This window comes from Gymnodraco acuticeps, unplaced genomic scaffold (genome assembly GCF_902827175.1).
Source record: "Gymnodraco acuticeps unplaced genomic scaffold, fGymAcu1.1, whole genome shotgun sequence".
NCBI lineage: Eukaryota > Metazoa > Chordata > Actinopteri > Perciformes > Bathydraconidae > Gymnodraco > Gymnodraco acuticeps.
In genome coordinates this window covers 16,444-72,465 of record NW_022991609.1, presented here as the reverse complement: position 1 = coordinate 72,465, position 56,022 = coordinate 16,444, and the positions used below count along the sequence as shown (strand labels likewise).

The 56,022-nt window shown below is 43.2% G+C and overlaps 1 protein-coding gene across 1 annotated transcript; it reads right to left on the bottom strand.

Annotated features, from left to right (window-relative positions):
• Positions 1-2,801: 2,801 nt before the first annotated feature.
• On the bottom strand, positions 2,802-40,664 carry clmn (calmin). Its single transcript, XM_034198038.1, has 13 exons — positions 40,610-40,664; positions 32,966-33,027; positions 30,936-31,031; positions 30,602-30,685; positions 30,425-30,517; positions 20,440-20,633; positions 18,463-18,656; positions 16,741-16,823; positions 14,753-16,639; positions 12,539-12,708; positions 10,699-10,789; positions 10,548-10,609; positions 2,802-3,988 (listed from the first exon to the last, which is right to left on the bottom strand). Exons 1-13 carry the CDS (start codon positions 40,647-40,649, stop codon positions 3,862-3,864), a joined length of 3,183 nt encoding a protein of 1,060 aa, XP_034053929.1. The 5' UTR covers positions 40,650-40,664; the 3' UTR covers positions 2,802-3,861.
• Positions 40,665-56,022: the final 15,358 nt, after the last annotated feature.

Below are 56,022 nucleotides of genomic sequence, written 5' to 3'. Positions count from 1 at the left end.
CAAAGCCGTCTTTTATTTCAGACTAAATAATGAATGGAAAGAGGCTAAAAGGGGTTCAAGTGGAACAGCAGATTCAGATCATTATGATTTGTCACCTCGAGACACCTCTTTTACTTCACATTTGACCCATTGTTGAAGTAAAAATATAGAAAAATGCAGCTTTAAATGAAAAAAAGTGGCAAACAATTATATGTGTATTATTTAAGTATTCACAGATCTAACATCTCTAAAATGGAACAAAACAAAACACACACAAGAGAAGATGAGAGTTTCAAAGATGTTCTTTATTGCACTCGACTGCGATGAAACAGGAAGGTTCCCATACAAAAGCTAATATGCTTTACTAGGTCAGTCCTTTCAGGGTTATGGTGGTGGGGGGGCTGCTATGGTCCTGTGGCCATAGTCACTGGACACACACACACACACACACACACACGCACACACACACACACACACACACACACACACGTGCACACACACACACACACACAGTCTACTGTACCCTTGTAACGACCTTAAACTGTCCTACTATTTCCTCACGTCCCGTCCCAGACTCAGAGGGACACAGTATTTCAGGACATGTGCAGAGAGTCGTGATGCATTCATGGTCACTCAGTTTCAGACCAAGAGGGCACTTTTCTTGCATATTGGGACACATACTAAAAATCTAATCCTTATTATATCTTAGTTATAAGGTGGTTGCACTTTGAAAACAAATGTAGGCCCTTGCCCAGATTTAATTATTTAAAACGTATACAAATGTTAGATTTTATGTAATGCTTACCTAATGTATGCTTATCAGGTTGTAAAGGACAGTGTGTCCCATTCTTTATTTTTCTGAATAACAAGATGATTATGTTTTCCTCATGAAATAATTATGTTTCTCATCATAACAAGGTTTGATAGAGACACTTCTTTTATAATCTTTAATCTCCATGCTTCAATTTCAACATTAACCTGAAGGTTCTATCTGACTGACTGACATTAGCAACCCTAAGCAGCCCATGGTGGAATGTATCCAGTAAAACTGAGCTGTGCCATTTACATACTAAAGTCATTCTGAGGTCAGAATGTAGTTCATTCAAATAGGCCGATAACAGAACAGTCAGTGTTGGAATGTGGACTGAACCTCAATCTCTCTTCAACAATCATAATCAAAGTTTAGAAATATTTTACCAACAGTAATTTGACTTTAATTAGTTCAACTAACCGATAATATGCATTTCTAAGATACAAAACAGATGTTTGTGCTCTTGGGTTAATCTTTAAAAATGTTTTATGGCATTATAGTACATTGATCTGTATATGTACTTTGATTTGATCCTTTCTTTTCATTTTCTGGTATTTTCTTTTACTTTTAGCTCTTGTACATGACTTTATTAGTAGGCCTACTGTAAATATTTTATTAGTTTTAAATTTTGCCTTTGAAACTTTAAGGTTTGTGATCATTTCGCCATAATATCTGAGGTCTTTGACTAAAAATGTTGTTATTGGATAACTCATGGGAGGCCTTAGTACTTTATTCAACTAACTGTGTTTCCTTGTTGATGGACTGTGTATACTAATATTGAATTACCGGTTTTCCAAAGATCTGTTGGTGCTCATATTGCCTCATGTCATGCCTTTAGTGTATCGTAACTGGCAAAACAGAATTCTAGCACAATTAATACATAGAGTGGTGCGGGAATAGAACCTGGAAATGAGTTAGCTTTTTACCACTTCCTGTTCCCTCTTCTCTAAATCAATGTTTTTTTTGAACATGTTAGGTTGTTAGCCTGAAACAAGGTAGGCTATATGGTTAACACAAGCTGTTGAGATGTTAACGCTTTGTTCTACGACATAAAATATACCAGTGAATAAAACTGGCGAATGTCTCAAGCTTTTATGCGTCTTAAAAACAGTTGTTGCTAACAGTGGATAAATGAGACTACTAGACATCATCACAATGAATGTTAGCCACCTTTAGCTTAGTGTAGTTTGTTTATAGCCTAGCCTCTGGCGTTTGCATTTACGCTTAAAAAAACATAAAGTAGTGTTAATATGGGAAGCTGAATCAAAAGTGTAAGTATCATAAACGTGTGTTTGCCACAGATCTTAAAGGTAGGGTAGGTCATTTTGGAGAAACCAGCTCGAGTGCGCTCGAATTTGAAAATACACAACCGGAAGAAATCTGCCCCTTCCTTCAGACTTTCTTACAGAGCCCCTCCTCCAACACACACGAACGCGCACATGACCAATGAGGGCACGAGATAAGTTTGTGCACAGATGGAAGGCTGACAGGCAGGTAGGCCATCCAGTTACTTTAGCCGGGCCGGGTAAAATGATTGGTGGCTTCCACAGATGCATTTTTTAAATGTATTTATTGTCAAAGCATTTAATGTATTCATTGCTATCGGGATGTTAAGAGCATTCCATGGAATATAACAAGTGTTTCTGAAGTGAATTACCTACCCCACCTTTAATTTCTGCAATATTTCAAAACCCAATGGAAAAATCCCATTGGCTTTTGTAGAGGGAGCCCTTGTGATGCTGGCTTCAGGGACGGCCTACAGAAATACGTCATCCCTGCACCACTCTGTAATGGATGCAGGGAAGGCAGTAAATCATATGGAACTGGGACACAGATCTAGTTCTCACAAGGATAACCGTAAAATAAAAACACACAAATAAAAGATTTGATAGTGTTGCACTGTGCTATAGGACGACCTAGTTTGTAGTGAGCAGGAATAGCCCTCAGTCAGTGGGTGGGGGGGGGGGGGGGGGGGGGGTGTACTGTAATTCAGAGTAAACAGAGACTTCACCCACTTTGTCATAGTGCTTCATTACAGACAATATTAAAAAATAACATATAGAAAGATATTTCATTGTAAAGCATTCTCTTTCTATCGACAGGCTGCGACAAGCATCGTTCCATCACATGAAACATTTATTTCTCATAAAATATTACAAATACATATTTCGCCTCAACTGTTATGCAATATAGAGCTGGGCAACGCTTTAGTACAAGAGTAAATGAAGACCCTCTGTGTGTTATAAACAAGACTTCCATTCCTATGGTGAGTTGTGTACTTTCTGAATGCGCACTATCTTTGGCAGTTTGTATTAAAAAGTGCAACAGATCATAATCCCCCTTCATTCATCTTTACATAAAACAGATACATAAGCTCAGAAAGCCCAGCTGTTTCATCCACATGCTTGATTTTATTTTCTGGCTTTAGCTTCACTATGTCCAGTTTTATTATCTGATAAAAGTTACGTAACTTCCAAAGTCTTCTTAAATGGCTATTAAGATATTTAGGCAACTGTGCGTCAATAAATCCATAGAATATATTTATGTACAAAAAGTGTGCTGTACAGTCATAATGTCTTTCAATGTCCGCAATAAACGTTCTCTAGTGTATTTAAAACAGAACATCAGGGCCACGGCTAGAATATTTATACATTTTGAGAAAAAACGGTTACATAAATTAAGCCATAATTCTATGAGTTAATTGTACATTTTTGGAGAACAAATTAAAAAACATCATAGGAAAAAACTTAAGAACAGATAACGTTGTTATTTTGTAGAAATATTATGAAAATACAACTTCTATAATAATATTACTCTTTTTTTCTTAAAAGTATACCACTTATTTTATAATTGATTCTTAAAAGTCCAATATCTTTATTTCTTAGCAGTGGCCCCAACACATTGTCATACAGATTAAATAAAGCCACATCGAAGCTCAAAAGCAAAAATCTAAAAAAGCTTTAGTAGTTTGAAATACATAAACGCCTTCACTTGATCTGGAGTACAGTCAGAGCAATGAACAGGAAAGTGGCAGTGGAGCTGTGTGTGTGTGTGTGTGTGTGTGTGTGTTTTCAGTGGTCCAGGTTCAGTAGCAGGCTGGGCAGGGTCTTCAGGTCCATCTGAGGCAGCAGCAAGAAACAGTAGAGCAGCAGCCAGAGCAGCAGCAGCAGCACATACAGCTCAGAGTTCTCACCGCACCTACACACACACACACACACACACACACACACACACACACACACACACAAAACAAAGGTCCAAATAAGGTCAACAGTATACAGATTGTGAAGAAGAAGATGATTTGATTTTTAAAACACATTTTATTTACATTTGTTTTAACTATACACACACCCTGCAAAAGATTTGGACAAACCCTAATACATTACAATTAAAAAAATAAAAAAAAACAGATTTTCATGACTACCAAAATAAATATCATTTGAAACATATTACCCATTTAAAAACATCCTCTTTTACACACTTTAAAAACAAAGACTACATCTAATTTAAAAAACTTCAATATTAGAAAGTCATTCTCCCCCAGTGAGCACAGAACCTGCCCAACAGCCCACACATCCAGAAACCCCTGCAGATGATTGATCAGCGCATGCTCCACCCTCAGACGCGCTGCCACCAGCCCCCTCAGACAGAGCACTGCATCCGTCCATCCCACTCCAGCAAGTTGGTTCTTCCTACTTTTCCAGATTGCTAATTTTGCATTAGCAAACAAGACATTCATCAATAGTAGGGTTTCTTTCTTTTTCAGGATGTATTTGGGCCATGGACAAAAAGTGGTATGGAGAAAACCTCCCCCAACCCTTCCACCCACCCCTGTAACATTGTTTTAAGACCAGCCAATCGGGGACAGGACACCACTAAATGCTCCAATGTTTCTGCCATAAAACAGAACGGACAGCTCCCCCTTGTGCCTGGGTCAAAATGAGCTCTGTATTTGCTAGTGGCTATTGCACCGTGTGTAATTCTCCATTGGATGTCAGCCATCCGTTTCTCAACCTGAGCTTTATACAGGATCCGCCAGATGTCCTGAGGGGAAGAGCCCAAGCCAAACACATCCGTTCACCTCGTCTCTCTGACGCCTGGAAGAGAACTGAGGTTTAGCACCTTTACGCAGCTAAGATATAGCTTCTTCCCATTGCAGGAGCTGAATGTTCCAGGTGTTAGAGTCCCCAGTGATAGCAGGAGACCATCCTCCTCTCTCCATTCCCCCACCGCAGGACCCACACTCAAGGCAGGAAAGACATACTCATGTCCCTTTCTCCACTGGTCAGCCAGATCTGCATCCAGAGCAAAAGTCCGGTGGGATGGCGACAGCGACTGCCACACCTCATCTACCAGGTTCTCCAGAACTCGGGTTGATCGAATGCCGTCACCTCAGCCAGTTTTTCTGTGGAGACCCCCGTCAAATGGCCAAGTTTTACCACTCCCGCTTCAATGAACGCGTTCTTTAGGGTGGCCGAAGAGAAAAAGGTTCCAGAAAGAAAACCAGTGTCAAACAGTGGCTCCTCAAACAGCCACATCCCAGGCCGAGGGTCGGGTGGTCTGGTAAAACTCAGAATCTTCCAGGCATTGATGACTGAGCAGTAAAAAGGTGCAAGTCCAGTTATCTTGTACGCAGGGGCCTTCAGCAGAAACAGGTGTTTATCAAAACCAAAGCCCCCTGCCCTCCAGAGCAACAGCCTGGCCATAGCCAGCCAGCAGGGAGAGGCACCATACAGCAGCCGCTGAGCTGCCTGCAGTCTAAAAGCAGCAGTCCTCGCAGTAATGTCCACAAGGCCCTGGCCCCCCTCCGCCACAGGCAGGTACAGGACCGATGCTGGCACCCAGTGATGATCCGACCAGAAGAAATCCACGAGGAGCCGCTGCAGTTGTTTCATGAGGCCCGGCGGTGGGGTTAACACCTGGAGTCTGTGCCACAGAGACGAGGCAATCAGATTGTTGGCTAGAAGAACTCTTCCCCTATAGGACAGCTGGGGTAGCAGCCATTTCCATTTAGCTAATTTAGCCTGCACCTTTCCCAGCAATCCCTCCCAGTTCTGTGCCACCATGTCCTCAGACCCCAACCAAACTCACAGGACCTTTAAACCCTTGTTTCCCCTGCCAAGGTTACCAGGAAGACTGGGCCTATTTCCTACACTCCACTGACCTACCAAAACTGCCTCACTCTTCTCCCAGTTAACTTTGGCTGAAGCAGCCTTCCTGTACAAAGCTAAACTGTCCTGTAGCTCCTGGATATCTCGCTGACCCTGGACAAAAACACTGACATCATCAGCATAAGCTGATACAACCACCAGGGGGGCCTGAGCTGACTCTGGCAGACACAGACCCCTCAGACGGTTTCTAAGTCTGCACAAAAGCGGCTTGATGGCAATACTATATAATAGGCCTGAGATAGGGCAGCCCTGCCTGATCCCCATTTTAACTGGTACAGGTCTGCTCAGCCCTCCCCCACCTTCACAACACAGCATGCATCACTGTACAAACACTTCACCCAGGACAAAAAATGCTCCCCAACAACAAAAGCCTGCAATGTGGCAGCCAGAAACGTGTGATCCACACGATCAAACGCCTTCTCCTGGTCAATAGAAATAATACCAACATTTATATTATACAGTTTGCAAACATCAAAAGTGTCTCATCAAAAACAAATTGTCCACAATTGATCTGCCAGGGATGCAATATGTCTGATCAGTACCAATAAGAAGTTCAATAAAACACTTCAGTCTGTTAGCTAAGACCTTTGACAGTATCTTATAGTCCGTACATAAGAGAGCCACAGGTCTCCCATTCTTAAGCAGGGTTAGATCTCCTTTCTTAGGCAACAGTGAAATCACTGCACGCCTACAGGAAGCTGGAAGAGTCCCTTTCCCAAAGGACTCCATCAATACTTCTAGCAACTCATGTCCCAGAATACTCCAGAAATGTTTAAAAAAGTCTGCAGGTAAACCGTCAATGCCCGGAGCCTTGCCGGAGGCCATCTGTGTCACCGCAGAGGTCAGTTCCTCCAGCGTAATGTCAGAGCCCAGGGTGTCACTTTCGGCTGGACTCAGCTGTGGAAGACCCTGAAGAAGTTCATCAGCAGCTTCCACGTCACAACCTTCTGCTTTGAACAGGTCCGTGTAGAAGGACACTACATGCCTCCTCATCTCAGCAGGTTCAGAGGTTACCTGTCCATCGGGGAGACGCAGACATACCATCTGCTTCCTTTGGCCCACAGACCTCTCCAGGTTGAAGAAAAAGGTGGTTGGTGCATCAATGTCTCTCATGGAAGTAAAACGGGCTCTGATCAGAGCTCCCTTGGCCTTCTCCTGAAGAAAACAGTTAAGCTGTTTTAGGAGGGACTGTTCTATATTTCGAGCAGACACACTCTCTAACTCTCTGATCTCCCTCTCTAACTGCTCTATAGCTCTCCTAATGTTTGCAGTAGAGTAGGCTGCATACTGTTGGCAGAACACTCTAATCTAAGCCTTTCCTACCTCCCACCACTGACTCAGGGAGGGAAAAGACTCTTTCTTTGATTTCCAGTTGATCCAAAACAATTAAAAATTCTCACAGAAAATCAAATCTTGTAAAACTTTAACATTAAACTGCCAGAACGATCTAGGTTTCTCTGTGTTGGGTAACACCAAATCTAAAGAAACTAGCTGATGATCTGTATAACTAGGGATGTCCCGATCACCTTTTTTTGCTCCCGATCCGATTCCGATCATTTGATTTTGACAATCTGTCGATACCGATTTTTCCCGATCCGATCTTTATACAATGCATTAAGAGAAAAAAAGATAACAGATAACGGCTGGTCATCCAACGCGATGAATTCAGCTATCTTGGCTGTTATTTGTTTGGCCTTTTCACTGTTCTAGGGCCGTTTCTCTTTCCTTTTAAAAGTCTCTGAAAGTGTCGGTTGTGTCAGTGCCGTTACCTGAGTGGCCGCTGTGTACTCGTCGTGTTGTTGGTGTTTGTTTCTCAGGTGGCGTATTAGATTGGTCGTGTTGAACGCAGCTCTGTTCTTTCCACCACGCGGAACCTCCGCCTTGCAAACATTGCATCTGGCTGTTACACTGCCTTCGCTTTCAATTTTATAATACTTCCAAACTGCTGACATTTTCTCTGTCCCGAGTCCCGAGTCACCAGCTGAACGTAGCCTCTCGTTAGCTGCTACTATTAGACACTGCGCCCACTCTGTTGCCAGATTTGAGAGAAATAAGCAACCAGGTCTATGAAAACAAGCCCAAAAGAAGCAACACATACATGATGTTGTGTAATTTTAAACCAAAACTAAGGCCTCAGGATGACTTTAAGACGTGAACATGGTCATTTTTGTTTTGTAACATTAAATAAAAGAATACAAATATTTTATAAAAAAAATAAAATTCCCGATCCCCGATTTTTTTCTCCCGATTCCGATCTTTTGAAAATCACGTGATCCGCTCCGATCCCCGATCACGTGATCGGATCGGGACATCTCTATGTAAAACCAACAGGTTGGATGTGACAGTTCACTGCACGAGTAATAAAAGCAGCAGACATGCACAATCTGTCTAGCCTGGCTGCACTGACGCCCCCATCTAGCTTTCTCATCCAGGTGTATTGTTTAACAGAGGGGTGCTTCGTCCTCCACACATCCACTAAGTCAGCCTCTCTTATCACCTGTGACAGTAAAAGGGACGACTGAGGATGCGGCTCCCGTCCTATTCTGTCGAAAGTGACATTAGTGCAAGCGTTCCAGTCCCCCCCCCAGTATAACACACTCCCCCTGTACACTAGTGTCTAGCTCGTCTTTTAATAACTGAAACACAGATACATGTGCAGGGCCCTGATAAACATTAATAAAAGTGAAAAATAACTCTAACAGTTCCACTTTCACCATCAAGGCTCTACCTGCCACTATCTCTGTGCTGGATCACATCTTAACATTTAGAGAGGGGGAGAACAAAACAGCTACTCCAGCACTAAGGTTTGAGCCATGACTGAGTACATACTGACCCCCCCACCACATTCCCCAGTCCGTCTCATTCAGGCTATCACTGTGCGTTTCCTGCAGAAATATCACATCTCATTTTTTCTGATTAAAGACCTCTAACACTAAAGCTCTTTTCTGTGCACTTCTACCCCCGTTAATGTTTAAAGAAGCAACCCTTAAAGCCTGCATTAGAGGAAGGAGATAGAGAAAAAGAACAGACAGGTACACACAGCAGAGAGGAGACACCCAGTGTTGCATGATCATGTTGAAATTATTTAGACCTTTTCAGTTTCCTCCCTTTTTTGCTTCCTTTCGTAACTTTTTTCTTAGTAGTTACATGCTTCCTGAGACGATAGCGTCTCTTTTCATCCAGCAGGTCTAACCCTACAACTTTCTGAAGAGTGCTCACTGTATGAAGAAACTTGTTAGTGTCAGGGAAAAAGTCTCTCACTTTCACTGCCTTGCCAAAAGACTCATCTAAAAAGACATTAATCTCTTCCAAAGAATATATCTCTGCGTTCTGAGAGAGACTATCTGCAACTGAAACACAGTCAGAATCCCCCTCACCGTCTGTGTCCATCCCTGTCACCTCATTATTGTCTGCAGCCTGTTGAAGCTCTTTTTGCCGCCCAGAGCCAGACGGCAGCTCCTGCTGTGTGCCAACAGCCTCCACCTGTCCCACAGCACCAGTCCTCGCCTGTCCTGCTACATCATCTCCCACCCGTTTACCTGTTTCCACATGTTTTCCTCTCACACTCACCACACTCTCTACAATCCCTGTTTCATCTCTCACGATATTCATCCCTACTTCATCCGCAGCCCCTGGGGCCCCGGCGGGTGCAGCAGCAGCCCCCGCGACACCGGGTTCCGCGGCCCCAGCGGCCCCGGCGGGCTCGGCTGCCCCGCGCTCGGCGGCCCCGCGCTCGGCGTGCCGTCTCTGTGGACATGCAACACGTTTGTGACCCGACTCCCCGCACTCAAAACACTTTACGTTCCCTGAGCTCGCATAAAGCATATAAAAACCCTCTTCGTGCCTCACCCGGAAAGACACATCTAGTGTCTGAGTGGGACAATTCAGAAACATGAAAACCTGTCTCCGCAGAGATTGGACATGTTTTAGCTTTTCATCCTTACACCCCAGAGCAACAGTGCGGAGATTACTGGCAAACTTACCGAAACGCTTCAGCTCCCGTTCCAGCGCCTCATTCGGGATGAACGCCAGACATAGTGATCCGCGTGGACGGTGTCGCCAGCAGTGAAACTTGAATATATTCCTCGTTTAGCATTAATCCGCTCTCAATACGTTCCGTCACATATTTCTGGTCTTTCAAAAAGACCACGACCGCTTTGTTCATACGGGAAGCATAGGAGATGTTTACATGACCGACCTGCTCCCCCACAGCCAGCAGCACCTGCTCCACTGTGCTTACGGCCTGAGTCACCAAACGTGATAAACATTTTTAGTTTGGAATGCTGGACACTAGCTAACTAGCTAGCTAACAGCTCCGATTATCACCTCCAGTGAGAGCACAGCCAAGTACGATTTTACACCGGAGGGAGTACAAGTATGAAAGGGACTTTGATATTGACTACGTTTCTAAATGCGAGAACTTAAAAAAAAGCTAGTACAAAAATGCTCAGTTATCTTCTCTATCGAGGAAAAAAGGGAGGGGCAATGAACTAGTCAAACACAACACCTTGCGACTGGTCAAAATCTGTAGCAGTGATCACTTTAAGTAGTAATAATAACTAAAGCATGGAGGACAAAGTTCTTACCACAAACTAGAGTCCCTGTTGTCCACTGCTCCGGGCACTGCAGTCCTGGCTGTCTCTTTGTCCTGAGTGGGGAAAGATTACAAGTCTCTAAGTACACAGAATCATAAAGAACAGTAATACGTCCATAAAGAAGGAAATGGAGGGAACCCACCTTGGCCTCAGTGAAGCGGGGCCCCTTTCTGTGACGGAGGACTGGAGGGATCTGGCTTTCATCCTGTCTGATGGAGCTCCTACTGTCACTCCTGAGAAGACAAAATCCATTTAGGTTTCAACAAGAAAGAGGCCCAGGAAATACAGTCAGAGCAGACATTATTAACAGATATGTGGAACTTTCCCAAATAAAAAAAAACAAGACTAAAAAAGCTACTTGCTCGTTGTCCAAAAACCTCCGCGACAAGCACACTTGTTTGAAATATTGAGGCTTTATAAAGTTCATATGGCTAACATGTTGGCGAGCTATTGTCTGTTGACACACCAAACAGACATAGCGCAACATTAGCATTCATTTGGTGTGTGTGTGTCTGGCCCCTGATGAATACTAGTCCAATATTCAGTCACCTTTAAGCTCTGTTTGAGTCTCCACCACGTGCCGAGGGAAGTCTCTGTGTCTGTGTGATGTTTGCTGTATGCAGTGTTAAACTGTGTTAAGCACACATGTTAGATTCCATTTGATACTCCTTTGATATTCCCAGACACCGGCTGTTGGAGCCAATTTGCTTTGGGTTGTGCACGGGGTTTGTCTATGTGTGTGTGAACGCGTCATCATCCAATCTGCGCACCTGGGAGCACGGGAGGTAATTAACCTATGTGGGCACAGGTGATCAGCTGGGATGAGAGGTTAGAGAGGAAGCCACACGTTTTTCAACCGTGTTGACCGTGATTGTTTGAGTTTGAGCGTGTGCGTGATCGTTATGTTTTAAACAAGATTTTAGATATGCGAGTCGTAAAAGAACATTTTAACCTTGGACAAATAAATAAAGCATTACAAATTACGTCATGGTGGACCTCATCCTTCACCACAACACCCGCTGGGAACTCTGACTGCTAACCTCCATGAGTGGCTACACCGGGGTTCTTTGACATTTCTTAATTTAACCAGATCTTCATACAATGATTAAAGTAGCTCTTGAATTATAATTGTCACCAAGTTTAAAAGTCAAGATGTTTAATAATGTCTTATCTAATTTTAATTGGAACACTGACTGCCTGTTTTAAAAGTTATTACAACAAATATGTGGCAGAAACCAAAGTAAGGAGAAGTTAAATGAATGAATGTGCATGTTCAGTATGCATATAATGTATGTGTATCAACACATGATGTGTGTTGGCATAGGCCTGTATGTGTAAATATTTTTCACATTGCTTGTTGAAAAAGTTTTATTTTAAGCACATTTGAGCATTGTTACTGAACCTGAGATGTAAGAAAAACGTATGATGTTTTATTATCTCATGAATCATATGAATGGTTATAAAACCAAAACAAATACTTTAGATAAGCTAAAATGTTGATTTCGTATAATTAAAATGCCTGCGTCATCATGCATACAGTACATGATTATTTTCTGAATCCCGTGTGTTTAGGTACACATACGTTTCAGTGATGATGAAAACTGGTGTAAATATAAGCGATTGCAGAATACATTGAACAGCTTTTGCTAAAAATATATGCTGCTGACCATAAATATTTATTAAAGTCTTAAGAATTGAAACTTGAATTCCACTGCTGAAGATAATAGAGCTCTCTTCCATTCATTAATTCCACCACAATAATATCTGTAACCATGATCCACTTCTTTATGTCTCTCAACCCTCATAAGGCCCTCCATCATTCCCCTCACCAGCCCACATAGATCACTTCAGTACATTTAAGGCAATATCTGAGTAAAGTGAGAGAGAGTAGGTCAGAGCAGTGCCCCCCCCCCCCCCCGGGAGTGTGTGTTTCTCAGTGTGTCTCAGTGTTCCAGGGAGCAGACTAAGAATAGAAGGCCTACCTCACAGGCTCTGTGTTTTCCCTGGCCGAGCCCGAGCTCTGCTGCTCAGCCTCACTGAGATCTCTGCCGCCTGCTGGAACATCAGCACCCCTCCGTCCTCCCATTGGCTCCCCGGGCAACGAACAGGCTTCCTGGGATTCAGATTCTTTCTCAGCCTCCTGGTTGGTCTCCTAATACGAGAGAAATACAGAGAGAGGAATCTTTCAGCTTACAGAAGGGGAAGACCTTTCAACAATTTCATTTTGCTTCATTTCAGAGTGCTGATGACTTCATTTCAGAGTGCTGATGACTTCTTATGTGGATATTCATGCTCCCCAGATTATGATCCCTAATACTTTAGGGGACCATTTCTCTAGCACCATCTTCAGGTGTTGAGGTTCATGAAATTATTTTATTCTGCAGATTGCATCTTTTCACTCTGTACATGATAAACCCTTTCCATTTTGGCCACTATGAGCCTATAGTAGGGCCACCTTCAGTTGAAAATGTCCAATCGAAATGACTGCATTTTAATATTTCTACTGCCCTTGTTTTAAACTCTACTTTTTTTTAGGTTAGATGCCTGAAATAAGGTCTTGGTTAACACAAGATTAAGAGATTTTCACGTTTTGTTCTATGACAAAAATGAAGTCAGTATTTTTAGCTGAATGTTTGCCGTCTTTAGCTTAGCAGTTACTAACGAGTAAAAGGCACTGGTCCAAACGTATGTTTGTCAGCGATCTTTCTTTCTGCAACATTTAGAAATCCAATGACACAATCCTATTGCTTTTTGTCGAGGGAGCCCTTGTGATGCTAGCTTCTAGTTTAGCCACCACAAATACGTGATCACTGCACCACTCTAGAGATTGACATGATCACATTCATGCTGCCCAGATGATGAACTCCTGTGCTTCTGATGGCCCCTTAATATTTCCTCTTGCATCACTGTAAGAACTAAGTAGTAGACCTACTGCGAATAAAGCTCCAACAATAGCAAATGCATAGTACTAACATTGCATTACTAACAACCATTTAGGCCTCAGTACTGTAAACGTCTGAATTTCCGATCCTCTAAACCCAGACAACCCCCATGGTCATGATTTGTGAGGCATGAAAGTAGGAGAGATTTCAACTTCTCTCTCTTCACACTGTTGTTGTGAATGTTCATGTAGACAACTGTTTGTAACACCCAAAATGCTTTCAAGGACAAGCTGTCCAAAGCTATGAGCGTTAGCATGGGAACATCAGTGACTGGCCTCAAGTTTTCAGCAGGTCATCTGGTCATGAGTGAGATATTGTGGAGGTGTGAATGTTCACATTGCTTCATGTTCCTGTTTGAGCAGTTGGACCATTAGACACACACATACAGGCAGACTGGGGCTTGTGTTTTTATAAGGGAGCGCTTCTTTTACACTGGAAAAGAAACAGCAAAGCTAACAGGAAGTCTACTCTCTTTTATGTCAATATTAATCCTATCCATTTGAAGTTTAAGATGTTATTGTAACATAAGCTTTTTGAATAGGTCCTCATTTGCTTTAAGAACTCGGAATATGCATTTTCAGTATTTTGCAAATGTTCTTTTTATACAATTTTGATAAAATGTTTGGAAACAATTTCCTTCCAAAAAGCAGTATCCTTTGAACTGTGCTGCCAAATACTAGTAAAGGTTGAGACGCTTCAACCCTCGAATGAAAAATAATGGTGAATATAAAACATTACAAAAATGATAGCACTTCTTATTCCATATATGTTTTAAGAGAGTTTATGTAATTGTTACACACAGTCCTTCAGGTGGTGCGAAAGGGTTATTTCAATACTTTAAATAAATGTAAGTAATGTGTTCATCTTTAATAAGTGTATCCTCCCTATCAGATAGAATGGCTAAGGGAAACATCTATCTAAAAATGTAAATGCTGAGTAGGGGATTGACAAAGTGATTTTAATTCACCCACAAGGGAACATCATTTTGTACCAAATGAATGGCAATCAACCAAAAGTTGTTGAGAGATTCAATTAAAACAAAACATGTCAACTTGATGGTGGTACAACACTTTTTTTTCTGAGGACCAAGAATATCCGTATATCTGTCGAGTGACCTACCAACATTGCCAACCATTAAAACATGGAAATGGACAAAAACTCCACTGAAAATAAACTGAAATACTTGATACTTAATTGTTTAAAAGTGCAAGCTCATTTGAGACTGGAATAGTCTGATTGTACGACTGAATTTACCTCATCATCCTCTAGTATGGAATCCATTCTCTCCCTGTAGTCTTCACCCAGCAGGTCCAGTAGCTGGTCAGGATCAGTCTCTGAAGCTGGGGCTGGCTGGAGAGCAGATACACTCAACACAGAAGGCCAACTCTGCATTTCAACATCCGGCAGCTCTGTAAACATGGGCTCCTCTTTGTCTGGGTAGAACAGATCCATGGGTTCGATAGAGTCACCGATTAAATCCTCTGCATGGGAATTTCTATCAAAGTCTGTATAAAATAGGTCCATGTTTGTGGAAACACTACCCGTATCTAAAGTGTTTTGCTGTGTTGTGGCTGTTTGATTGTCACATATGACTGAATTTGATGATCCGCTGATGTCATGTTCATCCAAACTTTCTATGACCCTTTTTTGTTCTGATTCTGTTGGTTCAACATGTTCTGATACCAGACAGGAAGGACTTTCAACAGAGTCTTTGTCAACATTGTCATTGGAATCACAATCCAATTCAGGGCTGTTGACCTCTCCGTCAGTTCCCTCTGCTTGATGTTCCTCATCTTCCCCAACACGATCTCTGCCTCTGCTTGGCTCAAGACTTGTTTTTGAAACTCCATCTGTGTTGGATGGATGTGTGTTTGCTAAAGTCTCTGAGCTTAAGCTTTCTTGAGGACCTGGGTACTCTCTTAGAACTCCTTCACTTTCTTCTTGTTTTCCTACACCCCTTTCCTTATAAACAACAGCCTCCTCGGTTGGCTCTCCTCTTGTCTCCTGTGGACTATCTTTTTTCTGACATTCAGTTTCCCCTTCAATCTCCTCAGAGTTATTTCTCTCATTCTGACTTGCAGTTGCATCCTTGATTTGTTCTTCATGGTCATTGGCATTCCCATTAACGTCCACAGCTTTCTCGAAGTATTCCGGGTCTCCATGAGCGCTCTCTTCAACAAGGGTTTGCTTGAGTTGTGACTGATTAGATTGATCAGTTTTTAGGAGATGTTCAACACCAGAATGAATCCGTTCTTCTGCCTCACACAGTCCAAAAGAAGGTTCTTGCTCTCTGCTCTCACTTGTATCCATGTCCATAGAGTCTACTTCTTTCGTAATATCATCCATGCTTTGATCAGGTTCCTGTTCTAGTACCATTTCCTGGTTGTTATTCTCAAGGTTTTCCTCTTTCACTTTGACAACTTCATCCTGCTTTTTCTCAGAATGCCCATGTATTCTCTCATTGGTGCTCTCCAACGAGCTCAGTGAATAAATCCCTTCATCGATGTAGGACTCAGTATTCGACTGCTCATCAGATGCTCTATCCTCCATGGAAGGGACAAATCCTTCATCTAGATTAGTGATCTCCACAGGGGTGGCACGGTACACATCCCAGGCCGTTCCACTGTCACACAAAGAACTCTCGCTTTGGCTTTCACAAAACTTCTCTGGCATCACCCCGAACTCGCTCTCCATCCAGGAGTCTGGCGAGCCGATTGCAGAGTCGCCAATAACTGACTCTGTGTTTATGGACTCGGGCACCGATGAGCCTGTGGGAGAGTGACTGTAAGGCGGTTGTGGGGAGTTACAAGTTGTGTTGACCTCACTGGTGGATTCATTGGGATCTTCAACCATACTGCTTGAGATGTCTTCCTTGTGGGGGGAATCTGCTAAGATGTCTTCAACCGACCACGAGCGAGCTGTAGGCGGTCTGAAGGGGGGTGACATGGCGCTCCTGTCCTCTGACACAGAGGAAATTAAGATTTTGGGTGGGGCTTGGGCAGAGACCTTCTGGAACATGTAGGACCTCTCCTTCACTCTGCTTCGGTACGCACTATTCCTTATGAGGTTGGTGTCACTGTCACGGAAGTTGAGTCGGCCCATGGAGACACTTCGTTCGATCGGCTGGCAGCGCTCCTCCGGCTGAGATGGAAACAAACAAGTTGGCAGAATTTATCTGTGCTCTCATTGAGACACTAATGTTTTGTCAGACATATTATTAAAAAAGAAAAAGGGATTCCTACCTCCTCTATGCCAGGGAAGTGCTTCAGGAACTGAGACACATATGTCATGATGGATTGTTCATCTGGTGCATTGATAGTCAAATCTGGGCATGGGCAGACAAAGAACATTACCACGTTGGCATTTCAAAAATAGACTCCCATGTAAATGAGGTTCCCTCCTAGTCATGACTTAAGGCCCTGACACACCAGGCCGATTTCGGCTGTTTTCGTAAGTCGGGAGACGAAGCGTGTCCTGTCGCCCAAACTCAATTTGGTGTGTCCCGCACCGTCGACCGTGACACGCCTTATTTGGACTGCCTGTGCCGATGCATGGCCGATTCAACATGTTGAATCGGCCATGCATCGGGTCTGGCAGTCGGACCAAACAATCACTCTGATTGGCTGTTCAGCTAGCGAATCAGTGCATGAGAAGCGAAACGGAAGTGAGGGACGTAAACAAACGATTTAAGAAGGCACACACAGACTGATATTCATTTTCATCTCATCATGGCGATCTGGAATGAAGCAAACGAAGACCTGCTCATCACATTGATCCAGGAGAGGCCAGCTCTGTACGACATCACAGAGAAAAGGTACTCGAACCGAGTAGTGAAAACCGGACTCTGGCGAGAGATTGAAACGCAACTTGGTTTCTCGGGTAAGATTATCTTTTTCATCAATTGAGCTCTTTAGCAGATATTGTTGGCTTTTTATTGTTTGTCAGCGTACAGTGACGTTAACGTGAAATGTAATTTGTTATTTCAACCTTGTGTTTTGTTGTTATCTTGTTGCTAGCTGTGCAGTTTGGCACTGCATATAGATATGAATTGGACATGCTAACTAGCCACAATGCTTACATCGTTTATTTGTGTGCTTCAGAGAAAGAGCTGAGGAAGAAGTGGGATTATCTGCGAACCCAGTACAACCGGTACAGGAGACTTGCCCCTTCGGGTAGTTGTGGAGCACCAAAGACGGGCAGACAGCAGTGGATCATAACTAGGCTGCAGTTTGCACACGCTATTTGTTGTTGTTTATATCACGCAGTCTGTTCTTCTTCTCTGTCTTCCGGTTGTTGCCTATTTTTAATGACGAATACACACTACCGCCGCCTGCTGGTAAGGAGAGTTATTGCCACTCACGCACTGAAGTCTTTGCGGTGTGTTCCCGTGCGACACATGGCCAAGACGCAGGAGAACACCGCGATGCAACAGCCGACGTCGGCGAGTCCTCTGGTGACTGCTTGGTGTGTCAGGGCCTTTACAGGGATAGACTGATCTTATGATAAAACATTGATTGAGAAATATAATGGCTATGGCATATTGACAGTATACAATTGGTTCCCTATAAGCCTTGCTTTCACTAGGTACAATCTTCGTGTAAAATGTAAGAGCGTCAACCGTTGTGCTTATGTTTTTTTGTAGCTATCCCCAGTTACCTAGGAACTAAACGTGGGAAACATTATGCAGTCTGTCCTGAGTTGCTGGTTTTTGCTAAGCTCTGAGAAAAACTGAGAATGATCTAGTTCTCTTTGAGACAGCTGTGCCAACAATAGCACATTTTGAAACGCTCGGGAGAGGGGGAAAAGTTGTCTGTTTCCGCTTTAGGCTAATTATGTTATTGTGAGAAACCTGTTGAAGAGGTCTAGCCTACAGCATTGTTGAACAGGTTACCCTGGCGTGAGAAAACCTACACTTTTGTGCATTGAACATTATTTTCATGCAGGGGTAGGTTTTTCTTTGTTACCCTCAGGTTCCAGAAGGCGGTGGATACCCAGGCTGTAGTGGGCTATCCTGAAGCTGTCCTCCAGATTCTCCTTGGTGGTCCTCAGATGGGCCTTCCTCATGTCCACCAGGCTGGGGTCAATGGACTTAATGACAGCCAGGAAGGCCAGACCACTTGTCCAGCTCTTCCCAAAGTCATGCACAGCCACACCGTACCTGAGACAAAACACACACATTCAGAGGACAGGGTCAGTCCAGAGAGACAACAAAACTAACTATGAGAGAGACAATGAAATAACACACTAATGGAGCAAGTCAATCATTGATGCCCCTCCTACTTGAAATCCATTGTTATTAGGGATGCACGATATTGGTTTTTTGAAACCGATACCGATAACTTCCTGCTTCTCAAGACCGATAACAACATTTTTTTTACGCCACTAATTATTTTAACGCGATTAACGCATGTGTATTTTTTTTCCTTGGCCGCCCCTTAGTTTCAGAGCGCATCGAGTTTAAAATACCATCTACAAGCTGATGCTGACAGCCCCGCTCCTGCCGCCCGCTTGTGGCAGACCACACTTCCACGCTCACCGGCAGGCACCGACTGGCCATCTGGAGGACCGGGAGGGTGTGTGTACGTGTGGCCCGAGCGAGCGAGAAAGAGACCTTACGTGCATTGTTGTTGTTAGCATCTGGTGCTAGCTAGCTGCGCTAACGGATATAAGGAGCTGTTTAAATGAAAACAGAGGAGCGACATTTCGCCACAACTGCGCCGAGCACTTGACTTTATGTAGGAAGCCAGACAGTGGGACATTGTACGAAAAGTCAGCACACTCAGCACGGATAGTCCGCAACATGATTGCAGCGTCCAGGCAGCTCCGGTTCGAGCATATGCCTTGAGTTGCACATAGCTCCAACGCCCATACCACCGACGACATGTTTGTTTACTGTCCTGGCTTCACGGCCGCACACCATTTACGTCACAGCCAGGCATGAGTTAGGGAGCGCTGGATTTGTGAAGAACTCCCCTCTTCCTAAACCACTAATACCACAGTACTGGCAAAACGGGAGGAGCCGAGTGAAAAACAAGCGCCCCTCATCCCAATCCACCCACACCGCAGTATTTTTATTTTATTTTTTTACCCAAAAAATATATTGTATATTATCGGGGCTATTAATACTGGTATCGGGTTTATCGGGATGACGTCATAATTCCTAATATCGGACCGATAATTATCGGGCCGATAATTATCGTGCATCTCTAATTGTTATACAATGTATAACAATGGATGGGGGGGGGGGGTGCTAGTGGAGCACGCGCGTGAACTGCGCCGGAGCCTTGCAGCGGCGAAACTGTGAACATGTGGCGCGCTTAATTGCGCAGCATTTGCTCATAAGCTGAAGTGTGGCGTATTGGCGCATCAGATGAGGCTCCCTTCGCAAGATGAGGCCCCACGCAGTCTGCGCGATCTGCGTGTAGGGAGGGGCGGGCCTGGATAATCTTCACAGATCATCATCACTTTTATAATTGTTGAAACGTAAAGGCTAACGCTAGGAGTAAAAAGCTAACGTTAGGCTATAAAATAACTACATCACGGCCACTTGGATGCGCACCACCACTGCTAAGCTAAAGGAGGCTAATGTTCGGCATGATGACATTCAGTAGTCTCATTTAGTCACTTGTTAGCAACCACCGCTTTTATGACATACTGTAGTGTAGAAGCTACATTCACCAGAGAATTATTTACTGACGTATGTTATGTCGCAGGTCAAAACGTAAACATCTCTAAAGCTTGTGTTAACCACAGACCTTATTTAAGGCATCTAACCAAAAACATGTTCAAAAAAATCAATGACTTTGAGTGTTGAAAATCTTAACTTATCTCCATGTTTAAGACTCATTCTTACACCATTTTGTAAACATTGTTATATTTCTTCCACACTTCAAAGATTTATTTCACACATTTCTTTTTTTTAAATGGAAGGCCACACTCACTTGCGTGTTCGCTTCTGGACCCACTGCAGCAGTGTTTTGATGGCCTTGCTGTGTTCGCGCATGGCCGCCGCCGCCGCCTGCCTCTCGCCTGACGGAGCGCTGCAGGACGTGTCGGAGTCAGAGCTGGTGGGGATGGACGACAGGCTGGAGGAGGAGGGGAACTGGCTCCTGATGTTCCCCGTGAGCTCCTTAATCTGGGAGGAGACAGAGTTGGAGTATATTCCCATTAGTCAGCTCTTTTATCAGTCAATTCAGCTGTTGGGTTAATAATCTGCTGCAGAGATTTGGCTGAATTGGATACTCAAGTGTTTCATGCTGACACTGTGTTTTACACAATTGTCTACTGAAAGGGTGGGATTAGCCAAGACTGACAAAAACAATCTTAGGTTTGAAGTAGAATCTGGATTTATTACAGTTACCATGCATGGCACATGTAATCCTTTGGACAGATAACCAACAGAGTTACACAGGAATCTAAGCTCTTAAAACACAGAGGGTCTGTTCCGTGCTGATTCTGGTGTTAGTTGTATCAGTTTACTCAGCCTGGGAAAACAGTCATGTAATGTCTCAGGTAGCTTTCTAAAGCCTGAGAGAATAACGTGTTGATGTCAGACTTGAACATTGATAAAGAAAAACATGAGATACAGGAACATAGTTATGTTAGTGCAATCAGCCAAATTAAAGTCATATGACCACTCACGACCACAGTGAAGGCATGGGTCAAAGTTTATATTCAAACAGTGTTGGCCTGGCATTGCCATCCAATTATATGTAAGCATCAATTGAATACCAACAACATATGTAGCTCCTGTAAAATATATATATAATTGAATATGTAAGAAGTTTTATCAACAGTTAACAATATTTTATGATGTATGTAGTACATATATTACAGCAGTTAGAAAGCAATAACTTGGCTAGCTAATACAAATTAAGATAGTACACAAAACAATGATTTGTCTCAGTTGATGTGCAGCAGGTAGTAAAGACAAGAGGGAGGACCTGAAACATTTTGAAATTGGTAGCAAAATCCAAGGTTTCTTTTCTAATTCTAAGTGATCATGTAGCTGTAAAAGAGTTATTGGATGATATTTATCTGTCTTCAGGCCTGGACACACCACAACGGCAACCATTTAAATCGCCTTAAGAAGGCATTTTGACAATACTAATCTTTAAGGGGATGGAGAGATCAAAAGTTAAAGGAAGATATAGTAGCTCATAAACTGTTTGCAACAATATTTATCTTGCTAACTAATTAGCATAGAGAGCTTATTTTTCTTCTTCAGTTACTTTTTATTGAACTAAGTGGTGTTAAATGTGTGATTTAAATTAGATTAAACCGTCGGAGGAAATTAAACAGAACTGTGAAGAGAGATTTGAGGGAAACTTCTGAGCTATTGAAAGCACTGCAAATTAAAGCTAGGGGGGGGTGCTAGTGACTTACCGCAGAGGTAGACATTAAGGGTAAATGGACTTGTATTATCACTGGCCCCACCATTGTAACCACTGGCCCGGAGCATTCGTCCAAAAAAAAAATCGACTAATAATGAAGAAAATGAACACATTTGTTGCAATAGTAATTTATGCACTAATGTAGTGCCGAGAGACGGGAGTCGGAGGCGGGGTATCAAAGTTACAAGCTATACTTTTATTTAGCATCTGAACACACATGTAAACAACTTCATGCCCGGGAAGCGAAGAACGGCGGAAACAGGAAGTCCGGCTCACTCAAATGTCCGTGCGGAACAATACCCCAACCCATAGATCCGTGGGTGAATAATGTCAATCACCACACAAGCCCCCCCAGTATTCACCCATAGTCAAATCCTCGTGCCTGGGAGGAAGTACCACCCGACCCCGCAGTGACGCCTTCATGGACCGGTGAAACCGCTCACACAATCTGTTAGCCTGGGGGTGATATGCGGTGGTGCGGTGCAGCTTGACCCCCAAACCCACAGCAACAGCGTTCCACAGCTCCGAGGTGAACTGAGAACCGCGGTCAGAGGAGAGGTCAGACGGGGTCCCGAAGCGCGCCACCCACGTGCCGATGAAAGCGCGGGCGACGTCGGAAGCTGATGTCGAGGCGAGGGGAACGGCCTCGGGCCAGCGGGTCGTCCTGTCCACCATCGTAAACAGGTAGCTGAAACCGTGAGAGGGGGGAAGCGGACCTACGAGGTCGACATTGACATGGTCAAACCTCCTCTCAGGAACCGCAAAAAGTTCAAAAGGGGCCCTAGTATGGCGGTGGACTTTGGCCCGTTGACAGGCCACGCACGAGTCGACCCAGGACCTCACTTCCTTCTTAAGCCCCTGCCACACGAACTTCTGCGACAACAACTTCACGGACGGCTTCCTACCGGGGTGGGAAAGATTGTGAACCACCTCAAAAACGGGTCGACGCCAGTCCGCAGGGACCAGCGGTCGAGGCTGGCCCGTGGAGACGTCACACCACAGCTTTGCGCCAGAGTCACCGACCGTGACCTCCTCCAGGTGTAATCCCGTGACCGAGGCCTTGAGGGTCTGGACCCCGTGGTCAGAGGCCTGGTCAGCGCCCATGCGGAGGTAATCGAGGCCCAGCTGCACAGCTCCGATGACCGCTCTGGAGAGGCAGTCCGCGACCACGTTAGCCTTGCCAGCGATGTGTCGTATGTCCGTGGTGTACTCGGAGATGTACGAAAGCTGGCGTTGCTGTCGGGCGGACCACGGCTCGGCCACCTTGGACATGCAGGAGGTCAGTGGCTTGTGATCCACGAACGCCGCAAACTCCCGGCCTTCCAGCAGGAAGTGGCGAACCGCCAAATAGAGACCAAGGAGTTCTCTGTCGAAAGTGCTGTACTTGCGCTCCCTGGGAGTCAACTGGCGACTGAAAAAGGCGAGCGGTTGCCAGGTGCCGTCGACCCATTGTTCATGCACCGCGCCCACTGCGTAGTCAGATGCGTCGGTGGTGATAGCGATGGGGGCCCTGTGGTGACGGGTGAGCCAACATGGCGGCTTCGCTCAGGGCGGCTTTGGTGGCGTTGAAAGCGACCTCCCTTTCAGCCGTCCAGTCTATGGCCTGGCCGGGAGACTTGTCCCTGAGGGCCTCGTACAGCGGGCGCATGGTGTGGGCCGCCCGGCGGATGATCCGGTGATAAAACGTCACCATCCCGAGGAACTCTCGGAGCGCCCGAGCTGTAGGCGGTCGTGGAAAGGCAGACACGGCCTCCACTTTCGACGGGCGGGGGGCGGCCCCATCCTTGCTGATGAGGTGCCCGAGGAAATGGATGGAGGAAAACCCGAACTGACACTTCGCCGGGTTGATAATCAGGCCGTGTTGGTTGAGCCTCGCGAAAAGGACCCGGAGATGTGCCTGGTGCTCTTCGGAGGAGGAGCTGGCGACCAGGATGTCTTCTAAATAGACGAAGATGAATGGCATGTCTCTGAGCGCTGAATCCATCAGCCGCTGAAAGGACTGAGCTGCGTTCTTAAGTCCAAACGGCATACGCAGGAACTCGAAAAGCCCAAACGGCGTAATTACCGCAGTTTTGGGGACGTCCGAGGGGTGCACCGGTATGAGGGGCCGTGTAGGCCAAAATTCAAACTCACCTCACACACACACTACTGAAAACATCTGGCCTTGCACACACACTACTGAAATACTCTCACATTCACTACTGAACACCTCACACACACACTACTGAAAATTAAGCCTCACACACACACTATTGAAATCCTCTCACATTCACTACTGAACACCTCACACACACTACTGAAAATTAAGCCTCACACACACACTACTGAAAACATCTGGCCTTGCACACACACTACTGAAATCCTCTCACATTCACTACTGAACACCTCACACACACACTACTGAAAACATCTGGCCTTGCACACACACTACTGAAATCCTCTCACATTCACTACTGAACACCTCACACACACACTACTGAAAATTAAGCCTCACACACACACTACTGAAATCCTCTCACATTCACTACTGAACACCTCACACACACAATACTGAAAATTAATCTCACACACACACTCCTGAAAAACATTTTACTGAAAGGTTCTCAGTAGGGAATGTGCATATGTTTCACCTATGTGTGTGTGAGGGGATTCTTACTGTAACGGAAGTCATCTGCTAGTGGTCTCTTTGCTAGCCCCGTTAGCTTCATTAGCTCCAGGCTGCTACTCGGACGTGTTTTTTGTGTTGATGCCTGGTGGAGTATTCTTCATTGAAATATCGCACTTATCTTATGGCTCTGCGGTTCAAGCAGACCGTCCATGAATGCAGTTTATTCGGTAAGTGAAATTCAAGCACTTTATTTCTTACTTGTCTTTTTATTCAGCTAACAAGCGAGACGAAGCTACATCTGTGCTAACGATGCTATCCGTAGCATACAAGTTAAAACATAATAGAGAAGTGTAAAACATTAAGAAGGATTATACTGTAAAACATAAGGCTTCTCGTGAGGTTGGTAAAATAAGGTCATGCTTGTACATTAGTTAGTTTGCTAGTTAGGTAACTGTATGCATTGTTATTGTTAATTTAAAATAGCTATGCTCGACGATGCAGACAGCTAGCGTCACATTAGTGTTGAAGAGCAGAGTATGAGATTAACCCATAGATTAACCTCACTATAAGATCTGTGTATCTGAAAAATATGAATCTCACATTTCCAGTTGGTTCCAGAAATAACGTTGACGTAGATATTGCAATATGGTTTGTTGAGCTGGAGTTGATTGTTGAAGCTTACTGGTTAACGTTCATCATATTAAACGAACGAACCCAAACGTTGTAGTTTTTATTAATATTATTACCAATACTTACTTAGCATTTTATTATCATTACACTGGAGAAACCGACTTATTGTGGCAGCAGAACGTGAACATGTAACTTAATGCCTGCATTTGAGGACGAAAAATAGCTCAGTCAATGCTTTAGGGACAAGGAAATGATTTGTTTAAATATTAGATATGACGTTATGTGTGCTTCTGTGACAATGAAGCTTATTCATTGCATTACATTTGTTGAAGATGTTTGTCTTATTATGAGTATTATTATTTGTATAATGCGCTTTCTGCCTTCCTGTCATTAGGAGTAATGGCTATGTAATAGATTAGATTAGAACCTTCATTATCCTAAACTGCTGGGACATTTCCCTATAGCGAATACTTTTATATTGTCTACTCTTCACTTACTTGTCAGCATAGGTCGGCATTAATGTACAGAGCCGACAGAAGACCTTGTTTATATTGGCATCATATTGAGAGGTGCAGCCAGTGACGCATCCTAAAACCAGGAAGTAAGCTGCTGGATAAATGCACGTTTTGTTCAGCCGGATAATATCCACATGTCTACTCTACTTTTAGAATTTTAGAATCATAAATCTAATCGATAGATTATAAAAGGGTTTTAGGATGCGTCACATCACCACTAGAAGCCAACTCCATCGATCAAGCTGGCTGAAACTTTCTCTCCCTCTTCTTCTCATGCTCCCTGTCACTCTCCTTTAACTCCTCCGGTGACTTTCTTTTATTTGAAGATTGTTTTGTGCCCGGCGCTTGGCCGGTTACCGCTGGTATTAAAAACATTTTGGCGAATGGTTAGGTGGCGCGAAAGTCTGTAGTGAAGGAGCGCGCTCCCGCTCACGGGAGCCTGCTCGCGCTGCGCTCACGGGAGCCTGCTCGCGCTGCGCTCACGGGAGCCTGCTCACGGGAGCCTGCTCGCGCTGCGCTCCGCAGCAAACAGCTGTTTGCTTTTTACCCAACAACCACAACCGACTCACGGAACACTATGTTGTACCCCACACACGTTGATAAACGAACAATTTAACTAAATTGCTAGTCAATTAAAGCAATATTTTAGTGGCCCGAGCGGGCAAGTGGAAAGTACGTTATGCTGGCCCGGGGTGTCTAAATATAGTGCTTCCGGGCCAGCGGGCCATTTAATGTCGAGCCCTGCCGGTTACCGGCCGGCCCACATCGTCCGACCGGCCCACTTCAGTACTGGCCATCGGGACGAATCCCGATGGCCAGTCCGCCCCTGGTTGATAGTTAAATTAGAAGCTATAGAGGATCGATGTCCCCTCAGTCTAATGGTGGACGAGTGGCAGGCAGCAGCTAAAACTGAAACTTCCTTGGCTTGTCAGTATTTTACACTCTAATGCCACGACTACAGTCACTACTTCGACTTTTAACATCACAAATATCTTCTTTGATGAGTGATGTTAAGCTTCTTAGCACCATCATTTAGCTGTGAGGAAGTGTTTCCTCCCACAGACGTACATCTCCGTCCTCTCTATGGAGGCACAGATATTTTTCTTTTATCGTCCTTTGTTCGAAGTAAAACTTTGGATCTTTTTGTTGTTTGACGTGCAATACATGACACAGCAGACTTTTTTTAGTATGGTGACGATTATTGGTTTTCACCAGAAACCCCTTAGGGTGCGTTCATACCTGCCTTGTATAGTCCGGTTGAATCGAACCCTGGTGCATTTAGTCGCTTGGTGCGGTTCATTTGGGTCGGTGTGAACACAATCCGAGACCTCTGAAGTGAACTAAACAACCGGACTCTAGTCCGCTAAAATAGGAGGTCTCGGAACGCTTGCTTGCTAACTCTGGAGCGGTTAATTGCTGGTGTGAACGCAGTCCGCACCAAAACATAGGAAGTGTAGTATTTACGTGTCACAATAACGCGGATGTCTTCAAAAATCTTTAGCGAAAGACTCTTTCAAGACATCCGCGGTTGTTAGTTAAAGAGTGAAGCAGAATGAAGTGTTGAACAGTGTCGTGTAATGTAAAAATGCTCCGTCAACTACATAAAAGTAAGAACACCTGTCGTCGGTGAAACGCCCTCCTTACTGCAGAACGTCTCGCATGTGTTATAATGTTTTTTAACGGACGTTGACTGATTATATAATCATATGCGCGGACCGCTAGAGTTTGTTGATCTCCAGATTAACAGCAGCATGAGAACAACCTGCCGTGCAATGAAATATTGGGCTACTAGTAATCTCGAACCGTCAGTTTAAAAAAGAAAAAGCGATACCGTTCCGTTAAATATCAATAATTTCGAACATCGCGGGGAAATTCCTTCGACTCATTTTGAAGTTTTGGGGGAAGCCGGAAGTGACGTCAATGCGGGAACGCTTCACTGTGTGGCGAGAGAGCCAAACACGGACAAAGTGTGTTGTCATGCGTAGAAATGGTGAATTACTGAGTTTAGGCACGTTAATAACGTTGTAATGAAGTTGACTACAGTATATTCATATTTGTCAGTGCTTTCATGTCAATTCGGCGAACATAAACATAAATGATCGTGGTGAAGATGATGATTACATTAGGATTACAAATCGGTAGTGAGAGCTGCTGAATTTCCTCCCGTAGGATGTGATATAAAAACAAATCGATTATTTTTGTAGTTGTAAACTCAAGTGGATGAAACTACATGTATTAGTGCTTTCATGTCAATTCGGCGAACATATGATACATTAAATGATCGTGAGGATGATGATTAAAAATCGTTTGTTTGTGCCGGTCTGCATTTCCTGATGAGAAAACAAACCGATGCTTTTTGTAGTTGTAGTACACCAACATGGATTAAACGTGTGGTTTTTTCACCACAATGTTGGGGAAATTAATGGATAAAATGCACGGATTATTATTATTATTATTCCCACTCCGATCGGGACACTAGGTCCACCGTTTCCCCGCAGCGAGGCTCCCCCGTTGACAGTTTACGTGGAATGGGTGCAGTGGCGGACTGGCCATCGGGACGAATCCCGATGGGCCGGTACCGAAGTGGGCCGGTCGAATAAGTCACTAGCACATCCCCCATAGGCGGCGCGTGAGGCTCAGGTTTGGGAAGGCTAAATAACTTTTTTTACCTGACGCTGCCCGCCTCCGGCGTCTATAGAAAAGAGATCAACTCAGTGTGCGGAGTTTAAATCTCTCAAGTCATATTACAGGATAAAGGAAATACAGTTTAAACTGCCGTATGCAGAGAAGATGCCGACGTGTCGCACTTATCATTCATATTACATCATCAATCAGATCATCGATCATATAATATATCATATATTTCCTTATCTGAGTCAGCTTCTCCAGCCGTATCTGGCCGTGCAACACTCACAGTGTCACATACTGTATGCAGAAGTATTATTTTAAGCAACACATTATGTTGACGAAACACTCGAGTCAAATGTAATTAAAGTCAGATCCACTCGTGTCTTAGACGTGAACGCGCTCTCAGCTGGAGAGAGAAACCCTGGCTTGATTTACCGAGTTGATAACCAGCGTCGTAGGACCGCTTAGCGAGATCTCGTTTGTTAGTTTGTTGTTAGTTTGTTTGTTACTCAAACATATCCAGGGTCTGTTGAACTGGCTTCGTAGTACAGGGCACAGGTGGCTGGCAGCGCTAATGTCAAAGACACAGACATTGCATTATATTTGTATTTTACCAGGATGCAGTGACACAAATATTTACATATTTACATTTACTATCTACAGCGCCCGCCGCCCCTGACATCCCCCACTCCCCCCGTTGACAATTTACTAGCGGTACCGAAGTGGGCCGGTCGAGAGTCCCGGGATGATCTTTAGTCCCAGTCCACCACTGGCTACATGACCGTATGATCTCCCATATTGACGCACCTAATTCCTAAACTTCTAACAGATACAACATAAAGCGATCCTTCAGCCTCATATGAGCTCTCAGACACGTTCAAAATTAAACTGTCATCGCTGTCTGAGCTTGCTGCTGTGTGCGCCATCGTGCGTTTACATGCAGATGCTGGGATCCTGAACGGTGCAGCTGGAGCGCTGTGCCCGCAATGACGTCACACATCATTTGGCGGGACTTGAAGAATCCCCGAGCAGATCCAGGAAATGGTCAACATTGAAGGGCAGATTAATGGATATCAAAGTACAAATATCCAAAATCAGTTTAGTAACGGTTTTCAAGGGGACAATATTTACTCAAATTGATGGGTTTGGATGATGGGGGAAACTCGTGTCACAGGCTCTTTAAATGCTATTTAAAATGTTAATTTGCTACATATCCACACAAACAAACAAAGTATGCAATCCAATGAATGTTAATCTAACTGGGTTTTGATAGATAACATATCTATTTTTCTTTTATTTATTTAGTTCACTCTAATCAATATTAATCAAACTATTGTTCAATATTGGGGACAATATTTACTCAAATTGATGGGTTTGGATGATGGGGGAAATTCGTGTCACAGGCTCTTTAATGTCTGACCAATGGTTGAACAGCATTTCCGTGCACATGACTTGTGTTTAAAGTTTATAGTCCGTTTGAGTTTTGCTGTGTGAACGCAAACGGAACCTTCTGAGAAATGAAACAATGTAACAAACTGTGGTCTGGTGTGCACCAGAGAAGTGGACTATTAGGTATGAATGCACCCTTAAATACAATTGTAGAATGTTAGGTTACAAAACTAGAATTCTCACAGATTTTATAACGTTGAATTACAAATGTGGAATGTCAAGTTACCTGTAGAATGTTACTGTATGTAGCCTATGGTAGCCTCTGTATGAAAGCGTGTGAATCCTGACTTGTATATGTGAAAGTGATTTAGGGCTCTCAATGACTGGAGAAATGCTGTTTATTTACCTCTGTAATTCATTGAAGAGATCAGTGTATCTTGTACGTTATTGCCATACATCCCGCTCAGGAGTGTATGGAGCCTCATACAGTTGCTCTGCTCCAGAATGAACTGACAGTCTGTTTGAGGTCATTTTTTCCTCATGGTGCCGGTCCAAGGCATTGAAGTGCAGAGTGATTACATAAACTACCCACAGAGCTGCACTTTGAAGGGCTATTGTGAATGGAAAGTGCAAAGGCTGTGAAGTAGACACTTGATTCTTCTTCCTGTTGACCTAATTCTAAAAAGAGAGGCAAGGGAAAGTAGGGGAAATGGAAACTCAGAGGACAGAGAAGAGGAGGACAAGGTTTAGAAAATGAGATTACCTGGAAGAAGAGGATGATGTTCCAGATGAGTCCCAAGATGATGGAGGAGTTTCCATCAGCAACATCCGCTGCGTCGATACTGACCAGCTTCACCTGCGGACACACGTAAATATGTAGTGACAGCCAATCACAAGGCATGATGCAGACATGTGTTCATGCTTCTCTTGTGGTACTCACATTCCTCTCCTCCAGGAAGGACAGGACCTTGGCGATGTTGTTGAGTCTGAAAATGCGATGTGAGGACCTCTTGAACCCGTGAAGCTGGAGGATCATTGAGAAAGAGACAACATATTACTGAATAGTATAACACCACTATGATTTACCAGAAGTCAAAGATCACTGCCCATCACCCTCGCTAAGCCGTTTTCAAATTCACCAGTGGGGTATTTACTGACGTATTTTATGTCGTAGGAAAAAAGGTTTAAATGTGTTTATCAGATTTTGCATACAGCATTATGGGTATTACACACTGTGCAGTCAAACACGTTAAAACAAGGTGAGAGATTCTGACCAGCTTGCAGCCGGAGATCTCCTCCAGCAGGGCCATGAGGATGTGTCCATCCTGAATGTCCCTGAACAGGTCGTTGACCTCGATGGGGGGGTCACACTGAGAGGGAAAGAAAATAGGAAGACAGTAATGTGATAAATAGATCAATAAATGAATCGGATTCTATTTTGATCATTTTTAGAATTCATCGTACATGACAGTTGTCACAAGTTAGACACTTCTATTATTGTTTGTTTGGTGGCTCATCTAAACTCTCCTGTCATTTCAGATCCCGCCTTCCTCCAGGCCCTTGTAATCAGCTCACTTCCCTCACCTGGTCTCCCCAGCCATTCCCCTCACCTGTTACTCATTCCCTCATCACTCCACAGTATTTATACCACCTCACTATCACTGGTCCTTTGCCAGATTGTCTTGTCGTTTCCGCCAAGCTCTCCAGTGAGTGTTGTGCTCTAGCCTAGATTTTTGTCCTGCCCGGTTTTTGACCCCTGCCTGCCTGTTTACGGATCTCGAGTTCCTGCCTGCTCCCTGTCTAGTTTTGGTTGCCTGTCTGATGGATTTCCTGGTTTTGACCCTGCCTGTCCCTGACCTGAATAAACTGAACATTGCTAAAAACTGGTTGTATCTGAGTCGTGCTATTGGGTTCTGATCTGTACCTGTGATCGTGACAACAGTAAATTGAATATCTTTAGCTTTTTTTGGCAAATAAGCCAATAATAAAAATAATTGTAGATTGCAGCCTGAGTGAGAATATAGGATGTATAAATAATATACAAATTGATAATCTGACAGGTGTAGGCTACTGTCTGTTCAAAGTTGTATCTCCATTTACACTTTATCAAAAAATGCAACCCAAAAACTGTAAAACCAACAAAAAGGCATTCAATATGACACTTGGAACACACAATACATGACAGGAACACTTTAGATTTAAACATAGGAGAACATGTATGTCTGTCACTCAGTAATAGCATATACTGGTGGCACATGTTTACACTGTGACATTTGAGGTAAACAGTGATCGATCATTCATCTTCTCTGTCAAACCAGCCAGTATGAGCCAACAGTTATTCCTGTTATCACAACAAGTAATTACTAACTAAAGCACTTGTCTGACAGTAGTGGGGGGGGTTGATCATTAGTGGGTCAGACATTTGAAGCAGGGCCAGAGTGAGAGTTGAGAAGAGAGGCTCATTGTGAGAGGAACAACTCTCACAGCCAGAGGACAGTGAGGAAGGGGACAAGTTTCCACAGAGTGAACACAGTGACGTGAGCTTTGCTGCGTGTACTGAAACTAATGCAGGCAGCAAAATCACTACTTTCATTTCAAGAAGATTTCAATGTACAGGACAAATAGGAGATTAGTGTTTCTTGTTGAGCCTAAAAACAATTGATGAATCCCCCCATTTAAACACATTTATTCTTGCACATCTGGATCCATCTTGTTGTTTCTTTGAATGACCAAGGACGAGTGTTGGCCAAATCCTCTTCTGTTATATAAACACACACCTTTGACATTTCTCTAACCCTAACCCTGATAACAGAGGCTATTACACAACTCAATACATGTGAACATGAATGAATATTAATGAATGATACATCTGTTATTCTGATAATAATAATGTGTTTATGATATTGCATCAATCACATTTGTGTTTTCTATGGGCCTCCATACAACCCTTGTTGTACAACCCTTTAATGGACAGGCTTCTGATTGGTTAAGGGGGGGGTAAAGGACCACCTAGGTCTAGCTAGACCTGTAACACGGCCACATTCTCTCAGATGAACTCTTTACAGCCTAATGAAAGTTTAATGCTGCACACAGGCAGCTCCACACAAACACATGTATAATTCACAGAGACAGAGAGACTGTAGTTGATGTACAGCCCCCCCCCTCAGCCGCAGTGTGAAGCACACACAGAGAGCGTGGGGGCCATAAACAGCTCTCTGGTTCCACCCAGCTGGTAAATAACGCTCAGTGAGCCGTGCAGTAATAACAGGATTACCATGTCCATTCAACAAAGATATACACAAACCTTCTCCAGATGCAGGTTCATCCATCGGGTGAAGGTCCTCTTCTGAACCAGCTCCCTCTCAACTGCAATACAAAGAGAAACATATTGCAGTCTTTAGGAAGCCACAGTAACATCAGAGTCTGAGGAAGAAGACACACACACACACACACACACACACACACACACACACACACACACACACACACACACACACACACACACACACACACACACACACACACACACACACACACACACACACACACACACACACACACACACACACACACACACACACACACACACACACACACACACACACACACACACACACACACACACACACACACACACACACACGTTTAAGTGTTGATTTTCAGGACATCTAAAGAAATACGACATGACCTATTTGAGCTTATAATTATTGTATTTAAGACACACTAAAGCTGCAGTATTCCACAAACGATCCACATAAAAGCGCCTGTAGCCAAGATGAGGTGCAAGCAAGCACTAAAACAGGAAGTGTTGTCAAATTCAAATGTATGAGGGGAAAAAGTCCATTTACAGTTTAAACTCTCCTAGGACCATTTTTTTGTTTTTGCCATTGACCAATTAAACCAATAGATGATGTGAATAACACAACACGTATGTTTTTAAATCCTTTTGCTGTGAACTTTGAGATAATGCCAATTAGCTAAACATAATCATGCTAATATGCGAAACTAAAAGGCTAAAGGTAGTATACCCTATTAGCATCACCCTGCATGTCAGCAAGTTGATGTTAGCATCTAGCTAGGGGTGTGTCAGCTGCAAAAGGGATTGTAAAAGTTATGGCACCAGATGTCATTAGACATGTTTTAAATGCATTAGGTCTGTCTCTGCTTGATTACAGTTTTGTTATTTGGTGCTATAAGGATAAAAAACAATTACAAGAAGTTTCAAATAAAGCGGCAGGATGTGCATCACAGCACACAGAATAAGTGTGATAGACATGCATGGCAATCTAAGCTGGTTTACTGTCGGACAGAGACACTCTATGCTTTAGTATCGTTTGTCAGAAATGTGACAGTGACACGCTCACCAATGATATTATGGGAATGGTTATTCCTGCAATCTTTAGCCTTTGGAGAGCATTTACATGCAGACAGACAGCAAAGGGAAAAGCCCTTTAGGGCCTCTTTAAAAACACATCTTTATTTTGGACATACATGAACTACTTGTGTATGAACAGTTGATTTTTAATTATTATTTGAATGTTGGTTAAAGGATGACCATTTTTAGTTTTCACTTCCTAACTTAATGACTGTTAAGCTGTTTTTCTTTGTTTATGTTTGTTGTGTCTACGTGGCTAAAATACTTAAATAAGTGTGTGAGTGTGTGGACCCCAGGAAGAATAGCGAATGTTCATGCTAGTGCTCATAAAGATAAAGCCAAAATCAGCACCACAGTCACCACCTGTCAGCATGACGAGTCACAAAGTCACTTTGATTCAAGTAATCAAGTCATGCTAAACCGTCACAAACACTCATTCCTCCTACGTCCATTGAACTTCTCAACAAACACATGTGACATATAGTTTAAAGGGTGGCCATGGGGTTAGTGCAGTAGAGTGTCACTATGTTGTCTGTGTATGTCAAACTGTGTACATGTACTGTAAGTCATGTGTGAATATGCTGTTGTCTTTTACTATGCACTATTTATGATTTGTATCTTTTGTGGAACTGCAGGACGGAATCCAAAACTAATTTTCTTACGAGGACAATAAAGTGTATCGCATCGCATAAATACGAAAGGATTAGTACAAATGTATTGATCCTGAGTTACTATATTAATAACATCTCCAGGCTAGGGAGGGCACTGCAGCATGTTTACTGTTGACTTCCTCCTCCCACACTCCCTGTGCTGCAGACATGTGGGGGGGCAACCAGGGAGGGTGGGAGGACCTCTGGAGGGGTTACCATGGTAGCAAAGTCAGCTGTTATTCATCTTTATGTCCAGTATGTCTCACTGGGGCCACACACACACACACACACACACACACACACACACACACACACACACACACACACACACACACACACACACACACACACACACACACACACACACACACACACACACACACACACACACACACACACACACACACACACACACACACACACACACACACACACACACACACACACACACACACACACACACACACACACACACACACACACACACACACACACACACACACAATTGAGCTGTGGCTGCCGTACTCATATTGATCCCTTCTTCCTCCACTGAGCATGGTGGGCAACACAGTGGAAAATACAGATAAAGGAGGGGAGTTATTGCTCTTCATCATGGGGGGTTTAGGGTTGTGGTCCAATTGGCCTCTTAGCTGTAGAGCAGTGGCATTAGGAGGGGAACGCCCCAAATGCAGAGAATTCCCCCCCTGATCTCAGACAATGCTGGAGTTTAGTTGGTATTCAAAAGGCGTCGCAGAGTCTTTATTGCATGGATCTTTGTCGGAGCAGACAGAGGGAGGTTGGGGAGGGGGGAGGAAGGAGGGAGGTGAGAGAGAGACTGAAGGGAGAAGAGCCGACATTAAATGAAGAGCATGTTCTCTAGAACATAAGTGAATCAACGAAGGAATAATGTAACCAATTATTGGCTTCAGTATCCATTGATGCAGCTTCAATAGACCAGAGTGTGATGCAGCCAAATGCTTCATCACTCTTCGTGTAGCACATGCCAAATGATGGAACTTTCAACCAACGTATTTGCAACTTAATTCATGTTTGACTAAGCAACAAGTTCACCACCATTCATAATGAAAAGTCAATCAAGATTGCTGAAAAAAACGACTGGTCCAAGAGAAGACAGGTCCGAAGACCGACTGTGGATTCCTGTTTAAAATGCATTCATGTCTTTACTGATTATGTACATTGGTCAGGAGTTTTTCAACAAGAGCAATCAATCAATCAATCAATCAATGTTCATTTATATAGCCCAATATCACAAATGTTACATTTGTCTCAGTGGACTGCACAGTTTGTACAGAATATCAGTATGACAATACAACACCCTCTGTCCTTAGACCAGGGGTGCCCAACCAGTCGATCACGATCGACCGGTCGATCGCGGGGAGATTCCCAGTCGATCGCGAGATGTGTCTAAAAATAGAACAACAACATTCTGTTTTATCGTTAATGTCCTGTAACATAATCTTCCTGTGCCAGAATAATGCACTTGAACGCATCAAAGCTTTGTGATTGGCCGGCGTGACCCCATGTGTCGGGGCGTGGCTGGTGGGCAGTGGGCACTATTTCGCTGAGGTTGTCCGTGTCAACAGGAGTGACAGTCCGCACACACACAAGACCGCAATTACGGCAGAAGCAAAAAAGCCCAAAATATATAATTTTCACTCCGAGTGGGAGGATCATTATTTTTGTATCTATTCCAATTCAAAGTCCATCTGTCTCATCTGCAATGCGAGCGTGGCTTTATCGAAGAAGGGTAATTTAGGAGCGGCATTTCAAAACAGTGCACAAACGCTACGAGACGGAATTCCCTCCTAATTCTGCCCTACGCTCCAAAAGGGGAGGGGCCTGAAAGGACAGCTAAATGCACAGCAGTCCATTTTCACCAGGCCAACAACAAGAGCAAGGCTGCTACCAGAGCATCTTATCGTGCCGACGAGCTTTTTGGGGGACAGTAAAAATAACAGTAGCATTTCAACAGGTTTTTGATATAATAAAAACTCAAGTTAGATACCGTTATTAATCAGCTGTAAGTTTTAGTTTGTTTGAACTTATTCATTATAATTATTGTACAACATGGTATAAGAATGCAAACATTCAGATCTGTTCTGTTTAAATTGATTATAGTCTATTATCAATTCAGGTTAAGAAACTAGTGTTGCTTGCATCCTATTTTAAAGGCATTTATTTTTATAATCTACTAAAATGCTACAAAAAAAGGGTTTGATTCTATTAATTTTGTCTTTTTTATTGCACTTTGGCAGCAGATTCCTGTGTAGCTTCAGATCTGAGTTGTCTTATTAGTAAGCCTCATTTATACTTTTGTAGCAACACTATTTTTATATAATGGCAAAGAAAGGGTTCAGAGTCTTTTCTTTTTTTCCTGTGTCATATGTGGCAGCACTGTTCAATGTTTCTTGAAAACATTACCCACTGTAGTGACGTGTGGATACACTCCAACTCTGTATCAACAACACTGTTGTGTAACTTCAGTTAAATACTAGTATGTGTGTAGATTAGAAAGAGGTAAGATAAAGGATCTGCAGTATTTTATGAAGTATTAATCGTACAAAGGTCAGTTTTATACAAGTAGAAGTGTGTATTTACCTGGTAGTAATGTCAGTAATGGCTACGCCTCTCTATTTGGACTGGTAGATCTCGGCAGACTGGCAACTTTAAAAGTAGCTCTCGGTTCAAAAAAGGTTGGGCACCCCTGCCTTAGACCCTCACATCGTACAAGGAAATACTTCCGGAGAAAACCCACAGTTTAAAGGGGAAAATGGGAGAGACCTCAGGGAGAGCAACAGAGGAGGGATCCCTCTCCCAGGACGGACAGACGTGCAATAGATGCCGTGTGTGAAGGTTATAATATTTCTTCACTGAAAGCCAAAACAACCCCGATAAATAGTGGTGCCGTGGCTCCGGGATTCTATGTTAAGAAACACTATCAGACAAAGCTAATGAATATGACAAGTTGTCAGGATGTGACCGCAGAGCCACACACAGCAACCACTGTACTGACTCAGAGGGGGAGTTTATCAAAGACAGTGGCCCAAGTCCAATCTGGCCCCTATACAAAGTAAACTCTGTCTGTAGTTACACTATCATGCTGAATAAGGGTCCTTCTTTAAAGGATGTAAATACAGTGAGAAAGCCAACTCCCCTCTCTACGTCAAAAAACAGCAAGAACATAGCTCTGCATTATTATCTCTTGGTAGAAAATAATTAATATAAATGAAAAAACTCTAATGAAACTTTTTTTGTAAACCCTTTTTAGAATTTTTTTAATCTAACGTTTATGAGCTGCTTGGTTTTTGCAACAGTCCCTGTTGAAAAACAGGGACTGGGTTTAACGTTTTGAAAAAAAAGGATTTAAAACCGGCCTTGACTATAATGCTATTAAACCCCCAAACTGTACTGCATGAGAAAAAAGGTGTGTTCAGGTTCAAGTGTTAGTGTACATATTCTTTGTGAAAGGTGGAGTTCCCGTGGGGGGAGGGGGGCCAGGTGCATGTTGCGAAAAAATTATTGTTACAGTGAATGAAGGGGGTGGGGTGTCTAAAGATGACCCCGAGTCACCCAAAACAATGCTGCTGGGTATTCCCAGACCCGAACACCAAATTATACACTTATCTTTTTTTAGAGACCTTAAGACTTGGCTAAAATTGAGAAAATTAGTTGTATAGTATTTATATACAGCTGTTGTGGAGGACATCATGAAGCCTAGTTCCGATAAAAAAAACTAGAGCGTAGTTATTATATAATTTTAACTTGAAACGGGTCACGGGAGACCCGAAAACAACACAAGGGTTAAGCTATGTTGGGATCCTTACTACCACTAAAAGCTTGGCATGGCAATCAATTAAATGTTTTTATATTTGATGTTACAATTGTCAGATGTTTCTTAATGATGGTACTCAAGTAATCATCGAGGATTAATCCCCTGGATAGCATGAATGCTCAGAACCCAAGTACTTGTCCAATGAAAAATGTACCTGATGATGGTGGACGACAAAAGGTCAAGAAGAACTATACTAGGCAAGTTTTAATGGTGGTGGTCATCAGACAACAACGATATGATATGAAAAAAAGACTATAATAATGAAGTAGAAATTGAGTTTTTACAGCTTGAACAGCATACGCTCTCTGGGACCAGATCAGGCGCCTGAGAGTGTATGACTTATCTCTTGCAGGAAATAAATCACCAGAGCTAACAATATTGCACATTCATAAGGATGGAGTATGAGGTATACGGTGACCTAATCTTTCATAAAACACTGCCAAGAAACCAGAGCTGCTGGTGGAGCGTACACCTGGAGAGATGACATCAGCTAACGACATTACCTACTGCACATAGAGGACTCTGTTGGAGCTACGGATATTTCATTTTACAAGTCTGACTCTGCGAGGTGAGTAATTACGTAGGTACTCAATTGGGTGTTTTTATTGTAATATGGAAAATGTCAGCTTTCTAAAAAGAAATGTGTATGTGCTGCAGTACAGTAAGAAAAGGATGGTGTTAGCATTCTGAGGTTCTGATACTGCCTAGTTTGGTGCTTTTTACAAATGTCTGTGCTACTGTGAATACAGTATATACATTCATCACTTTTCCCTGTTTTTCCCCCTAGTTGTGTTTAAGCTCAGGGATTATAACAGTAGATTCTTGTATGAAAGCATCAGTTGACCCTTTGAAATTACACAACTACCATGGTGTGGAACTGAACTACTGAATATATTGTAAACCAACTCAACAGTAAAATGCTGCTTACACATACATGTGTCAATCAAGTATTATACAATCATTAATAACTGACTGGCACATTTGACTGGAGGAGTACTTTTAGTTAATACTGGAAGTTCATTGAGCTGATATTACCTCTTCTACTTGGCGTATTTCCAAAGCAGCAATCTGAAACACTGTTCTTTGTTTGCCAGCTTACACACCCCCTCCCAAATCTGATAAGACTTTTCCACTGAAATTAGATCAGTTCTTTATTAGAACTGGTTTGGTTTCTAGTTGGTCCGACTAGCATGAATATCCATCACAATAACAACAATGGCAGACTACGAGATGTTTCTTGTATTACATGGATGATGTTAGCCTCGCCACCAAAGCCATTCTGACTAATGAATAACTGTATTTAGAGTCAACAAACTACTACAATGATATGAACATGCGGCTTTCGGCCCAAAAGGCGTCGACCCGGCTGAAAAGACCCGACGGTGTCCGGGCCTTCATTTGCTTGCCATGCAAACAGAGGAGGAGCAGCTGAGTCTACGAACCAAATGGACACGTTCAGCATGACAACTCTTTTATTACATTCCTGGGTGGAGGAGAGGGCACAAAGGGAGTGAGCAAATATAATGAAGGGGCTATTAGATCTGGAGGCTATAAATGAACACACATCTATAATAAAACACTAGACAGGCAATGAATGACTCATTGGTGGGATCTGGTGGTGTCAGTGTATTTGCTTTGTGAATCCAACCAAGAAACACAAAGTAAACGTCTTGCATTGCCTCAGAGTGGGGGGGGGGGGGGGGGATTATTGGATACAGAGCATGCATGTTGTTCAGCATCACTCCTTGAGATCATATTTGCACAGGCACATGTTTCCAGCTTTTATCATAAACTTTATTTAATCAAATAGACTTGTTGAGCTAGGGATCTTATTGAGCCCCGAGAACAAGACACATTCCTAATCAGACATCCAGTGAAAAAGACAATATAGACAAATAATGCCAGACAACCACAATCAACTAAGAACTAGTAAAAAACAATTTAAGTGTCAAATAAAAAAAACAAATGCGAAGGCTATAACATTTGAAAACCAATCAACTGAATGGGTTACTGTAGTTGAGATTTAAATGAGTTTCCTGATCCTGAAGTTTTCTCTATCTGTGTACCTACAGTCAGTCCATGCCACTGAGCAACTTTCCCAGGAATACATCGGGCCCCGCCTCCAACTTGTATGTCGTTTTCCATGAAGTTCTGTTCTGTTCGTCCTGCTTTGCTTTACCTGGCCCTTCCTGGATTCTGCGTAACAATAAAACGTTTTGGTTAAAAGAGCCTGTCTACTGCATTTGGGTCTACACTGCTCCACTTCTCATTTCAGGAAAAATGATATGAGATAGTGTAAGCTTCAACAGTACAGCTTTACATTTTTTCTCAGTTTATAAGTCATCTTAACAGTGATACAGACAACAATAGTCAGTATATAATGTGTCATTAGTGATCAAGTGTAATGCACTCTGATACAACAGATTTAGCAGCTGAAGGCATGAGGGGGCAGTTAAAATGCTGATCTGATATAAACCAAAGGCCAAGTGGGAAAATCATAAAGCAGACCAGTTTTCTAAAGACAAGTCAGCAGTCTGTGAAACTCAGTGTTTCTGACAAACTTCTCATCTGAGCTGTTGTTGAAGGGCTCTGTTGACCTCGGCCCCCCCTTACGGCTGCAGAGGACATGCAAGGACAACCCCCCTCCATATTTTCACATAGTGACCTCAAGGCATCTTAAGAAGCATCACTGTGACCAGCATCCATTCAAACCTTTTGCTAGCATGGTGTTACTTACATGAATACAATGCTAGACTGCAGGTAGCTCCAATTCACACAGAGTGCATTTATTGATTTTCCTCTGTAAATCAATGAACAACAAGACATGATGAGTCATGGTCGTGTGAGTCACATCAGCAGGTGGCATTGGTGGACCAATCACATAATGTTGTGTTAATCAAGCAGTGAAAGGCTTTGCACAAAGAATGTTTACATGTTTCTAAAAAATATGCTTGATTCAATGATGCAATTTTATTGACTAACATTGAACATTGAAAAATGACAGTTTACTGCAACAGTATTTTAGGTAGTAACAACTTTGATTTCATATTTAAAAGGAGATCAGTTGATTTCATTCCATAACATAGCCACACTATCAGCCTGAAATCCATAACACTTAGGTTCTTTGATAATGCTTCCAGTCTAGTGTGTAACGACAGGAAGTAGAGAACTCTTGTTTGTACCGCAGTGTTCAGCTGACAGGGACCCTGGGATCTGTCTCCATGGTGCTAATCAGTGGTATGAATATGTCTTCTTCCTCTCTGATAAAAGAGTAAAGCAGAACGCCTGCACATGTTCTGGAACCACCCACACAAGCCCCCGGCTCACTTTGAAAAAATAGATGAGAGGAAACCAAGCGATAGAGGTTTTCTGAAGGTTTCATAATCAGACTGGGAGTATGACGGTAGGTTTGTGTCTGGATGTAGCCCCGGTAGCAGTTAGGATCTGAAATATTCATGCGGGGCTGTGACGGGGGGATCCCTTCAGACTGCAGTGCTGCTGTTACATCACCGTTCAGGCTCTTGGCCGCATCATATCTTAACATGTTATATCAGAGCTATGTAAGAAAGTGGAAATGCTTCAGCTTCTGTTATCACACTATTATCAAAATGTCGTTTTTTTTACTAAACCCATTGGTATCAGATTAAATTAAGTGTAACATTCTATTTGAGGGCATTTGTTTTTTCATAAATGTAGATTTTTGCATGTGAATATAAATGTAAAATGCAATATCTTCATATGCCGTATTCTATCGATTAGACTATTTAGGACGACTTAGGGTGTAAACGGGTATCCAACAATTGGAGGGATAGTGGTTTGACCCCCAGCTCCATCAGTAAAAGTGTCAAAGTGTATATGGGCAAGATACTTCCCAAGAAACTCCTTTGTGGAATCAGCTTCCACTTTGTGTTCGGGCGGCAGACACCCTATTTTAAGAGTGCGCTTAAGACCTTCCTTTTTGATAAAGCTTATAGTTAGGGCTGATTAGATTCAGCCCCTAGTTTTGCTGATATAGGCTTAGTTTGTCGGGGGACATCTTACTTCTTCCTTCTCTCTGTCTATACCTGTGTACTCTCATGTTCCGATTAATCCAGCTTCCCCAAATGTCTTTCTTTTTGGTGTCTATATACGCCGGGATCCGGAGTCATGGATGATCCTGCGGTCCTGTGTCCTGGATTGCGAGCCCTGGATTGCGAGTCGTGGCTGTGGTCCTGGATCATAGGTCCTGGATGGATATCCTCGTGGATTCATCTTCTTATTATACACACATGCATTTCCAAACATTTGGACTACCTATGTTGCAAATGTATTATCTTTTCAATTTACACACGGCATCTATTGCACGTCTGTCCGTCCTGGGAGAGGGATCCCTCCTCTGTTGCTCTCCCTGAGGTTTCTCCCATTTTTCCCTTTAAACTGTGGGTTTTCTCTGGAAGTTTTTCCTTGTACGATGTGAGGGTCTAAGGACAGAGGGTGTCGTATTGTCATACTGATATTCTGTACACACTGTGAAGACCACTGAGACAAATGTAACATTTGTGATATTGGGCTATATAAATAAACATTGATTGATTGATTGATTGAAATGGACATGATTGGAAAAAAGGCAACTGTGGCTCAGGGGGTTAATAATCGTTTACCAATCCTTAACCCTAAGAGTGTTGGTGGTTTGATCTAACCCTAACCCTCCTAATCTCCTCTCACACATCCCTGAAACTGGCCCTGCCGCTGTACTTCTCGGAGACTTCAACCTCCAGACAGGGAAGACATCTGAACTAACATCTCTTTTAACCGCCTTTGCTTTCTCACTGTCTCCATCCCCACCAACTCATAAAGCTGGCAATGTCCTTGATCTCATATTCTCAAGGAACTGCTCTACGTCTAACCTCTCTGTAAACCCGCTTCACACATCCGATCACTTCTTCATTTCATTCTCTCTACCCCTTTCCAAACATAACAAAAAATCTTTTCTCATTCTGCACCTGTCCGCCGTAACCTTCGTTCCCTCTCCCCCTCTACCTTTGCCTCATCGGTGCTCTCAGCCCTCCCTTCCTCTGACTCGTTCCAACTCCTGCCTCCAAACTCTGCTGCAGAAACTCTCCTCTCTACTCTCTCATCCTCTCTGGACTCTCTCTGTCCTCTCACATCTCGGCAGGCTCGTCAGTCCCCTCCTGCTCCCTGGCTAAATGACACACTGCGTGCTAATAGAACCATCCTTCGGGCAGCAGAGCGGAAACGGTGGAAATCCAAACACCGTGACGACCTCCTAACCTATCAGGCTCTCCTCTCCTCTTTCTCTGCTTTGATCTCTCAGGCAAAAAGCACTTTCTTCCAAGATAAGATCCAATCTTCCTATTCCAATCCCAAAAAACTATTTTCCATCTTCTCCACCCTCCTGGACCCCCCCAAAGCCCCTTCCCCCTCCTCCCTTCTGTCAAGCAACTTTCTTAACCACTTTGAAAAAAAGGTTGATGATATTCGCTCTTCTTTTTCTGACTCACCTTTACTCACCGCTGGGTCACCAGACCCCCCTTTCACCCACACACTAACCTCCTTTTCCCGTCTCTCTCCAATACCTCATTCACACCAACGCAACTCCGGTTCAAGCTCCGTGCTAGAGCTTTTCAGGTTCAGAACCAGTTCTTCGGTTTAGCTCTAGCTCTTTTCACACCGCCCAGAGTCCGACTGGTAATGCGTTGTTGCGTCATTGTTTGCGTCATGATGTAACCGTTTGCGTGCCTGCTTCATAAAGCCAAACCGCACGGATTAAATCAGTTGCATTCATTTCTTATGGCTCTATCTGCAGCTTTTCTGGAGTCATTTCTGTGGTTTAGTTATATTCTTATAAAAAAATGTACTTGTGTCAATAAAGGTTTTTTTAAAACACAACTGCTTCCGAGGTCGGTCTTATTTCTTAAGGTGGACTGAACCATGAGTGTGGAGTAACGTTGTATCTTTCATTTAAATGAACTGTAACCTTCACCCAGGTATGTAACAGCTGTTCTCAAATGAACACGTGAAGTAAAGTTTAATATTTATAGTTTTATAGATTTATAAGTTATAATGAGAGGTGATCAACGTGAATGCTCAGGTTCCACCTTAACACGCAGACACGTTGCTTCACCATGAGCAGAAACCTTTATATATACAGTCTATGGCAGAAACACTGAAACTCTGAAACTCTTGTTAAGTTTCTCCATCGTTGTGTACAAACTGGATAAAACGCGGGCTTTTTGTTGTTGTTCAGGAGGAGTTGATCTGTCTCTGCCCCTGCCCCCGCCTCGACGTAAGCGTGACGTATGTGGTGCTTTTGCTCTGGCCGGACAATTTTTTGGTGCTTGAAACGAACCGGATTCCGGAGCTAAGAGGCTGCTCCGCTGCGGTGTGAAGAGGAAAACCCGGTACTTTTCAAGCTCCAGCTACGAACCAGCCCTGAAACACTGTTGGTGTGAATGAGGTACAAGTGAAGTTCTTACCCTCAAACCTCCTTCAGACTATCGCTCCTGATATTCTACCGTTTCTCACCCATTTCATCAACACTTCTCTAACTTCTGGTCACTTTCCAAACAGTCTCAAGGAGGCAAGAGTAAACCCTCTCTTAAAGAAACCCACTCTCACCCCGTCCAATGTTATAAACTACAGGCCTGTCTCTCTCCTCCCGTTCCTGTCTAAACATTTGAACGCGCTGTCTTTAAACAACTCTCCTGTTATCTCCATCAGAACAACCTTCTGGATCCGCACCAGTCTGGTTTCAAGGCAGGTCACTCCACAGAAACTGCTCTCCTCGCTGTCTCTGAGGAACTGCACATGGCTAAAGCAGCCTCCCTCTCCTCTGTCATCATCTTGTTGGACCTGTCTGCTGCATTCGACACGGTGAACCTTCAGATCCTCCTTCGCACTCTCCAAGAACTTGGAGTTTCAGGCTCTGCACTTTCCCTCCTCAAGTCATACCTCAAAGACCGCACCTACAGGGTAACTCGGAGAGGGTCCGAGTCCGAGTCCGACCCTTGTCAATTAACTGCAGGGGTCCCTCAGGGCTCTGTTCTTGGTCCCCTCCTCTTCTCCCTGTACACAAACTCGCTCGGATCAGTCATTAGCCCGCATGGTTTTTCATACCACTGCTACGCTGACGACACCCAATTAATTCTGTCCTTCCCCGCTCAGAGACCCAGGTCGTCGCACGCATCTCTGCTTGTCTAGCGAACATCTCTCAGTGGATGTCTGCTCACCACCTCAAGCTCAACCTTGACAAGAATGAACTGCTTTTCCTTCCGGGAAAAGAGTGTCCCACTCTTGACCTAACAATCAACACTGGCACCTCTATTGTTTCCCTGACTCAGACTGCAAGGAATCTGGGTGTGACCCTAGATAAGAAACTGTCCTTCACTGCAAACATCGCTGCTACAACCCGCTGCTGCAGATACACGCTTTACAACATCAGGAAGATACGTCCCCAGCTGACCCAGAAAGCAACGCAGCTTCTGGCCCAGGCTCTTGTCATCTCACGCCTAGATTACTGCAACTCCCTCCTGGCTGGTCTACCTGCATGTGCCATCTGATCTCTGCAGTTCATCCAGAATGCAGCGGCTCGCCTGGTCGCCTGGTCTTCCGGTAACTGCTAGAATCCACTTCAAGACAATGGTACTTGCGTACCATGCTGCGAATGGATCTGGCCCTTCCTACATCCAGGACATGGTTAAACTGTACACCCCAGCACGTGCACTCCGCTCTGCATCAACCAAACAGCTCGCTGCGCCCGCACTGCGAGGGGGACCCAAGTTCCCATCAGCAAAAACACGTGGGTTTGCTATCCTGGCTCCAAAATGGTGGAATGAGCTCCCCATTGACATCAGGATATCTTCCGGCGCAGACTGAAAACTCATCTCTTTCGACTCCACTTCGAGCAATAGAATTATAAACAAAGCACTTATATACTAACAAAGCACTTATATACTAACAAAGGACTGGCTTATCTATAACCAGTTGAGTAGCACTTGAAATGTTTTTGCTCTATGAAACCTGATGTACTTATATGATTCTGTTTTCTTCAAGTTTGTATCTTGTTGGTCGAACGCACTTATTGTAAGTCGCTTTGGATGAAAGCATCAGCTAAATGCAATGTAATGTAATGTAACCCAGGGGTCTGCAACCTGCGGCTCCGGAGCCTCATGCGGCTCTTTAAGCCCTCTGCTCTGGCTCCCTTGAGCTTAGACAAAAATAAGCATGAAATAAAATACAAATATTTGTAGGACTATTTATATTTTGTTGCACCGTTGAAATTGTTTCGTATTTTGTATTTTGAGGTGATACTGTGACACATAAAAAATAAAAATAAAAGGTTTTAATTAGGTCAATTAAAATATGCATCACATCCTGCTATGGTCCCGCACCAGCGCCTTTTCCTGCAGGTGAATAACCTGACCCCTGGCTCGATGAGCGAACTATGGATAAATCAAAGAAAATAAAAGTATCGGAGGAACACAGGGTTTAATTCTGCGTGGTTAGAGTTATCTGCTTTCACAGCAAACAATGCTGGCTCACCGGGATGTTTGATATGTGGAGAGAAGTGGTCAAAGGTGCTGCAGCCTTTACGTATTGGAGGAAACACACGGGAGAGGAAGACAGCTGACGATCTTCAGTCATCATTCCATCATTTAACTCGTTTTAGGGTGCAGCTATATGTTTTATTTATTTCAAAGTGGGCCCATTTGAATTATATTCATTTTCTTTAAATGTGCAGAGGACTCCACAAGTGCTGTGTTGATTTATTTTAAAGTTGGCCTGTGTATTTTTTTTTTTATTCTCCTTATACGAGTTCTTTGTTTCTTATTAGAGGTAAACAGTTTTCTATAATGTAATAAATAATACATGTACTACAAAGACTGTAGTTTTCGTCTATGATATAACAATATATACAACGTTATAAAGACAACATCTTAGTGGCCAAAGTTTACAAATCAATGGATGGAATGAAACTGAAAGATAAGATAACAGCCAATCACCATCTGTGTATCTCAGGTTACTCATCTGCTGACATCACATTACATCCAGCTGACGCTTCTATGCAGAGCCATTAACTGAGTTCCTCTGCAGAGGCCAATCACACACTGTTGGTTATCTGTGGTTCAGTGTTGCCTGAGGACACTTTAACTGCAGGGTTGGGGATGGATCCACTGACCCTCCAATTGGTAAACAAACATGTAAGCTTTGAGCGAAAGCAGCCCTAAAAAAAGATAAAGTAATTGGACGACAGGAAAAAGATAAACAACAAAAATTGGAAACTCTTGATAGTTTGCTTGATGTTTAATCATCCGGCTCCTCCTCATCTTGTTCCTGTCACCTTCTGACTTCTTTAGCAATGTTGCAGTATTCTAAGGATGCACCAATGCCACTATTTTTCAGACGAAGTACAAGTACTTACATGTGAGTACTTGCCGATACCGAGTACCAATATGAGTACTTGAATCAATATAATTTGACTCTTCACCCTTCCTCAATTTAGCAGAGCTTATTAAACTGCTTAGTTGATTCCGATTGGTCAATTTGGAAATGTCAGGGGTTATTTATACTATTGATCACACCACTGCTAAGCATAATGCGGTTATTGGAGCAAATTTGCGATTACAAGTACGAGAACATGAGGACAGTATCGGACCGATACCTGATACTAATATCAGTATTGGTTCATCCCTACCGTATTCCTAGATCTCAGCTCTCAACCTACTGTATTTTACTCAAAGACCCAAGTTTGATAGAAAACAAAACTCCCCCCCCAAGGCTCAAGGTGCAGACTAACATTAGCCATAAGGAATTGCGGCGTAAAGTAACGCAGCGTAAACCAAAGATGAAATGCAACATGGTATTTCCCTTTAACATTATCAGTTAATGTTAGCGCTGGTCAACCTCACACTGTCAACTCTAAAACTCGATGTCTTGTTTTTAACATTTCAAAAACATTAACCTGTATGAGCGTCTAATAACAGCAGCACTAAGTGCTCTTTCGCACAAAGAAATATGATCCCTTCATTGTTTAGCAGATCAGCAGGTGCACGAGGTTGATTAAATGATGGGTAGGCAACTGCTTCAGTATTACATAAAAGCCTTTGTTACATCACAGCAATCTGTCAGGGTGAGTTGACGAGAGAATCATGGTATTGCATTTTATTAGAGTGGGTGTGCTGAAAGCCCTTCAGAATAGTTCCAATAGCAGGTAATGCTGTGGGAAAAAGACAATTTATATTCCTCATGTGTGCATTGACAGTCACAGTGCATGTACATGTCTGTATGTGACAGGTAAAAAAGGGGACTTCTCAATTATATTGTGGGCTCATGAAAGGCAAGGCTGTAATAACAAATAAATAATAGGATATGACCCCAAAGGAGGTGATTTATGGTTTAATGGCAACATTTATAAATCCTAAGGCTGGTGTCACACTGTGCCGAAATTGACACCAGATGGACACACGAATATGGAATTGTGAATTTCGCACGAAAATGGCCCCGAACTTGGTCAACAGCCAAGCAACAGCCGAAGCAAGTACGATGCCTACCGAAGGCCACACGATGGCACCCGAACCACACACTCCCGTCATGTTGTTTCCATAGCAACAACAACTTCCTGTCAACAGCGTAAACTCACCTTCAAAATAAAAGCATCTAAATAAAACAGGAAGTTAACCTAAATTACATTTAAGACATACAACTGCAACGAAAGTAACACAAACAATGTAATATCCTTTTCAGTTTCACAGACACAAATTGTACTATAATACGATGGCTACACGACGGCATTGCGAGGGCTTCACGTAGTCGTGTTGCCTTCCTAAGACAATCGGGCAGCTTCTTGTTTCCTTCGTATTGTCTTCGTGAGGCGAAAAATGCCCGATGGCAGCGATGATCTCACGAAGTAAAGACGAAGATGACACGATTTGACAAGATGCCCTCACGATGGCCTTACGAAGGGCAAAATGGACAATTCAATACGAAAACGAACCTTCACATGGTTTTTTCGGCAATTTTTTGGCATGCCAAAGATTTTGCCACCGCTCACAAAGTTGCTGCCGGAGCCTGAGAAACTCCACCGGCGGTCATACGATGGCTTAAGATGCCCTCACGAATGGCCCGATGTTGTTACGATCAGAGCCGAATTTGAACATTTCCTTTATCGTGTGTCCATCTGGTGTCAATTTCGGGACAGTGTGACGCGGGCTTAAGCCTCTGTAACAGTTTCAAAACTGTTTTTTTACCAAACAGCAAGAGACGTGGCTAAAGCTGCAGTGTTTGGCCGACTAATATAGTCCTCTCAACTTCCCTCTCAAAATACAAAGACCCAATTCTCCCACAAAACATAAAGCACTCGCTTGTTCACGTGTTGCAGTGCATGATTGAGCAAGCCAAGTCAAAATGAAACGCCAACTAAACCAAATTGTATTTTTGCTCAGAAATCAAGCTCTTCTATGTGCTTATATACATATACATTTTTTTTCCTTAATTTGGTAACAAAATATGAGAAATTTCCTGCTATTTTATTGGTACACCAGTGTTGAAATACATTACGTTGATGTTTAGTTGGTAAATGTAGTGCTGATGTTAGAACAAAAAAATTAGAAAGCTAAGCTAACTAGCGTCCACTCTCTGAGTGCAATACACTTGTGTGCTATAAAGGGACCAGCAGCTAACTGTATATTGGATATGGTTAATAGTTAATGCTGTGTGGACTTGTTTGGGGAGCATCTTACTGTGTAGCTACAGTAACACAGGAGTCCACATTGCATTTCCTGTGGCTCTCAGGTGACCACCTTAAAGCCTCAAGGCTCAAATGCTTGTCAGATGGTGTAATAGCTTTTTGAAACACTCCATCCCCCTACACACCTTTCTGAGGTCGGATTAGGGGGTGTGTACCTCCCCGAGGTCAGACATTAAGAGGGGTTTAAACTTCTCTAGATCTGTTTTCAGTCTTTAGACATCATTCTGTGTCCCAAAGTCGGTTGTTTTTGTTAGATTGCCAAAATAATGTCTGTTTTTAAGAGAGCTGATGAGATTTTTATGTTTTGTTCTATGACATAAAATATGTCAGTAAATAACCCCACTGGTGAATGTCTAAAGCTTATAAGTGTCATAAAATTGGTGGCTGCTAACAAGTGTCTAAATGAGACTACTAAACGCCATCACGCCCAACTTCAGCGACCTTTAGCTTCGCGGTGGTGACATGAAGTCAGGTGACCGTGATGAAGTTTGCTTCGACGTTAACTTTTAACTTTCTGGACAAAACATTAAGTATCATATGTCCTATTTGTGACAATATACTGACATTTTATAAAAAAATCTCATTGCTATTGTCGAGGGAGCTCTTGGATGCTAACTTGGGTCGAACTACAAAAATACATCATCACTGAATCACTCTATGATGGTCAGTTTTCCGCAAACAAGGCCATTCAAAACAGCTAAAACATTTCTAATTTCTGAAGAGCTCAGATATTTCACAATGGTGGTGTTTCTTCTTTTGCCAACCCTACTAACTCCCACTCTCCTTACCAAAATAAGATTTCTGGTACCCATGGATGATGTCATTGACTCTACATTAGGGGTGTAACGGTTCACAGAAGTCACGGTTCGGTTCATACCTCGGTTTGGGGGTCTCGGTTTGGTACGGGTTCGGTACAACAAGGAAAAGCAAAAAAAAGTCCCAAATGCATAATTTTTTTTTGCTGTTATTTATTTGTAACAGTAGTGCAAGTTTTGGTATGAAAATAAGGAACTCTAACATTTGGAATCATTAACTGTATTACAGTTAAAAACAAACCACAAACAGTAACACACACACTCAGATGGCCAAATTATTTATAATGGCTGTCAAACAAAAAGGTTAAATAAGCTGTACAACTAAAAAGAATGTCTTGAAAATATTAAAATAAATAATAAGAAAGTGTTTCAATCACAATCAATAAAAGGCAATACAGAACTGTATAACATCTCCTGATGTCAAAATATAAAATAAATACAATGATAAATATATAACAAAATAAAATCTGTAACTTTTAGGAGCAATGTCTAACATGTGTACTTGTACTCAAACTTTACTCTATTTTCAAGTTTTTCTTCAAAAAGATGTTTGTCTACGTTGTCAGTAGTGAGGGCAGATCTGTTGGCGATATGTCACCTGCCGTCGAGAAAACCCTCTCGCTGGGGACTGAGACTGACCCGGATGTGATTGAGCATGTTTGACGTGTTACCACTAGCATACCGCACCGCTGTCGAACAACACCGACACACCGTCCTCGTCCGATCCACAACTCGCACCCCATCATTGTTGTAGTCCACAGGGAACCCGAAATGTTCACACACACCTGATTTAAAAGAAGCAGGTGGGTCTTCTAGCTCCTGTGTGTTATGTGAACTCGCCATAGCTACCAACTGTTCTTCTTCATGTATTGTGTTCGTTTTGTTGTGTTTTGTTCTTGTTCTTCATTTGTTATTTATGGGCGGCTGGCTTTTAGGCGCAATGCCGCCCCCTGGATTATAAATAGTGTAATACTGCCCTGAGTGACAGACTTTTTTCCCACTCGTAAAAAAAGGCGTATTCGCCGTGTGACTGCATGTGCTGAACCGTGACGTCCGAACCGCGACGGTACGGGACGAATACGGATACCGTTACACCCCTACTCTACATCCATGTTTTTCTACAGCCTATGATACAAGGCAAAGAAAATAAAGTGTCATTTTATCATCAGAAGGATGATAAATATGATGTGTTTGCTTAAACTGAGGGTAGAGTTCTATTTGACTGCACACAGCACACTTAACAGACAAAACAAAGTGGTAATGATCCCTCACATGAAATCACAGAGACTGCCTTTGAGAAAGCTCTTTTCTGAATATTTACCTGACTGAAAAGAGAGTTCAACACAACACACACTATGATGTCATCCTGCATCAAACATCACCACATTCCAGCAGATTACGCAAAGCAGCAGCAGCTTCTAAAAGGGTACAATTTCACTGATAAGCCTTACCTGAGGAACATTAAATAAATGAGTACTTAACAGGATCTTCAAGGTAAACTGAGCATTACTTGTGCACTTTTGAACTGCTGCCTTTTGAAAGAATAAGAGAAAACATGAAGGCGTGAAAGTTTTCTGACTGCTAGGGGAAACAAGGTGAAACATCCGGAGAGAGAGAAACCGTTGAATCGGTTCAATATTGAAAAGCAATCCCTGGTGGGTGTGTGTTTTTCTGTACAGCTTATAGCTGCGCAGTGAAGGCCCCCGGGGTTCGCAGGGCAACCTGAGAGCATCGTCTCTTAGAAACACTGCGTGGTGAGGCAAATGGGTCTCTGAAACTTTACCGTTAACCCTTTGAAGGCAGTTCTGCTTCAGCATAAAGTCATGGTGCGTTCCAGTTGTACTAGGAAGTGGGAATATCTAACTGGAACGCCCCCTGAGGTCGGACTTCCTACTTGAAATTTGGAGATACCTCGCCATACCCGAGATCATCATACATGTGCTAATGGGATCTCCGCATATGAACATTAAGATAACATTTGATAATATAACATTGTTACGGCTGCTGCCTTTCTGGTCGTCTTATATGTAAATGAGCTGTGCGGGTGCCCTGACGTCATTGGCTGCCATCTCCTGGTCCGCCTCCCGAAGATTGTGATTGGAGCACGCCGGGCCCCACGCACTCCAATCACAGCACACAGCCGGCACGCACCTGCTGGAGACGACTACAAAGCCAGTGGACTGTGATCACTCTGGAGGCTCTATTGAGTGAACAGACGCCTCTCGCTACTTGCTCTTCGTTCAGTGGTTAACTTGTGTGGTCTGTGTTTGGTATTGTTGATATGATTAGATGTGACTAGAGCAGGGGTAGCCAACGCGGTGCCCGCGGGCACTAAGTCGTTGGTCGCCTGCGTGCATGTTCCATGTCATCATGGAGCTCCGTCTAAAAAAAATTATTGAATACATTTTTATTTTAAAATGACAATATTGAATATAACATTAAATTTAAAAGCACACATTTGTATATGTAAGTGAAATGGAGATTTGGTGCGTGAAATTGAACTCTGACCCCAGATAGGTTGAGAGTTGAACTCCACGCACCAAATCTCCGTTCCACCTTTAGCTGAGACAAGCTAGCGTGAGCAGCTACGATGGTGCGCTAGCTGCGGCTTTTACCCTAAACATGGCAGAGAAGCGAAAGAAAAAGTACTGTTTTCAAGACGTTTGGGAGGAAGAATTATTTTTTACTACAGTGAAAGAAAAGTGTGTATGTCTCATTTGCGGTGCGACTGTGGCGATCGCAAAGCGGCACAATGTGGAGAGACACTTTGATACGTGTCACAAAAGCTACAATGCTAACTACCCACCTGGCAGCGCACTACGGGCAGAAAAAGCCCGTGAGTTAAAGGCAGCTTTGGGGAAGCAGCAGTCTTTTTTCACGAGGCCGGTGAAAAAGACACAAAAAGCAACGGAAGCCTCATTTCGAGCTGCTCATTTTGTGGTAAAGAACAAGAAAGCCTTTTCGGACGGAGAGGTCTTGAAAGGTGCAATGATGGTTATTGCAAACACTGTGTTCAGTGACGAGAAGAATGGTTCCGATGTCATCTCCACTCTCTCCGATGTCCAGCTGGGGGCAAGTACGATCGTTAGAAGAGTGTCGGCTATGTGCGGGAACTTGACAGAGCAGCTGGACCGGGATCTGGCTACGTGCCGGTGGTTTAGCGTCCAGTGCGACGAGTCCGTGGACAGAAGCAGTTCAGCACAGCTGATGATGTTTATCCGAATGGTGTTTGATGATTTCTCCACAAAAGAAGAACTCTTGACACTACTGCCCCTGAAGACAACAACGAGGGGAGTTGACGTTTACACCGCGGTCAAGAGCTTCTTCGTGGAGAAGAAGGTACCATTAGAAAAGCTGGTGTCTGTGACTACAGACGGGGCTCCCGCAATGACGGGCCGACATGCAGGCTTCATTGCGCAATGCAAAGGTGACTCAGACTTCCCAACATTTCTACATTACCACTGCATCATTCACCAGCAGGCATTGTGTGCAAAAGTGACCCGCTTTAATCATGTGATGACCCCTGTCGTGAAAATCATAAACAGCATCCCTCCAAAGCCAAACAACACAGGACGTTCAAAGTGCTGTTGGAGGAGCTGTCAGCTGAATATGGTGACTGCTAGGGGAACACAGAAATCCGATGGCTCAGCAGGGGAAGAGTATTGCAGCGTTTTTTGTCACTTTTGGGTGAAATCAAAGTATTCTTGCAATCCAAAGGGGAAGACACCTCACTGCTTGAGGACACTGAGTGGATACTTGACCTTGCATTGTTAACAGACATCACTGGGAAACTGAACCTTTTGAACTGTGAACTGTGAACTGCAAGGCAAAGGCAAGACTGTTGCTGACATGATAAGTGCTGTAAATGCATTTAAAGCTATGATGAGCATAATAATTCTCTGTGCATTTACAGGGAAAGAAAGTGTTGCACTTTCCCTCTGTGCAGTCAGTGCTGCATGACAATGCTTCTGCATCTGGGGCTTTCGACAAAGCTGCAGAAAAGTACTCTCAAGTCATAAACAGACTTGGTCAAGAGTTTGAAAACAGGTTTTGTGACTTTGGTCAACTTGAGCCATGCGTGTCATTCATTTCAAATCCTTTCATGCAAGTGGACCTGACATGCATTGCTGAGCAACTAAGTGCAACCTTCAACGTGGATGCTGGACAGGTGGAGATTGAAATCCTAACGTTGCAAAATGACCTCCACCTCAAAGCCCATCAGGATGCAGCAAACTGTTGGTGCCTTGTGGACACAGAAAAGTACAAAGGTGTATGCACAGCAGCTATGAAAGATGCCTGCCTTTTTGGTTCAACCTATCTTTGTGAGTCAGCCTTTTCAGACATGAACTTCATCAAGAACAAACACAGAACACGCCTTACTGATGCAAATCTACAAGGTTTACTCAGAGTTGTAGTGTCAAATTATACCCCAGATTACAGTACACTAGTGGACAGCATGCAATGCCTAATGACTTCCCACTAATAGAAGGCAAAGAAAGAGACAACATATGTTTTCAGTGAAACACCATGCCAACGGTAAACTCAAATGTTGTCAAATGTGGAAAATAATTTGATCAAAAAGTGTAAAAAAATTGCTATTTTGTTAACAATTCTACAGATTTAGTGATTAATAAAAATATGATCTGATTGAGTTGATGTTCTTTTTTTAAACTTTACATAATAATATTATATGATTATAATAAATAAATAATATTTTATGTTTAAATATATCTGTTTCCTACCATGGTAAATTATTGTGAAGAATAATTAACATTAACATGTGATCAGACAGTCCTTCACATACAGTAAATTAATATGGATTCTGATTATTATTAATAATAATATTATCATTAAAGGTGAACCGTGCAATTATGTTATTCAGGAAGTTTGTATCAAACAAGTAGCCCTTCGTGTTACTCAGT

Coding starts and splice junctions, on each gene's coding strand:
- clmn (XM_034198038.1), bottom strand. CDS start 40,649: ATGTATTCCTGGGAAAGTTGCTCAGTGGCATGGACTGACT. Junction 30,518..30,601: donor CCTTCCTGGAGGAGAGGAAT/GTGAGTACCACA, acceptor GTGTGTCCGCAG/GTGAAGCTGGTCAGTATCGA. Junction 10,790..12,538: donor GAAAACACAGAGCCTGTGAG/GTAGGCCTTCTA, acceptor TTGTCTTCTCAG/GAGTGACAGTAGGAGCTCCA.